We start from the raw sequence: 72,089 nt of genomic DNA on the forward strand, positions 1-72,089 counted from the left end.
TGTTTTCTCTATTTATTCCTTCATCAGACCTTGCTCAGACCTACAAAAGTAGAAGATTCATACCAGAAACAACCATTTTGCATATTATTTCTTACCAGAAAAGGAAGATAATGTATGTGAAGCTGAAACTATAAATGGTTTATGAGAAAATTGGGATGGGATTTGAGAAAACCCAAAATTTAATGCTGAATGTTTCTTGCCATGAAAATAATGTACTTGGTTGAGAAGCCTGGATACGTGTACAGTCACACTGGAATGGGACATGTGCTAGTTTTCATAATATGTTTTTACAGCCAAGAGTACAGGGGTATAAGAAAAGGACAGTCATGTTGCAATTTGCAAACTTGATTGAGGAAGAAATGCAGTAGGATCGGGATGAGGTAGGGTGAGGTTAGTGGTGGCCCTAATAATAGACATATCAAGCTAGTGGTGGCTTAGAGAAAATACAAATTAATACATAAATGTTATAACTTCCATTCCCCAAGATAATCACCCAAGACACCTATCTCATTCCCCAATACAAAGTGCAATGTAGCGTAAGACACATTAGGCGGTCTACTTGTTTTAACTCTAAGCTTCACCCAACCTTCTTTAACCTAAGCCCTAATCCAAAACATAACCCTGATTCTAATCGTAACTCTGACCATAATCCTACCCCTTATACTAATGCTAACCATATCCCTAACCCCGGGATCCTAACCTAACATGCCCTAAACCCCAACTTCAATCCTTTTTAGACTAATTAAATGACCCTTGGACTAATGGGCTGCTCCCAAAGTTTGAACTTTTTAGATCCAGTTTCTCAAAGCTGGGCTAGAGGCAAGGCTATAATAGGAGGCTAGCAGTACCAATGGGGACATTATTCTGGCTTTACTTTTAATTTTACATTAAAGTTTGCATCAAGTGAATTTCGAAAGGTGAATTTTCAAGGTCTATTTAAATTTTATGGGCCTGAGACATAATACATGTTTAACAATGTTAATGTCTTGATGTTCCACATAAAGTGACACTTTCTAAGACTTGGGCTCACAAATCACATCAGATAATGCCAAGTAAAAGGGACAAATAAGTCAGTCTTGCTGACTGTGTAAACGAAATTACATGGATCTTAGCTGGCAGGATAGTGTATCAGCAAGCTTGCAGTGAATTTCACTGGCCTTTTACCACCACCCCCCCTTAACTCTGAAAATATCCTTAAATTATAGGAATATTTGGTCCTAAGACTAGGAAGCCTTGCCTCCAGGTGATCTTCGAATCGGTTTATATTCTATGCAAATGTTTGAAGAAAAGAAATAAGTTTTGTTATCATAATTTTTGTTTTATTTAAGAAATAAAAGTATATCAAAATGCATGAGAGAATAGTCAATACTATACGGTAACCGGAATCTGTATTATTTTGTGTGATATAGTGTGATAATTCGCTTGTTTGTTTTTTAATACCCTACGTACACAAGTATGCTTTTTGATAGCACCTTTATAAAATTAAAATTAAAACATTACACAATATCAGTTCAGTGTCAGGTTAATTATAAAATGATCAAATTGTCTTTACACGTTCTTGTAAATGTGTTCATAATAATCTTACGACCTATATAATGTCACCTAGGTTTCATTATCATTGAGGTATAGGACTTTTTATTTTTTCGGAGGAGAGCAGGTAGGGCAACTACTTGATTATATTTCTACATGTTCATACTACATACTCTGAAAATTTTAGAAAATTCGCACGAGTCCGTTTTTTTTTAATCACATTTTTGTTCCTACAATGGGGGTTATAGCGCCCTCAACGGGCACTCTCTCCATAGGGCTACATGTAAAGACCAGTTATAGACAAATGGCCCTAAAATAAAACGGACTCGTGCGAATTTCCTCAAATTTTGCATATGATGTAGATTTAACATCTGGAATGTAATGCAAGTGATGTCGTTGCTGCTCTTCTAAATTCATTTTTAAAATGTCCTCCCCAGACCAAGGTGTGTTACTAAAATAATGTTGCAAAAATTGTGGAAGAAATATTTTACCAGCATTCAATAATATTCAATAAAATGCAAGCACTTCGTGGAGAAAACTAAAAAATCTTTTGAAATTTTAGTAAAATGTTTTATAACCTTCCATATAGCCTAACATTTTAACATTAAAATAAACCCGTTCTGTGGCGAACTTTGTGCGTTAATTTGAAACGACTCAAAATGTCCCAGATAATGTGAGAAAATAGTTTCACAGGGGCGTAGCAAGCGGGGGGCCCGAGCCCGGGCCCTGAGCAAATAAAGCAGATGTTAGAAGGGCCCGCACTGCTCTTGCTACACCCCTGAACTTTCATAATCGTTTCTTTATTGCACAAGAGGATGGAGTTGGGTGGTGTGTGGATGGATGTATTGGACATTAATTGGGAAGGGTAGAGGCTCACTTTCAGTAGGCCTACCTCTTGTATGTGAATGTGATATCACCCCCCCCCCCCGGTTCCTGTAAACATGGTGAGCTAAATGAGAAAATGTTCAAGAAGCTAGGTGTTCATTTTAGCACTGATTGATATCCAAGTTTCCCCATCACCCGCCCGCATCACATTTTTATTTTGGCAAAATCTTTCATTAATTTTATGAAAAAGTAAATTATCTGAAAATTGAGATGGAAATGATAAAAAATTTAAAAACCCAAATGTCAGACATGCCTACTAATGATTGGAACAGTTTGTCTTAGTTGTTGGGATAGATGATGTAGTCCGATGATGAGAATTTCAGAAAGCCCGCATCATGTTCCTGGTGATGACGAAAATTGCATTTTCTCATCATTTTAGTGAAAACAATCTTTATTCAATTTGTGTTCAAAATATCTGTGAAGATGCTCTAAGCATTAATCCCTGTTTTGGCATGTACTTACATGATATACAGTCCAATAATGACTCATGATGAAATGAGTCACCTCATCACTCGACCAAAATATAAAATATGTTACGGGAAACTCAAAGTTCAAGTGTTGTCACATCGAGATTGCTGGTAGGCCTACGGTTCTTTTACCATGATAAACAGGAACTTTGTTATAAAGTCATTTTCTATTGACGTAGTAAAGGGAAGCAAAAATAAATGTTGTCAACAAACTTTCTGCGATTGTGCAACATAAACTCCGGGCATAAACTATCACGTGAAGGTTTAATGTCCATGAAGGGATAAAGTTGATAAACTTTCTCAAGGAACTACTAACTTGGAAATCCCACTGAGTGTCAAACTTTCAAATCTAATTTTGTACTGTTAAAATTTCAAAGATTTAGACTTGGTAAAAAGTAATAAAAACATAAAATATCAATAGGGTTGATGTTTTAAAAACATGCCGAATTAAAATATTATATATAAACCTATGGTATGCGTGCCGCTTTGCACTAGAAGACCCCGTTATTTTGTGTCCTCTATCATCTTAAGGGGGGCTTAAGACCCCATGTTTTTGGCAGTATTGTTTTTAACATACTTCGATCAAAATATCCTTTTTATTTTCAAAGTATCACTCAAAGACCCAATTTTTCCAACTATTCCTCGTTTACGAAATGGCCATACTGACTGTCCCGACTTTTTTCAATCACTGAACATGTTGAAAGGCCCCCCAATTTCTGTGACTCAAAGGACAATGTCTTGCTAATGTCACATGTCGCAGAAAGACAAAAGAACTCTTGCTATACTTCACTGTCCAGTTTTATGACAAAACATTTGTAATTTTCCTATTTTTATTTCCATGCATGAATGTTTGATACTATGAAATTGAGCCATGATCCCGGGGCCATGATGAAACAGGAAAGTTTCCTTGGTGAAACCATGGTATAAAAGTGCATCGTTACCTCCCGGGCGTTACCTTATCGATTCCACAAAATAATATCGAATTGAAATCTGAAAAAAAAAAACCAGCTGTATTTTCCCCGCGTATAGGCAAATAGGTAGCCTTACCCCATTAAACATAATAGCTAAACCGCAATGATCACAATATTTTTGGGAATATCCCTGTTTTTGAACTTGAACAAAGCAAAACAAACAAAAGCTAACATAGTAACAATGGCAAACAAATCTGCTGTTCAAAGTACAAAGTTGAAAACAGCAAAGGCACGCGATCAAAAGAATAAGAGTACGAGCTAAAAATAACTTTTTATCGCGCTGGGGAAATCCCAGCACTATACAGTATATCAGAGTTTGAAGTAACTTTCAAATGCTTTACTGACATACATAGGCGAGGGCATAGAATCTTCTCACACTTTTAGATTTTCTTATAAATCGGTTAAACTAAGATTTGCTCGGCGCAAGTGGATAAATGAAAAATAACCGTTTAAACTTTTCAGCTGAACATACTTGGATATTAAATGATGGTCATGAATGAGATAACCACAAGCTTATTACTGGTGACAATAATGGTATCAGGAGTGTCATCTGGGGTACCAATGATGGCTCTAGTGCAAGGATCTGGAATGGAGCCTGATCGTGGTTTCTTCGAGAGCTTCGCAGCGTCTCCCTATTTCTACTCTGATGTTCCAAACATCCATCCAGATCAGCAAGTGGATGACACGATCCAGTGTGTTCTGCATCATGAATATGCTGTCTTTGTTCATCTTGACGAAGTGAGCAATTTTAATCCAAAAGCTTCAGGGACAGAGATGCCTGTGTTGCGGACGTATATGAACCAAAATGGGAAAACGAAGTAAGTCAACATGATATCCTTAAGGGCTGGGGTATGAACGTTTGGACAGTATTTATTTTGGGACATTAGAGCACATCAGACATATCGAATTGCATTCTGAATACGAAGAATGTCATTCTGATATCAAATAATTTTGAATTTTGAAATTCGCAATTGAATACACATTTTATGGCAAATCATTAAAAATTGATATTTTTGATATTTAACAGTACTTGAAGCAAACTTTATAAATCTGATGATTTATACTTAAAGTGTATGTAGGTGGGTTGAAAAGCCGACGATCAATTGAAAATTTTGACCTTTCGTATTGAAGATAGGATTTTTTTTTCCCAAAACACAAAAAAAAATTAGGTCTTTTTGGGAAAAAAATCCATATCTTCAATATGAAAGGTCAAAATTTTCAATTGACTGTCGGCTTTTCCTCCTGCTACATACACTTTAAGAATATATCATTAGATTTATATAATTTACTTCGAGGACTGTTATATATCAAAAATTCGAAAAAATATATATATATAAAATTTGTATTATATTGTGATTTTCAAAAAATGAAAATTATTTGATATCAGAAAGACATGCTTCGTATTTAGAATACAATTCGATAGGTCTGAGGTGCTCTCATGTGCCACAAAAATACTGTCGAAACGCAATAAACGCTCATTTTAGATCCCTTAATCGAGAGCTCATTTTGGACATTTCCGTGATTTTTCATTCCTTTAATTGCATTTACTAGCTTTTTCTAGAACATTGGCAACTGGAATACCAGTCATTTTCAGAAAGTAAACTTGGAAACCCAGACATTTTCTTTATTGAAAAGTTACTCTAGCTGTAGGGAGTGTGCACTTATTTTCTGGAATTTTCGTCATTATAAAGAACATAATAAAAAAAAAGTTTTGTTTTTGTTGTTTTTGCTTAATATAGTTTCAAAAATATACACTGGACCTTTTAAAGTAGGGGGTCAATTAAAATATAGCACATCGATCATGATGGCAAATTATTGAAAATTTAAATTTTTGACATTAACGGTCCTCGAAGTAAATTTTATAACTGTACTTACAGCTGGGAGGAAAAGACGACCCCTACATAAAGTTTCATAAAGGGCCTAAAATGTTTGGTCTTTTCCACCCGAATCATTTCCATGCATGCTTTCTGTATAGTTTTCTTAATTTAGAGTGAACCCTACGTGTCGACATTCTGGTTAAATCATGTTTCAAACGAAAAAGGAGATGAATAAGTTCATTTAGGCGACAAAAACAAAATAAGAAACCGGTCCCGACCGTCCCAGATTACGGGTTTTGAGTATATTTATTATAATTATTTAGCAAATAGCAATTTTCTGGTCGAATTGACTGATTTTTTTGTTGTTGTTGAAAAAAATCAGAAATTGTCAAAATATATTTGCTAAACATTTTTCCAAACTTTTTATGGGGAATTTAGCCTCTTGCAGGCATTGCGGAGCATCTGAAGCATTTTTGCGCAGTTTGTAAAATGAAATAGAAAAAATAGCTTACAAGGTCAAAGTTTTCATTTCATTCGATCCAGTCAACCGGTTTATTATTGTTCTCTATTTCCTATTTACCTTTCTATTGTGTAATACAGTAGTTGTGCCAAAAGTTAAAAAGAAATCATCCAGATTTCTTCCTTTCTATTGTGTAATACAGTAGTTGTGCCAAAAGTTGTGCCATCCAGATTTCTATAAACATTAATCTCGTTAACATGGTTAAATGTCTTTTAGTAGATTCAGAATATAGACTGATTTAAATCGAGTTGCATGCAGCACGGATTTGAAAGAAATACGGCCCTTACATGTTGAAATGATATATTAACTATTCTGCATCCATCTACCCCGGGAGGGGCACTCCCACTTGGGGGGGGGACGCGTATGTAGTGCTGTTAAAGACCCCCTTTTCAGCACCGCTGTCACCCAAAGACCCCATATTTGTTTACGAACACATGCTCTGTCACCCAAAGACCCCCCTATTTTTCCATTTGATCTGCCACCCAAAGACCCTTATTTTTCAATTTAACAACAACTTTCATTTATCACTGCAAACAAAACAAAAACAAATCAAAGAAATTTTAAGCCATTTAGAACTAGAAATTCAATGTTCGAGGTTTCTGTCGCACTGTTTTGGCTCTCACCAAAAGGTTGCATTTAAAAAAAGGTCATGTTCTTACCCATTGACCGCATATTTTTTTACATTTTGCTCTCACCGAATGCCAAAAATCATGCTCTCACCCAATAACCCCATATTTTTACAGTTTGCTCTCACCGAATGCCCCTTGGTGTGAAAGTCTCAGCCCTTCACATACCGTAAAATTCCGTCTACAAGCATATATATGCCTCTAAACGAGGTTTTTTTGACACAAGAGACAAGAGCCAGACACTCTCAGCAAAAACGTTATTTGGAGTTTGAACAACTATATTACTGATAAAGGCGGCTGTACAAACATATATATTTGTAAGACCAATCTATTGCAATGTTTTTGAGAAGGGTATTGGCCTTTCATATCTTTCGTTAAAAAAACCCCTCGTTTAGAGGCATATATGCTTCTAGACGGAATTCTACCGTATATCTATATACATTAACACTTGTATTATGTTTGTTTCTTCACTTTCACTAGATATTACTTCTGCCAAAAATGCAGTAGATGTGGTGAAGGTGTCCGAATCCTGACCCAATGTCATCTGAGACAAGATATTGTCTGCAGTAACCTTTGTATTGATTCATCTTGGATTTACAATGAGTTTCTTAAGAGTTGCTATCCAGATGGATCTTCGTCAACCTTCGCTACTACAATAACAGCATCCATGACATCAGGTACGTTCCAGTGACATTGTACATTGACATTTGAGGGAGTTTCGTAAAATTCTTTTATTTCAAAAACGGAGCGGTCAATTGTCAAAATTCAAAAAGTATGTGATAGCTGATATGTTCCTAAACATCACCAGGTATTTAGCGACGTTTGGTTTATGCGTTAAAGTCCCCAAAAAGATCAGTTTCCGACGATAGAGTTCTTTCAGGGACACCCTGTAGGTGCAGCTACAAAACGTCAAACTGGTAAAAATATGGACACAATTCGTTCCACAAATCCAAAAACAAATCGTTGTAAATCGAGAACTTCACGATTAAAGAAATAGTCTCACTGAGGTGGTGCAAACAATTGTCACGACCCCAACTACCTAGTCCCCCTTGATATCTAATGGTGCATCCCATATCTGTTTTGTAGAATTGACACACTGTCTAATTTGTAAAAACGGTTCTGTTCCCCCTCAGATGGTATTATACCTATATTCATCACGGATATGCCTAATGACAATACTGGTGATCTTGAAGACAGTGAGCGTGAATCTGAGGGACACACACACAGCAGCAGATGGACTCATGTGTTCATACCGATTGCAGTGGGGGTTGTGACGTTGAATATAATGTTCGCCATTCTGCTGATATGGAAAAGAAGGTAAGAACACTAATGAGCTAGATTGATATGAAGCACTCGAACTTTCAAATGGGGCTTCATATCGTATTCAACTCCCCTCCCCTGAGACTAGTAAAGACCCCCCGCCACAGATACACCCAAAATACAATAGTGACGGGGAAACTTGGCGTAAATAAGGCTTTCCTTTGTTTGTTTGTTTGTTTGTTTGTTTGTTTGTTTGTTTGTTTGTTTGTTTACCTGCTCTAAGGACATTATGTATTTAGATTCCATGGATAATAGTGACAATATAAATTATCAATCATAATTATAGTACATGGCACTACGTGGTGATTTTTGAGCTAATAGCATCTAGTTTTCCTACATAAGTGGAACCATTTTTTTCTATGTCCCCTATGCTACCCACAAGGTGTCGAAAGTCACAATAGGCCAAAATTTGATACGCTACTGTACTCGAGAAAGATGTAATTCTAATGTTCATTGTTGTCAATTGTCACTCTTCACAGAGATAGCAAGCGAAAAAAGAGGCAAAGTCTTCAGGAGCAAGAAAGACGCAATCAAAACAACAATATCTCGTCAACGTCTCCTGCAAGCGAACAGCTATTGCCCGCTGAACCATCACATGCGATCATCGACATCGAGTCGCCAAATCAACCAGCTTCCCCAGCTCGAATTGAATGGATTGACGACAACGTCTTTACAAATCACACCAGGCGGGTCAAAGAAAGCAATTTAAACCAATATGTTGTGAACTTCCAGCCTGGATTAGACTCACAAACTGAGATCACGTGTGCGCCTATACATGTAACCGTGAAACCCGGAACCAATCCATTCTGGATTGAAATGTCAGGTGTGTTTGGTCCTAAAGGAGGTGTAATAAGCTGCGATCAGTCAGATGTCATAGTTGAGATCCCGCCAGGAGCCATACCCACATCTCACCCTCAGCAGTTGATCATCGTCAAAGTTAGCAGAGCACTTGCGAATTTCTCGATTCCATTAACGGAAGACTCCATCTTTCTATCACCATTGGTAGAATGTTTATCACCAGGTTTGAAGCAGTTCCAAAGAGATGTAGTTATAAAGCTACCCCATCGCGCTCACCTCGGACCAGATTGGCAGTTTACCGTGCATTACACAGATGGGTTTGCAGATGAAACAGCTTGGAAGACAGTGATGGCTTGGTATCAAGACTTGCAGAACGCAGCTCGCAACCTAACCTCCGAGGTGAAGTTTGCAATTGACGGGAAGTATGTAAACATCAGCACACCACATTTCTCCCGGTACACGTGTACTGGATGTGGTGGCAAAAAACGTCAACTTTCGCTTGAAGCGGTTGTGTATGTTAAAGATATAACTCTTGAGAAGGAAAGACGAGTCGACCTACACTGTTACCTATTGGATACAATTAAAGACTTCAAAAGCAAGATGAACGAAAATGAGAAATACAGACAGCGATCAGAGTATAAACCTCTAATTGTTGACGTCAAGAAGGGAAATGTAAACATGGAAGTATCCCTTCTCAAGATGGCTGAAGATTCTCCATGGAAAATTGATGATGGGGTTTATAAAATTACACAGGTAAATGTTTCGGCCTTTCTTCAAGCCTTTGAGTTTACGATCCCAGGCTTTTTAAGGAAATATTTTCGGTTTTGTTTTTAAATTATCCTAATAAAGGATTCTTACTTTTAATTGTATACATTATACTATAACCAGGGCTAGTATGAAGAATTTCAAAAGATATTCTTCAACCGTGAAGAGTTCTCTGATCATAACCAAGGTTATGTACGTGTGTTTGTCGCTTTGGGTGTTTCCACGCGATGGTATGTTTTGTATGTATAATGCTGGATGAGCATGTCTATTCGACAACATGTTGTAACAGTGCACGTTTCCCCATTTCCAGGTTGTTCGATTGGCCGATATTCTACGCTGCCATTCCGATGCCATACCACCATTCGTGACCTTCATCTTGAGATCGAAACATCAGGACAGTATTCAACATCTTCCCGGATCAACCAGATCAAACGCCTTCCTGGAAGCAGTCGTCGAGATCAAACAAACCAAGAATCCTATAGACGTGAAAATCGACATTGCGATGAATTTGGATGATTCTATTGAATGTGATGAAGAGCAAGGTAGGTGTAGCATCATATAATGTAAAAATATTCATGAACAAAATGAAGAAAAATGAGGAGGAGAAGAATATGATGATGAAGAGCAGGAGGAGGAGGAGGAGGTGACGAAGAAGGCGATGATAAATGTACCCCACCTATTCACAAACAAATTAAATTACATGAAAATCATGTTAGCCTACAAATTCAAAGCACTGTCAAGTAACAGTATGTCGAAAACGTTCGCAGTAAAAAGGGAGCAAGAAGTAGAGAAGGGAGAAGAAAAAGGAAAACTACTGAGGACAAATGTACCACGTACCATCCATTCACAAACAAAATTTTAAAATCCCAAAAATTACTAGTACATAATGTGCTCTTGAACCAGTGACAATTTTAATAGACTTCCCCTTGTTGGCCGGTTCCCCAGTAATGAGTATAATGTTTGCATCATGTATGTGTGCATAATGGAGATATAGATAACGAAGCTGATCAGATATCCTCATTATTTCCCTATACAGGTGAAGAAAAAGGAAGGGACCAAGAAAATCTGTCTGAGATATTCACTTATCTCCGCGGCAGAATCACTGCAACACAATGGCGTCCACTGTATCGTTGTCTCATGACATCTTCATCCGGAAATCCACTGAACGTTGAAGCGGATATCAGCTTCATTGAAACAAAGGACCCCCGTGACGCCAAGGAGCAGATCTACCAAGGGTTTGTGAAGTGGCTCTCAATATCTGGAAAGAATGCTACCTTTAAAAAACTTTGTAATTGTTTAAGAGACAATGACCTGGTTGCTTTGGCTGAGGAGGTTGAGGAGAAATTCCGAAAAGAAGATATGAAAACGTTAACACACGCAGTTATAGAGACGGACATATGATTTATCCCTTGACGTCGCGAAAGTCCTTTTCCCTAAATCTGGTACAATGATTCACGAGATTCAATGAGTTATGTACATATTTAACACTGATTTCAGAGCATGCTGATTTCAGTACTGTAGATCTACTGTGATGTTATTCGTAAACGCCTCGCTGTACTAACTGGCTCGAAGCAAATAATGTTATTCACGAAAGCCAGACTGTAGTTAGAAAGGGCCGAAGTTGTCTCAATAACACTCTTTTATTGTACAAAACAGACGTTTGTGTAAAAAGATACTTTGCCTGTTTCATAGATGCTAAAAAGGCATTTGACCGTGTCAACAGAGATTGTGTGTGATACAAATTAATTAAGGTCAGTTGGTAATCATGGTACTTTCTACAATATTGTATTCTAAGTTTATATGAAAATGTAAAAAATAGCTGTTACGGCGAGTCGGAGAGGAGCATGATCTAGCGGTATTTGCACTCAAATATTGAGTGACACCCAAGAGGAATGGTATGGGTTCTATAACACCTGTATAAGGAGCTCCAAGGGCTTGATAATAAGGGGTGTCATTTTCGCCCCATGTGCATAATCTTTCTTGGGGGAAGGGAACGCACAACAAACTTTCGTTTTGATATGATTATTAGCCTAAGAAGCCTGTGATCGGCCGATCGACAGCCCCATCCTCCCGAATTACCTCATTGTTGATGAGATTTTGGTATCGTATAATCGATCATATTTTTCTATCATATTCCAAAGAAATTTGTGGTTACCACTTTTAATTAGCGAAATTTCACACGCCCCTGGGAAATGTGAGTAGCCTGGAATTTCACTTCGATGAAATCGGGACACTACATGAACATTCCGTGCTATTGACTCAAAATTATGGTTTCTTCTCAAATGAAAATAAATATGGTCCGGGAATGCGGCATAGTGGAAAACTAGAAAAAATATGGCTCCTGCCATTTAATATTGATGATTAATTTGATGTGGAAATCGGTTTGACACAGGGATGCCTGTTGTCACCGTTACTCTTTATTGTGTATATTAATGATATTGTTGATGAATTGAAGCAACGTAAGTGTGGTATTCCATTGTTAGATATAAATTTTGTTAATGTACTGTATGCTGATGATATTGGTTTACTAGATTATTAGATCAACTCATGTTAAACTGTCTCTGAGAGGACAAAAAAGTGGTGTATCTCTTTAAATGAGTCTAAAAAGTACCTGGGCATATGGTTTGATGTCTTCTTGGATTCCCAGTATCTACCAATGATCTGGCTACTTCTGCATCTAGAGCACTGGTATTGATTAGTAGTAAAGTCAAGGCCCTTGGTGGTATCAACTTTGATACTTTCATCAAGCCTTTTGATTCCTTTGTTGGGCAACTTTTGGACTATAATAATAGTATATAGCAATAGCAGCATATAAGGTTTGAACGAAATTTCCCGGCGAAATTTTCTCAAAAAGCTCGGGTCTTTTATCGATATCGTGCCTGCCGCTTTTTTTCTGGTTATTGGCAAATATGCCCCCAAATGATATCATGATTGGTGATATGGGCTGGTAATTGATCTCCCTTCAGTGCGTCAGATGCAATCGGTGGCTAGATTGTGGAGTCGTCTTCCTGAAATGGGCTATTCCATCTGAAATCCATACACCCCCTGGAGGACATGACCTTAGATTCCCACACAGGGAGTGTGACCTTTAAACGAGGTTACCTAAATAGAGGACTCCATTTGAAATCTATAGGCATGTGGGAGATTAAGGTCATGTCTTCCATATAGGGGGTGTATGCATTTCAACTTGTCATTCAGTATAAAACCTGATATACCTTACACAATGAAAGGAGCAGGGAGGGGCGTTGCATAGGACTGTAAAATGGTGGAGTCATTGCAAAAAGGGAGCAGCGTGGCACACTGGTTATGGTCTTTGTCTATGGTGCGAGAGGTCCCGGGTTCAATTCCCCGCAGGACCAAAAATAAATCTCGACTCTCCCCGTGGTTCATCTGGTAATGGCGGGGCAAATGATCTATGATAAAAGTCCTCGTTACTGTCGGTTCCGATCAGAGTAACGCCTGATTGTCGGCTACACTTGCCTACCCCAGTCAATGACGACCGGCTTTAGCAGTTTAAAAGGTTGTAATATAATCACGACAATACTTACTTCTACGCAAACGCCAGTTAAACCTGTCAATAGCAAATCAGTCACCAGGTCACATTAGCGTACGTACACGTATAAGTTCGCGTTGCCGTAAGATCACAATCTCCCACATGCCAGTAAGGTCATATTGCATCAAGATTTAATTGAAAATGGTCGTGTAATATAAAGAATTAAGTATAATGTTTCAATACAGTGCGTGTATTCATAAGAAGTTATAGTATTTTTACAAGTACGCTGTCGAGTATCACAGTACCGGTGCAGCCGGTCCTTCGTGAGCGGTCAAGCTTTCGTCAAATGTGTCTCTGACTATCAACGAAAGCTCGACCACTCACACACTCAGGGACCAGCTGTACCAGTACTATGATAACCGACGGCGTACTCATAGAAATACTATAACAAACCGTTTTGGGTAGTGTACCCAAACGGCGTGTCGTTCCGTCTGGGTATCACCATTGATTTAAACGGAATAAATCACAAGTCATAATCTTGGTTTAATCCGTAAACTGGGTGATACCCAAATGGTCCACAACAAAAACCGGCGCAGATTAGACATGTAAAATATGAAACGCCAATTTACATTGACGGTGTGCGTCATTTTATGCTATCCCAGCAAACACAAAACGTTGTCGACATTATTGGTAAAAGGTTAGAAAAGGTTGTCAGAAAAAGTGTAAATGTCGGGTTATATAGATGGTATAAAACGGTTTCATAACATTCAAAAACATTTTGTGAAAACCTATTGCAAAATATTTTAAGTGTTGATGAAATATTTTGCAAACAATGTTTGCAACAAATATTTTACAATATTTAAAAATGTTGTTGTAGTATATATTTATACTTAACTTTTTTTTAAAACGTTTTCATGACCTTTACAGAACCCGACATTTAATGTTATTAAAACGTTTTAACCAAACTAGAAAACAAAATATAACCTGTTTAAAACGTTTTGTCATTAGGAAATGAATTTGGAGAAAACATTCTGTTAATAAAATACTATTACGCTCCAGTAATTTCAGATGATTGAGCTCAGTAATACATCAAAGAATGTCTTCCAATTCATGAAAACAAATAGGCCTAGATAATCAGCTTATCGGATTAAAAGCTTAGAGGGAAGGTCTTGCTGCTCAGCGAGTGTTTGTAATTATCAGAAGGTTTTCTCCAAATTCATTCTCTAATGTGTTTGCTGGTATAATACCCAATGCAGTATTATTTAACTGTAAAATTGTGTAAATATATTTTCGCTTTAACCTCTGTAAAACCACAACTTGTTGGAAATCAGTAAGGAAATTAGGGAAGTGAGAGTTTTGAGTCGTTTCTGTAGCCTTTTATTCTTTCCTGGTGGTTTAATATAACTAAAGGTGAGAGTTCTTATTCTTGTGTCATCTAGTGTCATTTAGTTATCCAAACTGATTGAACATCTCACTGCTTTAAGGGCTGGGGTATGAACGTTTGGACAGTATTTATTTTGGGACATGAGAGCACATCAGACATATCGAATTGCATTCTGAATACGAAGAATGTCCTTCTGGTATCAAATAATTTTGATTTTTTGAAATTCGCAATTTAATACACATTTTATGGCAAATCATTAAAATTTATATTTTTGATATTTAACAGTACTTGAAGTAAACTTTATAAATCTGATGATTTATACTTAAAGTGTATGTAGGTGGGATGAAAAGCCGACGATCAATTGAAAATTTTGACCTTTCGTATTGAAGATATGGATTTTTTTTCCTAAAACACCAAAAAAATTAGGGCTTGGGAAAAAATCTATATCTTCAATATGAAAGGTCAAAATTTTAATTGACCGTCGGCTTTTTCCTCCCTGCTACATACACTTTAAGAATATGTCATTAGATTTATATAATTTACTTCGAGGACTGTTATATATCAAAATTTGAAAAATATCAAATTTTTATAATTTGTCATAAAATTTGTATTATATTGTGATTTTCAAAAATGAAAATTATTTGATATCAGAAAGACATGCTTCGTATTCAGAATGCAATTCGATAGGTCTGAGGTGCTCTCATGTCCCACAAAAATACTGTCGAAACGCAATAAAAGCTCATTTTAGACCCCTTAATATCCCACCCTATCAAAATACCTGTAGTAGAGAGTAAATAGAGCAGTTACACAGCAGTACACAACATCGAGACTAGTCTACTTTAGTAGACCATTTTAATTTGTCATCCTTCTAATCACTCTGACCATAAAAATTCCATCAATCCTGTTCTGATCCAACAGCTAGCTATCCATGAAAAAAAAATGCCCTTTTTTCTCTGGGCAGAGCGGTCACTGGGGATGTGTTGTGTTTTATGCATGGAATGGTATTAAGGTATGAATTGTTTATCAAAAAGGGAATGCAAAGCAGTCTACATCGAGACGTATCATGTTGGTGAGGCAGTCCTGGTTGTTTATAGTCCACAACAAAGTGGGTTTCATATCGATACCAACTTCAAAATTGATTGACATACTTATGAGCCAAGGCGTTTACGCCCTCCAAGGTGTTTAATGTCAGTGTTGCTTGAGATCAATGAACGTGAATCTAGACATTACCATCATAATAAAGATTTCAGGATAGTTTTATAACTTTTATTTACAGAAAGATTCTTGTCATTTGATTGATTATTATTGATTATTTTTGTTATTTTCATAAAAGACTCCGCGAGAATTGAATTCACTCGCAGCTACCACAGCAACGCTGACAAACGCGAGCGTATTCGCCAGCGAAGTGGTACGTGTAATCCGATTATCACCATGTGAACTGGATCACGCTTTTGAATTCTACACCACGATCGAAATGATCGCAACACAAAGTCTATGGCATGTACTATCAATTCCAAAAGGTGCGTGATCCAGTTACCAGGGAGTTACGTAACCACTTCGCTGGCGAATAGCGCTCACGGTAACCACCTCGACGTGACGATTACAATAGGTGTCGCTTCGAAAATAAATATAGTTTTAACAATTAAAATTGTTTCCCTGGCGATTTGAAAATTTAAGTGGCAGAAAATATATTTGAGTTACATAAAAGAAATATGGAATGTTCGTTCAGTGGAAAGAATATTTTCTTTCTGTGAAAAATGAACTGTTCATTTCATTTCATTCATTCATTTCATATTTATTGAAAATAACATCGTGGCAAATAGCCAAATTGCGTCACTTTTTACAATATATTAAAACATCAAAAAATTATTTACTATTATTATACATAAAAGTTATTAAAATACATATTACAAGAAATAAACATAAGAAAAACATATAATATTCAGAATTATATTGCACATAATTATAAAAGCTTATCTCCACACTCACCACATCACACCACACTCACACACACCCACCCCTAAGCACACCTCTTACTCCCAGACACAGTGACCACAAATAATACTCGCCACACACCAAATCAAATAAGCATCAAAAAAGCATAAAAGAAACACAAAAATTATATTGCACATAATTATGAAAACAAACCCCTTAACTAATCTTATAACACACTTATCCTCACAAACACACCCCACTCACTCTTGAGCGCACCTCTTACATGAACTTCCAAACACAGTCACCCTAAATAATTATGCATACACACCAAGTCACTCAATACACTCATATTCACTGTCATACCCATACCATAAAAATTGTCACATCAAAATAATTAAATTAAATTGCATCAAATTGTAAAACTGCATCAATGGGTGAAACAAAACATCAATTTTAAGCATTAAGTAAGTTGATGAAGTGTGGAATTGGACTCTTTCTGAACCGCTCAGTTCTACAAGGTAAACGAGTGATGGAATTTGAATTGCGCAATTCTCTGCCATGCATAGAACGCCTTGTAGGGGAATGAGATTGGTCGTACGATCACATTTTGGCAGAGACTGAGCAAATTTAACACTGTGATTTTTCCTACGGTCAGAAAGAGTCTGAATTCCACATTCTTCAATTGCATCAGTATATGAGTTGTATTTCTTGCCAAGTATTATTTTGCAAGCCCTTATTTGCACTCTTTCAAGAGAATTAACCTGTTCACATGTCAACGACGAATCCCATACAACATCACCATATTCTAACAATGGCCGTACATAGCCTTTGTAAATAACTGCAAGTTCATCAGATGTAAAACCAAATCTTTTAAGAGTACGGAGCATATACATGCGGCTATTGGTTTTTTAGCATTTCATTAATTTGTTTGTCCCACTTCAAATCATCCTGTATCCAAATGCCAAGAATTTTAGCAAATTTAACAAACTGAAGAGGCACATCGTCAATAGACACAGTGGGAGCAGGTGGGTCATTCATGAAACAAACCTGAAGCCCTTGACACTTGGATGGATTTAGTGTCAAATTATTATTTTTGACCAATCAACAAAACTGTTCAGATCTTTTGCAGCGTACTCTTGGTAGGATAGGATACATTTGATGCCAAAGATAGGTCATCTACATACTTCCACACACTAGCATCAGCATCTGATGCTGCATCATTGATAATGATTTGGAAACCCAAAGGGCCCATTTTTGTGCCTTGTGGCAACCCCCCATTTAAATATTTGTAGTCAGATAAAGTTTGGTTATATCTGACACACTGTTGTCTACCAGAAATGAAACTACAAATCCATGGAATGAGTGATTCTCTCACTCCTATATGAACAAACTTGGAGATGAGTAAATTGTGGTCTATGAGGTCAAAAGCTTTTGAAAAATCCGTCACGACAACAGTGCCCACATTTTTTGGTAAATTAGCCCCAGTGTGTAGAAAATGTATCAGACTAACCAGATAATGTGAGGTAGAGACTCCTTTAACATTACCATATTGGTTGGGATCTATTTTGTGTTGAATGTCATCAAGAATCCAGTCCACAACAAAACCTTCACTGATTTTAGCAAAACAGTCCGTCAGGGACACCGGTCTCAACTTGTCAATATTCGCAGGATACTGCTTCGGGATAGGAATCACAATCGCTTTTTTCCACTGGTGTGGAACCGTCCCCTCAGTATACGAGCTATTCAAGATGTCAGTGAGAGGAACACTCAGCTCGTATGCAAATTCTTTGACAAGACGAGGCGGTATCCCATCAGGACCTGTAGCTTTTGATGCATTGATCTTTTTAAAACTGTATACACATTCCATGGGTGCAAACATGGTGGTGAGCTCCTTGCTGGTAAGTATGAAGGGAGCTTAGAATTATCAAGGGGCTCTAAATTAGCAGAAACATCCACAAATTTACAATTGATGACATTTGCAATTTCGTTGTGTCTATTATTAGCTTGGACCCCTGGCACCTGAATACATGTTTCATTTGAACAGTTCCTTGTCATGACCTTAACCTGGCGATGCCAGTTTTTACTGTCAGTTTTTTGCAAGTGTCTAACTCTTTCAGCATAGTAATTCATTTTTGTTTGCTCAATTAAACGCTTGATTTTATTGCGTAAAAACTTCCACTGAGTTGTGTTACCTTGCATGAAGGCAGTCTGGCGGTCACGAATTAGATTTTTAATTTTCTGAGTTATCCATGGTTTATCAGATTCATGATGTTTTACAGTGACCAATGGAAAATGTGTTTCAATTGCATCATTCAACTGAGCATAAAAGGTGTCAGTTTTGGCTTGGACCCCAGATGTGTTAATAACTTCATCCCAATCATGGTTTTGAATCCATGTACCAAAACTACGGAGATTAGAATCCTTAAATGATCTCACACTGGACTTCTTGATTTTATTACCAGGGATTGAACTACATGGCTTAAGAACAATGCAATTGTGATCACTTTTCCCAATTGGTGGTAAGCAAATTGGTTCATTGTAATGCTGACTAAAATTGGTAAAAACAAGATCTAGTATAGCATCCTTTCTAGTTGGAAATTTAATGAGTTGTTTCAATTGATTGCCAAACAATAATCTGTCAATACGTGATTTATTAAAGTCTCCAGCAATTACAAATCCAATGTCAGGATAGGCTGTACGTAGACTATCAGTAGCTTCAAGTAGATGGTCAACGAGTAGATTCTGTAGTGCAACTGGTGCATCTGGTGGAATATACACGGCACAGACTGCAATTGCTGACACCTCTCGTGGCATACGGTGGGGACGCACCATTACCCAAACACATTCCAGCTCTTCTGGGACTGTAATTTCAGTTATGAGATAAGAAGTGATATTGTTCTTCACATAAACTGCTACACCTCCTCCGCGCTCGAGGCTATGTTGTTTTTGGCGTGAGACAGAAAATAAGTTATATTGGGGAATGTTCATTTTAGAGTCCGGTAAGCCAGGGTGGAACCAAGTTTCACTTACAACAAATATCTGTGAATCGTTCTGAGAAAGGATAACTTCAGTTTCATCCAACTTTTCCACAAGTGATCTGGTATTTGTGACAAAAATCGATGGAACAGGTGAACTGTTTGAACTGTTCTTATTTGTACGTTGGGTGCTGCTCTCAGGGGCTCTGGGTATGGGTGTTAAAACTCTAGGTCTACTGCGATGGCTTGCAGCAGATGATACATGGCTATCATCGTGATCATGGTACTGGTACGAGTCATTATCATAACGATCACCCATTGATGCATTGTGATCAAAAAAGCTAAAGTCATCATGCATGACAGGGGCGCTGTTATTGCATGGATGGTGAACACGGATCTATCTGAACTGTTCCATTTAACTCAGCAAATCTTCGTTGAATGGAACCGTACATGTTTCACCTCATACAAATACTCTTACCTTACCATTGTACTTAAAAACATTGTACTTAAAAAACATACTTATAAACATTCAATATTTTGTATACTACAGTGTCCTATATACACATTTCAAGTTACAAGTAGAACTAATTATTCGAAGAAATCTCTTAAAAGCTTGTGACTGTTCTGGTACTTGTCCACACTGACATTTCAGTAGAGCTTTAAACACTTCCCCAAATTGTGGGTGTTTGAATCCGTAGAGAAGTGGATTGATGCAGGAGTTAGCGGTAACGAAAGCTGCTGCGTAAAGCTGTCCGTTTAATTCGGGAAACACAAGACATATGGTATATGGGGTAAGACAAATGATGAACGCCAATAAAACATAGAACATGTTCTTTGTTATGACGATTTGGCGCTGTCGAATTTGCTTGGTCCTTTCAGAATCATGGTTGACGCTTTGACCTGAATTGCTCAGTTCCGTTGACAGCTTCCTTACCATATGTGCTGCATGTCGACGAAGGATGACGAGAATCATCGTGTATGTTACGATTATAATGATGAAGGGTATCATATAAATGCCGAATGTTTGTGCGATTTCTAATTGTCTAATTCCCGCTGTACGTGCTCCACATGCATGATATTTCTCGTTCAACCCAAAATGTCCTGCGCCAATCGCGTGGGGTATCACGTTGACCAATACGGGAATGACCCATGTCACCGCAATCCAAAACACAGCGATACACGGTTTCTTCAATTTTGGCGCGAAACGACCAGCGATATCTTTAAGAAGAATAAGGCGGTATGTCCCAATTGAAGCAAGAGTGTACACACTACATCCAACGAAAATAAAGCTTGAAGCACCAACTATACCGCAAGCCCAATTTGGAATAGGTAGCATATCATCAGGACTAAAGATCACGACACATTGCAAGGGTATAGTTAAACAAGTTAAGCAATCCGCCACGCTTAAGTTCACTATAAATATGTTGTTGAAAGTATGCAACTTTTTTGATGCAAAGACAGCAAAGATAACCAAAGTGTTGCCAATAAATCCTGTGATTGAGACTAAGAGTAAAACAACTCCTAAAATTACACGTTGATCTTGAGTTACAACTGTACCATTGAAGGCAGAAACTGGAGACGAAGTGCCAAGTTCTTCATCCATTTTTAATGTGAAAGCATCGATTGACGTTTAGATTCCCTGACAGCACACACTATTATATTTGAGTACACATCGGAAATAGCAAGCTCTAGACTAGCCTTCATATGTCCGGTATGAAGCAATGGAAATCAAAAGTAAACTTGAACTCAATGATGGTATTTTTGTCATGGGATATTCTGTTTACACAAACAAAGAGGTGGCGTGAAGGTCGTCCCACTCAATCCCAATACAAACTTATACAGGGTTGAAAAAATAACTACCCCCCCCCAAAAAAAAATACACCAAAACTACAAAACATCTCTTTGCAACAAAATTTATGTCAAGTTACGCAAAGAAATGTTTTGTAATTTTAGGGGAAAGTTTGTTTTAGCCCTGGTTTTATATTTTTAAATAACTCAAAACGTTTTCCACCAATGTAACCAATTGTAGAATGACTTTGGTGTAAAAATGGTTTAAATTCATTCAGGTATCTGGAAGTTGAATAGAATGTATTCATATATTTATAATACACTTTACTGTATAATGTGTGTGAAAAATACTATTAATCTGTTCACATAAAAGAAAAAAGAGAATGTGGTGTTGCACAGTAAATGGGAAACCAAGAGAAACATAAAACCCACCAGCATTATGCAATATGATTTGATATCGATCAACCCAGCAAACACAAAAACGTTTTAAATAAGTTATATTTTGGCTTTTGGTTTAGGTAAAAACGTTTTAATAACATTAAAATGTCGGGTTATATAAAAGGTCATGATAACGTTTTAAAACGTTTTGTATGAAAACACACTACAACAATATTTTTAAATGTTTTCCAAAAATGTTATTGTAAACTATTTTTGCAAACATTTTTGCCAAATGTTGTGTCAATACTTAAATAACAGTAGGTTAAAATATTTGAACCCAGCAAACACAGAAATGTTCTTAAAATGTTTTTTAAAACCTTTTAATAACATTTAAATGTCGGGTTATATAAAGGTCATGAAAACGTTTTTAAAACGTTATTGAAAATATTTTGGGCAAACATTTTTCGCAAAATATTTTTTCAACCCAAAATAACATTCTGTTTAGAATGTTTTGTATCAAGTTTTCAAGAATGTTTTTGGAATGTTATTAAAACGTTTTTATACCCTTTATATAACCCGACATTTAAACGTTTTCTGTAAAACATTTTTGTTTGCTGAGCAGTGGATTATCAGAAAATGATTTTTAAGGTTATGAAAACGTTTTATACTCTTAATATACCCTTTATATAACCCGACATTTAAACGTTTTCTGGCAACCTTTTATAACCTTTTGCGAATGATGTCGAAAACGTTTTGTGTTTGCTGGGAAGGAACTGACTAGAATGTCCACTCAAAAGATATAGTTTTGTGTCAGGTGGGGCAAGTATGACTATGCAGATAAATCTGTATATCTGTCATATAGTGGCATGTCTACTCGGGCTTCACATATTTGGTGGCACTCACATTAGAATTTCAGATGGGAATGGCACAGTGCGGTTGGAAGATCGAGCGTCTAGCAGTAAAAGAGGCTGGTCGCAATAATTGTAATGGTCACCAGAACTGCCACCATTCAAAAGTTCAGAAAGTATATCAGGTGACTGGTCGAGGTTAAAGATTGCAACACGATGGGATTTTACCCAAGACAGCCACGGTGACCTGGTACATCCATGAGACAGGATATATCATTGCTGAATTGGCTGAAATACGCAGGGGATGTACCAGTGAGTATTTTAACTTCACAATTTCCTGTACATTGCGTTATTGCGTGTTTCAAAAATGTGACGTAATATCCCAGGTATTAATAATACATTACGCATGCGTCATGTATTAATAATACTACATTACGCCTGGGACATTATGTCACATTTTTGAATTGTTTTACTGACTTTTACTATAGAAAGTAAAACATCATGTTTAAATTGGCCTCTTTTGACAGCTGAACAGATATGTGGCAGAAGTGCACAAACGAAGAAGACGAAACCAGGAGCAAGCTCCTTGCAGACGATCCGACCCCATGAGATAGTCAGACTTGCATCCTCGAAGTCCTCTTAAGGTCAGATTAACAACAGACCATTGTCATTGTCAAGCCAATGCTTTATTCACCGACGATTTATTCACTGGATGCCTCCGATCAACACCAACGGGTCTCTACACCTTAGCTGCTATAGCCCTCCAGATGTACGCCGACAAGTGACCAGCATGCAAGAGCGTGAGCGTCAGACCACTGATATGAAGCACCCCATGTTCAACCAGACTGCTGCACCCAAACGCCTTAGATCCAGAGGAAGCTTCCTAAGCAAAGTTCATCCTCTTGGGACAGTCTCCAAGGAAGCGGAGAGACTCACCCTGTGGAAAGAGAGATCTCCCAATTCACCAGCTATGGGACTACAACTCAGTGAGCAGCTACCGTCTGGAGCTGATTCCACATGGCCTGAGTGGCGGTGTCTCAACAGACTAAGATCAGGGGTCGGAAGGTGCAAGGTCGCTTTGCAGAAATTGGGATACCTACCAGAAGGACAAAACACTACCTGTGAGTGTGGAACGGTTCCACAGACTATGGAACACCTGTTGGTCTGTCCACAGATGGGGCAACATTGCACACATGAGGACCTAGCTGAATTCAACGATTCTGCTCGTCACTGCGTCAGCTATTGGCTCGGGCGCATTTGACCCTGCGCTTGGACACGCTAAGAAGAAGAACCGACGATTGATAAATGGCGGACATGGAGTTTCGAGACCTTAAGGACAACAGATGTACGAAGCTAAGACTGTATCTAAGAGGTAGATGCATACAATGTTTTCGCCTGTGGGGAGTAGTCAGCATGGAAATATGCAGATTCAGCATTTCTCTCCAGGACTAGTGGTTCAGGTGAATCTTGCAGGTGCGAGTTAAGTCACTGGCATCCTGAATCAGACATGAACCCAATTAAGAAATTCCGGCTTTTTATACAACAAAGGCAAAAAATGAACTAGATTTGTGGCTAAATAACAATGAAAGGAAATGACTATTCAAATCTAAATATCAAGTTTGAGCTATATAGGCTATCAACCCCACCCCACCCACCCTCAGGGAAAGGTGGTAGGTCAATTTGTTTGTGCTCAAAAGAATCGCGAGTGTTGGAATTTCGATTAGCCCGAGTCGAGTCATTTGAGTGCACCGGGAAAGATCTGCTGCGCTGGTGGGATCGGCGCGGTTCACTTGACAACGTATAATATTAAATGTTAGTACGACACAGCATTCAGAGTATTAGTGTATCAATGATGTGCGTAATTTTTATTTTATGATAAAGAGCAGAGTATTAACATATCATAATAAATCTTTGCAAAAACAAATAAATTGAAGAGATTGAGGAAAGCTATGGCAAAATTGGCTGACCATTCCTTGGTGAAGACTATGAACATCTCATGCTGTATTGATTTCGGCATACATATTTTTATACTAAGATGAACGAAAGGTCTGAGGCATTTTCAGATTCTTACTCTTACATCCACATTGCCGTAAGTTATTCAAACTTAATTTTCAGTGTCCTAATGTTCTACATGTATGTCTGCATAACTACCTTTTACAAAATAATAGGTAGGGTAAAAACAATCAAGCAACGTTTATGCATCGAGCAACACGACTAGCGGAATCTTGATTTTCGTTGTTTGGGGGCATTACCGTCAAATGAATTTAAGACGAATATTCCGACAAATTTATTTACAGTGTTTTTTACACAAGTTACATGTCTGAAGTAGTACTAGTTATTCGAAGAAGCCTCTTTAATGCTGGCGACCGTTCTGGTACTTGTCCACACTGACATTTCAGCAGAGCTTTAAACACATCCCCAAAATGTGGGTGTTTGAATCCGTAGAGAAATGGGTTGATGCAGGAGTTAGCGCTTACGAAAGCTGCTGCGTAAAGCTGTCCATTTAGATCAGGAAAGACCAGACATATGGCATATGGGGTAAGACAGACGATGAAAGCCAGTACAACATAGAACATGTTCCTTGTAATTATGATTTGGCGCTGTCGAATTTGCCTTGTCCTTTCTGAATCACGGTTGAGGCTATGACCTGAACTGGAAGTACTCAGTCTTATCGAAAGCCTCCTTACCATTTGGTTTGTATGCCGACGAATGGCAACAAAAATTAGCGTGTAGGTTACAATTATAATGATGAAGGGTATCAGATACATGCCGAAAGTTTGTGCGATTTCTAATTCTCTGTGTCGTGGATGTGATGTCTGTGCGCCACATGCATGATAGTTCTCATTAAACCCAAGATGACCCGCGCCAATCACGTGGGGTATCACGTTAACCAATACGGGTATGATCCAGGTGGTCGCAATCCAAAACACAGCGATGGACGGTTTCTGAAATTTTGGTGCAACACGACCAGCGACATCTTTGAGAAGAATAAACCGATATGTCCCAATAGAAGCAAGAGTGTACACACTACATCCAACGCAGATAAAGCTTGAAGCACCGACTATACCACAGGCCCAATTTGGAATAGGTAACACATCATCAGGACTGAAAATCACCACACACTGCAAGGGTAAAGTCAAGCAAGTTAAGTAATCTGCAATGCTTAAGTTGACCACAAAAATGTTGTTGAAAGTTTGTAACTTTTTCGATGCAAATACCGCCAAAATGACCAACGTGTTTCCAATAATTCCAGTGAGGGAAACACAGAGGAGAACTACTCCTACAATTATTCGTTGCTGTTGACTCACCACTGTGCCGTTAAAGACAGGAATTGGAGACGAAGTGATAAGTTGTTCATCCATTTTTAACGTAAATAAGAGCAACTATTGGAGCTACAACTTGCACAACAAACAATGAGAAAAACAACGTGATCTACATGTATATATATATTTGCCTTTCAGTGTCCGGTATGAACCAATCGAAATTAAAACCGATAATATAGTGCGAATTATATTCTATTGGTTTTACCCAATCACGCAACTGTATTGCCAATATAATGCAAACTGATACTTCTAATGACAATATCTGTCAGTGATTAATCTGTTAACTGTACTAATAACGGTTGAACATCGGCTGTCAAAAATTATTCGTTCCCATGTAAAACAAAGTTATCGCTCTAATCAGACCAGATCAAAACCAAAATGTTCGTATAATAACCATGTAATATATTTTCTTACACTTTCGACTACCAACGGATGTTATGCACCCAGTATGTCAACAATATTGGTTTCATTAAAGGAATATTATGTATTTCAATAACTGTACAATATTTGTTACGAGTTAGAATTATCATCAAGGTAAAATGAAATATACATTTAAGAGGTTTTACAAGATAAGTGTAAGTCCACCCTAGTAATACATGTTAGTATAATCCAAAAAATACTTGATCAGGTATCTAGGCTGGAACACTTCTATTTCAGAGAAACACTTCTCCGTCATCAGCGGGTGGTATGTAGCTAAATGTTGACTGGTTGGATCCTTTAATCCAATTTGGACGTTTGGTGGTGTAGAGAATCACATAGTATTGAGAGTTCATGGGAGAGGGTGTTTAGGGTGGGGTTGGTCTCCTCCTTTATGCAATTAGCCTCCTGAACCCCAAGAACTTTTTTGACTGGAAAGGGGCGCAATGCAAAAGCAATTAAAGAAAAAACAAAAGCATAAAATTACAGAAAACATTGAACATAAGGGCCTAATGTTTATAGCAAGAGTTCAAACACAAAGTCAATTATTTAGGCAGTACACATTAAGTGTGTTTTAAAAAAATGCCTTTTCAAACCCATCAACAGGTTTGGGGAGTTGATGTGCTCAGGAAGTTTCTCCTCTGAAAAACTACTACCTTCAACTTCGCCCACAACTCACGCTCTTCATCGGGCAATCGGCGCTCGATTTGCAATTCTCTTAACCGTTCTAAGCACCTCTCGTTCTATTCGGGAGAACGCGGTTTACATTCTTCGTTACCAAAATACGCCACCCCATTTTACCAACATTATTAGATAATATCAAATGATGATAAAGCCAATGGGATGCTGGTTATTCTGTTTGCGTGAGTACAGCAATTCGTGAAATACCAGAAGATACCGCATGATTCCAGCATTGGACGCTGTAAGAATGATTATTTGGATTGACTATTCATCAGTGGACTTCGGTTGTATATATAAATGCGCATATATATAAATGCGCACGTGACATCTACAAGTCGCCATACCGTATTAAACGATATAAGGTACCCGGATGTACATAAACTCCCCGTGCAAAAGTATAGGGGAAAATGACAGGTCGCAAGGAAAATTGCTTTTGCAAAATAGTGGCATTGATTGCAAAGGGTAAAATAACTTGACCCGAAAGATAAACTCTTTATTAACGTTTTCCTAAACGGAAAAAAAAATCAACTACGGAAAAGCTAGATATTGCTGATTTACAAACTGTCATAATTTCCGTGCTAAATGGGCGTGCCAATTGGCCATATCTATGACGTAGTGCTTGTTTCATACTACATGCTGCTTGCCGCTGAGCGGCGTGACACACGCGCATTGTAGACAAACAGACACAATCAAGACTTGTGAATGGCTGATAAGTCATGCCTCTTGTCGCAACGGCGTGAAAGTATGAAAGGGGACATGATTGGCTTTAAGGTCAGAACTGTGCAGGCGGCGGATGACATGATCGAGCCGGCAACTTGTGAAACCGCCCGGCCGTATGGCATTTTCCAATATAGTCGGTTAATTTTGTGGGGTTCATTATCGAACCCCAACGGTTTTTGCTTGTATTTATATTATTTATCAACATAGGCCTATTTGTTTGTGATATTTCAAGCGTTTTAAAAAAATTCAAAACAATCCCATTCAATTACACGGTTGACGATGAAAATTTACTGAATTTAGAGAATGCAATGCGGCCACCACCTAGAACTGTGGTCGCAATTTCAGTGATTGACAGTGAGGTAACACGAACATGGCACTGGCCATCTGGTCACGTGCGCATTTATATGCGCATTTATATATACAACCGAAGTCCACTGTTCATTATGATTACAATTTGAAAGAAAGGTGACGGTACACTGAGTGACACCTGGGAATTGAAACCGACTGTAGAATGTGTGTTAAGTTTTTATTTGTTTTAAACTAATGTAAAACGATCACACAATTAAGTTATATATATGCAAATGAAAATGTTATTGTTCAGACGAAAGTATCAGTATTTACCTATGAATAGAAACTAGAATCAAATTATGAGATCTAGCCGAACAAAACTGCTATTTAATTACCACAATTACATGTAATAGCAATTCGAGAGCAAGCAACAATAGTTAGGGTCGCACCATTAGTTTCCTAGTGGGCCATGGGAGCTTGGGTCTGGAAGGATAATGTCACCCAAAGGCGGCGAAATTCTAATGGCTTTTTAAAAACTTCCATGCCCCCTGGAAATCAAATTGTGCCCCTTATTAATTATTTAATTAATTATTCACTCTAAGTATACAATGTGTCTTCCTGAGAAGAAGGTCAATGTTAGTTTTGAAAGAATTGTAACGAAGGGATAGTGCAAGGCAGCCTTATTTGCAATAGCTGCCCTATAAACATTTCACGGTTTCTGCATTCTATATTGTACACGTCTAAAATACATATGACACCTGGCAGCTATTACAGATGGGGCATAAGGCTTGCACCTTTAATATCGTCCTTTGATATAGCAAGAGAGTTGAGGAAAATAAGTCCAATAATTACAATTTACGATGTACAAAAAAGACAAATACGATCTTATTCTAATTACTATTCAGCTGTCTGAGTTTGTCTGCAAGGCCTACATGAGCTTGACACCATGTTAGCAGTAATTCAACAACCGCCTGATCATCCCAATAGGCGGAAATTGTTAAATCGTTAACAGAAAATAACGGCGCTCTTCTCTGTATACACATAAATATATTTCATAACGTTAAAGGACGCGTGCAGCAGAAACACCAACAGAATTGGGTTTTTTTTCAGTCGGGCGAAATGTTTGTTTCGTTTCACTTGTGGGCGACGTTGTAGCTTAACGAATCTTAAAACATAGACAGTAGAGTTATTGTCTATGATTATCTCTGGTTACAAAAATAGCAGGCTAGCTGTCTCCCTGCCCAGTTTGTCTGTCAAATCGCTGCCTCTAATGATAGCTCTTTCAGCACATTTTACACAAATATTTGCACAAAATGGCCCCTATTAAGCCTTACATGACCTTTGACCCCAACTGTGGTACACCTTATAGCTTGGGCCAGCGGCTCTATTAATCAAGTTTGGTGGTCATCAGGGTAAGGAGAAGTAACAGTAAGAGTTTACTGTGCTGCTCTACCTCTACCTGGTTGCCTCCGTAGCGAATACATGTTTCAGCTCTGGTCCTCATTGCATCAATTGCGTTGCGTACCATCCTTGTGCGCCGCATACTTGCGAATGCATTCAGTAATACGGTTGCAAAGATCTTGGATTTTGCCACAAAGGAAAAAATCAAGTGGTGTGAGGTCTGGTGATCGTCCAGGCCACTCCACAGCATGAGCCATCCCAACCACTCTGTTTGCCATCCGGGGACAGAGTGAAAACGGGTACTTTTATTCAAAAAGCATATCTTCAAAAGTTGTGAGCCGATTGAAATAATTGTTTTGGTTTATTAAAGCTAACGATTAAAAGTTTCTTTACATACCAAAATATGTTTAATCAACTTTTCAAAAATACGAGAAAAAGAGGGCGCAATGAGGGCCTCTTTTTTTTTGGACACCCTGTAGCTACTCATAGTCATCAATACCAGTATCAGCAGTAGATAGCTACTTCATCAATACTGGTATCAGCAGTAGGTAGCTACTTCATCAATACCAGTATCATCAGTAGATAGCTACTTCATCAATACCAGTATCAACAGTAGATAGCTACTTCATCAATACCAGTATCAGCAGTAGGTAGCTACTTCGTCAATACCACTACCAGTAGATAGTTAGACCATCAATGCCAGTATCATCAGTAGACAGTCTCTACACCAATATCAGTATCAGCAGTAGGTAGCTACAATACCAGTATAGCTACATCATCAGCCGTAGATAGCTACCCAGCAAACACAAAAACGTTTTTAAATCGTTTTAAATAAGTTATATTTTGGGTTTTGGTTTAGGTAAAAACGTTTTAATAACTGTAAAATGTCGAGTTATATAAAGGTCATGAAATCGTTTTAAAACGTTTTGTATGAAAACACACTACACTATAACAATATTTTTAAAATGTTTTCGAAATGTCATTGTAAACTAGTTTTGCAAACATTTTTGGCCAAATATTTTGTCAACACTTAAATAACATTATGTTAAAATATTTGCACCCAGCAAACATAGAAATGTTTTTAAAATGTTTTTTTATAAAACGTTTTAATAACATTTAAATGTCGGGTTATATAAAGGTCGTGAAAACATTTTAAAAACGTTATTGCAAATATTTTGGGCAAATAATTTTGCCAAATATTTTTTCAACCCCAAAATAACATTCTGTTTAAAATGATTTGTACCAAGTTTTCAAAAATGTTTTTGGAATGTTATTAAAACGTTTTTATACCCTTTATACATGTATAACCCGACATTTAAATGTTTTCTGTAAAACATTTGTATTTGCTGTGCAGTAAATTACCAACAAATGTTATTTAATGTTATGAAAACGTTTTATACCATTAATGTACCCTTTATATAACCCGACATTTAAACGTTTTCTGACAACCTTTTATTACCTTTTGCGAATGATGTCGAAAACGTTTTGTGTTTGCTGGGTACTTGATCACTACCGATATCAGCAGTAGATAACTTCTCAAGGGCAAGACTTCACGAATGGGGCAACTTCCCCCTTGACCTATACTGCCCTCTTGGCTACAAGAGGGGTCATAGTGTTTACACAGCCCCTTAGAACTTTGTTGATCCAGAAATATAATTATTGTAATTTCGTGTTTCAATTTTACATTACGTGAATAATGATCACCGATGTGAATAATGACAATTGTTATTTGATTATTACAGGTTTTGATTCCCTCCAAATACATGTCATAAAAAGAATCATCCAATGAAAGCTGAACAGATTTCCTTCAATGGATACCGAATACAAGGCAATAGGATTTCGCTGCAACTTTCAATCTACAACTGCAATCTTGGGTTACGTTCATTTAAAATGTATGTTGTGGCATCAATGCATAAATGCAACAAATGAGGTGGCGTAATGCGCAGAAATAAATTCTGCTTCGACTGCATATTCCGAATTAGGCATACGATCGACCGTTTTGGAATAATGGTCATTCATTAAAAGGGGAATTACTTTTTGTTTATTTTGAAATGTTTTCTCAAGCATACTTTTACATGGGAAATACTCAAATGAATTTCCTGACAACAGTGTCACGAAACCAACAGAATTATTTCCTAAATTATTTAAAATAAAGCAATGGAGCTCAGACAAACTGGCAGTATAATTTCCCAATATAGTTCCTGTTACTGAATTTGCTTAAAAGATACGAAGGTCAACAATGAGTAATCTTGTTTTAACATCAAAGCTGCCATTAAACGAGAAACCTTCATTGCATACTCTATCGCATGAATTTGTGCTTCAATTTTGGAATAACATTCGACAAGCTATTATGTTCATTATGAAAACTTATTTAGAGCTGCCCGATAACTCAACTGCTGTGCCAGTGATCAAACAAAGCGACAGAATCGTCATTGGAACAATGTGCATCTTCTTAGCGGTATTCGGTGTTCTGGGGAACAGTTTGGTATTATTCGCTGTTTTGCATCGAGAAAACTGCATACATTTACCAATATATTTGTGCTGAACTTGAGCATAGCAGATCTTCTAACTTGCGCGTTTGTCCCTCTGGAAAGCTATGTCTTATTCAGTTCGGATGACGTATGGCCTATTCCAGAACGACTATGTGCTCTGATTGGAATATCTGTTAACAATCTTATTGGTTGTAGTCTGTACACCTTAGCATCTATTGGTGTTTACCGTTATGTATGTCTTAAAGACTATTTTGACACATGGTCTCATAGAATGCGAACTCCTTTGGTGGCTGTACTTTGGATCGGATCAACGTGGGTGATCCCGATAGCTGTGAATGCCATTCCGCACTTTCTTGACATTGGAAAATACGGATTCACTGAAAAATATCACGCGTGTGGAACAAGCTCATCGCATATGAGGAATAGTGAACTAGAGAGAGTACACGCTACCGGATTGTACGCCATACCAGGTTTAATTATTATTATCAGTTATGTAATGATTTTTGTCCACATTGCTCGGCACACAAATGAGGTTATAAGACAGAGCTACAGTGAATCGGATCAGGAAGCATCTCGCGCTCAGTCGACGTTCTTCAGACGTCGTCAAATTGAAATAACCAAAAACATGTTTTATGTTGTTCTTGCCTTTATCATATGTCTTACACCATATAGCGTATGTCTTATTTTCCCGCAGACCAACGGTCTGCTATACACGGCAGTACCAGTAACTTTAAACTCGTGCATCAACCCATTGCTGTATGGATTCAAACATCCAAATTTCAGAGAAGTGTTTTACTACATATTAAAATGTAAATGGAAGCAACTTCCCGCACCAAGCAAAGGATTCCAAATGTTAATGAGATAAAACAATTAAGGGATTGGATAGCAATGGTCTAATGATAAAATGGTCCAATCAATCACGTAATGTCCATTGATTTGATTTGTTTGAAACTCGCTGGATTGACATTTTTGTTAACAGGCCTTACATGACTGAATCCGGATGTGAATGCAGAATTACACCAGCTTTATCCGTGATGCATGCGATTGCGGCTGCGATGGTTAAGGCCTAAAAGTTGGTCCCCGTATTCTGATTGTTTGTGGAGTGTTTAGTGTAACAAACTCTAAGGCTATAACCAAGGGGGTGACACTAAATTCACGGTTGTTCTATTAGCAACGCAAAACCTATGAAAAATTCAGCTGGTTTATACTAGCTAGAAAGTGAGGCCAGTTATCGATCCGTTATGAATAATTCATGTTCGACCCCTTGCATCATGTTAATTGATATTGGCAAATAACAACGTTGTTAGTTTTGCGAACTTTGCCTGTTCAATGAGAGTATAGCGCGCCCCAATACATCTGGGCACAAACCAGGCGAAAACGATCCAGTTTAATGAAATGGCGGACGGGTATTCCCATCAGGCACCAGTGATATGTTTTTTCAAAGAAAGTATAATTTGATATGAAATGACATTTTGCAATAGCAAAGTCAAAATTAGGACTTGCTGTCAATAATATGAATAAAATATGTGATAGAGGCAAGGTGTGAAATACGAGTAGTATTGAGGTTATAATAACCTTTGATACCCGACCTGACCTTCCATCATGGCGCCTTATTCGTCTTATGTATTTCTATTATGCTCTCAAGTAAAATAAAATACGAATCTGCACTAAGCAGACAGAATGTTACTTGGCTCCCAGCATGAATTATTGATTTTATACGGAGGTAAAGAAATGCAGTGTATATGGAAGCCGTGCAACAATACTCCAAATATTTACGGTAAATCTGAATAGTGGTCATATGTTGACATATCATGTGTTCGGGAAATCACGTGGCAACATTTTAAGATTTCAGGCTTGTTTACTAGTTAATTGCCATTTGTGCTCTTTATTATTTATCTTTGTTTTAAATGCTGATAAATCGTGCTTGGCTGCCCATGATATCTGTTAAATTCAATGTTTTATGAGTATAATTCTACCACGCAGAGGGGGTCACGCAGCAGAATTTCACATCGCCTGACTTAGCTAGATTTCGAAGCTCTGCTCTTCAAATTCATGTAAATTTCAAAGTTTATACACTTAATATATTTAATATAGTGATACTAATTTTTTGTTATAACCAACTGGTACACGAAATATACTAGCTTATTACCTATACAGAAAGGTGATTATCAGCCTTCACTCAGCAAATTGACATGCCGGGCATATGCAGCCATTCTCCGTCTGGATAACATGACTGTCGCCCTCAATACGTCTGGGCACAAATATAAATAACAATACGCTATTTACATGTCAATGCGGCCTCATGCTAATTAAAGCTGCCCCATCCAGGAGTTCATCTATGCTATAACGCTATTAATTTTTAGGCACAATTTATTGACTCGACATACCAAGCGGCTTCTGTGATATGTTACATTATACCAGCTGGTCGGCATTTGTTCCCAATGAAATATCTTTGTGTATGAAACCGCAAGCATCCGATGTACAAAACAATATATAAATACTAACTGTACATACCTATAACCATGTCTATAAGCATACGGTTTTCTACCAAAGAGACGCCCTCAACAAAATTATTTTTATTTGTATTTGGAATTTTAGCAACTATATTACGGATACCAGACCACATAGCCAAAAGTGCTGTATTTAACGATTTTGTAAGACATATGTTTCAAATGAACATTATTTATATATCAAAATGTTCAGAAGAGTCTGGAGAATCTGTTCTGACATGTTGCCAAATCTCAAGTGTAACCCTCGTGTTCTATCCCATTTCCATGGCAATGGTCACATGTAATTGTTACATGAGAAATGTTTTGATAAATGACATTATGTGTCTTGAAAAGTATATCAATTTATATCAAAATATATCTCTTCAGTGGCTAAAGAAGATCTGTAGATGCAGGTCGCAAGCTACCACATCTCTGCAAATAGTAAGTCTTGTGACTGTTGTTTAAAATCAACCACTGTACTATATCAATTTACTAAGAAGGAGGTCTGGATCAAAAAAGTTAATCACAACATTTTGCTGTTTCCTTTTTTATGGTAATTTAATCTTTTAATTTCTGTAATACTCTTTGGGGTTCTATGATGAATATTTGTGTGAAGTGGAAATATCAATCGCCTCTTCACAAGAAAAAATGGTACATTTTACTTCCCTCGTTGGGTTTTCAAAAAGTTTGGGAACAGCATTTCTCGTTTCTGTTCCACTTAACTTGACAGACGCGTCCTCTTATAGACCAGATTTCAGTATGTCCAATGAAGATCAACAAGTCCTTTTGGGGGAATTAAAAATCTCCTTGGCTGCACAACAAATTACCCATTTCTAGGTGTTCCTCTTTGTGTAGAGCCTGAAACCCTACAGCTGAACTGGAAAGTCCCACTTGTAATAAAGGCACATTCCTTTACATTCACATTTATCAACAGGTTTTTTTATGATGCAATTTCTGAGTTTCTGAATCTGGACTTCAATAGAGCTGATTGACTTCATTACATGAGAGGGAATTGCTATTAAATATATCAGGCAAATATAACTTGTTTAAAAGTTTTAAAAACATTTTAAAGTTTGCTGGGTATGGGATAGGCCTACTTTTCTGTGTTCAAATTCTGTGGATTCATACCGCCCTATATCTTGTCCTATTTACCTATTGACGATTCTTTGTATGTTGCTGTAATTCTAAACGACGTCCAATTACCTTAAAACATTAACATGATGAAATGATAGATGTCTTCATTTAAAGGGTTTGTTTATTTGTTGATCAAATTTCATTCAACATGGATTATAGATCAAAGATAAGTATCGAATCACGAATAGGCAAAGATAAAAAAGTTTCTCTGAAGCCCCTGCCCTGACAGCCAAGAGAAATTGGATTTTGTCGATAAGCCCTACTATAACGCGACGACCTATTTTTAAATGCTTTAAAAGCATTTTAAAGCGGTGAAACAAAACAAATTGGACAAGAAGCGCAAAAAAGGAAGTAAGGTAGAAATGCAATTATAGCATGCATAGCGCATGACCCCCTTTTTTTTAATCATGATGTTATCAAAAACGCTCACTTTTCTTCTAGGGGTTGATATTTTTTTAAATAATTATTTACAGCGCAATACCCATAAGGTATGGATGTTTTTATCACCATCGTCCAGACGCTGATGCTGCGAATGGTGTAATATGTCGGGAAAATCGCCAATATCGAAAAAGCTCAATATCGAGATTGACATATGACATTGAATATATAATGTTACTTATATACAAACAAAGCTCTCTAAATGTAACCCCCCAAAAAAAACCCTCCAAAAAAACAACAAAAACAAAACCGAAATGTAATACCCCTTTTGTGCTACGGTTGTGACAGTTGCCTTAAATTTAGTGTATGTAATTCATCATTGTAGTCATCCCGTCGACAGTTCTTTGACACACACTTGGGAACATGAATCTATTCCGCTTCGAGTCACGCATCAAACTACATTTTCTGATTACAGTCTCTTTCATTGTATTTGCTTTCACTTTTACCCATGTTTTTCTTGCTTATTATTGTGACATTCAATCTCAATTGTGATGATTTCGATTTTATTCTAGGGTGATGTATTTGCCATTATATGGAAAAGATACCACTGTGTGTTAAGGCTATTGCACCATTGAAAGGTCAACGATGAATAAAACATATGATAGCTTGTTTTATTTTTATTGAATTCTTTTAAAATACTGAACAATTTCCATAATGTCGATCCTGGAACCGCATTGCGCATTGGGAGGACAGTCTTCTCCTACGACAGTGGCGATCACCAGTCCGGCGCATCATACGCTGCGCAGGACTAATGTCATGGACAAAGTTTCCCGGGACAGTTTTATGTTATGTTTGCTTATGTTTTTATGTTGTGAAATATTCCAAACATATTAGTTTGTTCCTTTCAAAATTAGTTGAAATAGTTAAAACACACGCATTATGTGTAACAATGGAGGAGGGAGCGATGACTGCATGTGCCCCCTCATCAAATGCTGGAGTGGGAGATTCCCCCCTATCCACACGAGATCTACGCCTTATTGAATATAATAATCGTCTGGTATCATAAACTCTCGTTTTGATCATACTTTACTATATGTGATGCGATCAAGCAAAATCAGTCGGAACTCGGCAATAACACATTTTCAGTTTCTTACAGGATAGTAAAAAGTATTCACAAAGCTAGATTGTGCAGAAAACCCCATTGAAATTGAACAACCAGTCCCAAAGATATGAACAATTAAAGAGCTTCCAAAACAGCAGGTAACAAAAGGAAATATTTCCTTTGTTTGGCTATATCTCACAATCAATATTTCCGAGTTCCGACTGATTTTGCTTGATCGCATCACATATAAGCAGTATTCAGACTTTTTATTGTACGTACAATATTGTATGCAACATATCTACGTTATTTAATCTATTGCCATTCTATTTCCAGTAATGTTTAAATTCTAACGAATGTTTGCTGACGTAAAATCGATAATATATTTCTACTAGATATTACATGTAACATATTATCGATTTTTCGTCATCAAACATTCGTTAGAACTTAAACATTACTGGAAATAGAATGGCAATAGATTAAATAACGTAGATATGTTGCATACAATATTGTACGTACAATACTCGGAGTCTGTGGAGCGCTATAGAGAGTTCCCGTGTTTTCAAGCGGAACGGACTACAATAGTGTTTATAACGTGATTCGCACCGCCGTATTCCTCATTCCTTTGATTTGGTCAATGACCCTATTGGTGCTACATTCTACAAAATAACATAAATTGCTAATTATTGCGCGAGTGTTGGTATTCTGAAAATTGTAAACGGAGTTTAGGTTTCCCTCCAAGATGGCGGGTAACCCAAAACACGGGAACTCTCTATACGTACACAGATGGCACTTTCTGAATAGTCTAAACTCAATTCAAATCCACGAGCTATCACTAAACACAGAAACAGTATCAAGTATAGCGCCTCACAGTAAAACTAAAATCATCAAAAATATCTGGATCACAAAATCTGAATAAAATACTTATTAGGTGATGAATGTCAAACAACCGTTCAAGTAGGTACCGAATAATGTATGCAGCTAACAGGCTCAGAATAATTCTCTTAAGAATTTACTTTTTATGTTAATTGATTGGCTATGGTTATAACTTCGAGCAAATTTCATGCTCAAGTACAGGGAATAAAATAAAACTTCAAGCAAATTTAAGTAAATGTGATAATGCTCCACCCTCTGAGCAAGCGGTACCTGCGTTTTATGGACTCCCAAAAATTCACAAGCCAGAACCAATACCTGTAAGGCCCATTGTGAGTAGCATCGGATCTGTAACGTATAATCTCGCAAAGTACGCGGCTAAAATCTTAGGCCCACTTGTTGGACAATCAAGACCAAAAACACTCTGATGGTGTAACGTGTAAAGTAAAGGACAAACAATCAAAAGAAAAACGCTCAAACTTAGTGTATGGATTAGTGTGCGGTGACGCTGATTGTTCTGCTGCCAATGTTGGCGAAACAAAACAAGCCTTGAAAGCTAGACTCAATCAACATAGGAGGCCCAGTACAAACGACGCCCAGAACTCCGCCGTGTACCTTCACCTTAAAGACACTGGTCATAATACTGACACCGAGGACGCGGTGATTCTCGATAAGGAGGAACAGTGGCATAGGAGAGGCATCAAGGAAGCCATCTGGTAGAGAATAGAGCAGCCGTCACTTTACAAGAAAGGGGGGCTGAGACACAACTTATCTCACGCATGGGACCGGGCCATCAAGACGATCCCTAGCCGTCTCAAAGTGTCACATGACCAGCCCAAATTGAAAAGATCGCTGTCTGTTACCGATCGATGACTACCGCTGACCCCCACTGACTTCAGGTCAGTGGAACTATGCAATGTATACCGTGCAATATGTTTCAAATTGTGCCATCAAATATTTATGGCTTGCTCACTCGGATGTGCTTTTACACAAATTTATAGTGAAGACTTTTTTTATATGTTTTTAACTCATATTCTTGGTGTTATTGACATTACATTTGATTAATGCTGTTGATGGGATCGTTGCAAGGTATCTGCAAACTATTATATTTCTTTTATCATAATTTGCATTATGAATTGGAAATACTGTAATGATAAATCAACAATTTATATCTAAAACAGTACTAGCGAGCTGCAACTACAAATATTTTTGAGGCAAAATGGCAAATTAATGATTTATTGTCCAAAGGGTTACCTGCATTCAACCATATTTGGATCACTCCGTAATTTCAGTATAGCAAAAATGAAATATTAAATTCTTGCATATTTGTCTTGTCTTATATAAGTCAACATACTTGAGCCAGGAGCAAGGTAACCGATATTTCGGTCGTTGTCTTCCAAACTTTTTATTTATTTAAATATATTTGAAACATGTTTTGGTGTCTTTTAGAATCAGTCGTATTCAATATCCATTCGTAATAACGTACAGCCGATTGCCTTGATTTTTATCTTTCGAGACCAACAGAATGCTTGGTTTTACTTTTGTAGTCAAGCATGTGGTATGAAAAAAAATTCATATTTTAGATCTTTTTCAATAGTTTCTTTGTAGCCCTTTCAATCCTATAAACTGTGCTGAGAAGAATTTAACATCGATCTCAGATATGAACATTTTGTCTGAGTTTGAAACGCAATTTAATCATAAAACCGCATTCAACGGTTTTTGTAGCTCATGTATACATAGAAATATATAGGATATATACTTGCGTTGCTGCTTTTGCGCTTGCCCAACTATATTTACAAAGAAATCTATGGCATAACCTATATTTCAAGCAGATCTCACTGATTAGTTTTATATTCAATCTGTAATACGATATGCTGCATTTCATATATAGAAGCACGGTCTTGTGGAAATGTCTTTTCATTTTGGCGCCTTTACAGCAATGTTCTTCAATACCTATACATGATGTGGGTGGGTTATAATAGGTTTTGTGCCATGTTTTCTTTGATTTGAGCAGAGTTGAAAATCAATACTTCCATTCCATACGAATATATATGAAAATGTCTTTTCACGTGGGTGCTTTTCATTTTTATACAGTAATGAATGAATCTGGCGGAGCGTATCTTCAGAAAGTTTTCCAATTTTACCAACAAAAAGTAACAAAATGTTTGTATTATACCATAAGTGCATCGTTAGTCATTTTGAAACTTTAAAAGAAAAGAAGTAAAACCGTACTTGCTAAATGCTTGTGACCTTTTTTCTATATTTTCATTATATTATTAGTTGAATTTTTTGCTACCAAAATAAAACCAACTTCATTTTTATACAGTAATGAATAAATCTGGCGGAGTGTATCTTCCGAAATTTTTCCAATTTTACCAACGAAAGTAACAAAATGTTTGTATATTTATACCGTAAGTGCATCGTTAGTCATTTTACAAACTTTAAAAGAAAATAAGTAAAACCGTACTTTCTAAATGCTTGTGACTTTTTTTCTATATTTTAATTAAATTATCAGTTGACTTTTTTGCTACCAAAATAAAACCAACAAAAAGTACAATGACAACAAACAAGTTCAACATTCTTGTTTTTCAAACAAGAATATACAAACAAAACGTAAAACAAACAAACCTACCACTCCCGCCACACGCAACTCGGTTTATAATCACATATCCCACCAACGCACCCCACTACTACAAACAACACACCTACCCCAACACATATTCCTTACAAACCCCACCCACACCTCCTTTTAATTTATCTCTATTGTTTGAATGCGAAACGGCACTATACGAAAAAGCTAGCCACTGTGTATACATTCCTATTACCAATAATGTAGGTTTTTAAGAACCCGGGTGCTCACATAATAAAAGATGAACCACTAAAACAGGGCAAAGGTAGACCATTCCTGATACGGTTCTCATTTGTTCAGAATTACAGGAAATAAGATACCACTGAGCAATTGAAATTTCCTGGAATACAATTAATTGCAGTCCAGTAATTCAGTCTCTCTCTCTCTCTCTCTCTCTCTCTCTCTCTCTCTCTCTCTCTCTCTCTCTCTCTCTCTCTCTCTCTCTCTCTCTCTCTCTCTCTCTCTCTCTCTCCTCTCTCTCTCTCTCTCTCTCTCCCTCTCTCTAGGTGCCATATCCTAAGACGTTGGCGATCATGTCATGCCACAATTCTCTGTTATAAGCCATCTCCAGAAGCTCTGTCGCTTTATGTTCAGCTCCCCTTTCTTTTAGCCAGTCTTTCAGATTTGATAACCACATCACTCTCTTCCTGCCTCTGCTCCTTGTTCCTTCTATTCTTCCTGTCAATACTAGGTTCTCGAAACGAATGCTGGACGGTTCGCACCCTTTCAATTTCGGACCCGTGCACTTTCGCCCCTTTCTATTTCGCACCCGTGCACTTTCGCCCCCTTTTTATACCGCGGGTATTGTGCTGCTGTCATGCTGTTGATTGATGCACGATCGATTGCTTGAACTCCCGGCGATGCGGCGTAGTATGTTTATAGTACTGGGCCGTCGGGCATGCACTTATTAAGTCATGATAAACCCGGGAAGGAAGGAAAGAAAGGATATTTTAAAAGAAAAATAGAGGAACAATTTTTTTTCTCAGAATATATTACAGGCCAGATATTTTAGCAGCAGGCTTACCCAAAATAATGAAATAATTAGAATTCAATGATAGAAATAGTAATAATAATAAATAGTAATAATAATAAATTTATATTTAATTATTAATTATAATATGTATAAAAACAGGGGAAATTTGTTCCAACTGACGACCAAAGGATAGATCCAAAAGGATACAAGTGTCAACAAGCAATGGATAAAATTAAAAACAATGAAAGTATGACACAAAAATGGGGGAGTAACACAAAACATATAAACAAAGTTAATTTAATAATATAATATGATGATAATAATAATAATAATAATTTAATAATAATAACAACAACAACAACAACAACAACAACAACAACAACAACAATGATAATAATATAAACAAAGTTAATTTAAAAATATAATATGATGATAATAATATGATAATAAGAATAATAATAATAACGATGATAATAAGGGGCTGTGCAATAATTATTCCCCCGAACGGCCCGCCAAAAATCGCTTGCCCCCCCCCCCTTACACATGCCAAATTTTTGGGATCCCAATTTTCAAACCTTAAATGGTCCAGATATATGTTGCGAGTGGAGCGAGCAGGATAATTTGCATATTAAAGCGTTTCCGTACTGTTTTCCTAAGCATTTTAGAGCGTTTTATTTAAAAGGTGCCAAAAATCACTTGCCCCCCCCCCCTTCTCGGCTGGCCAAAAATTGCTTGCCTCCCCCCTTTCGGCTCGTCAAAAATTTCTTGCCCCCCCCCCCAATTTTACTCTCCCCAAGGGCTCATAATTATTGCACAGCTCCTAACAATAACAATGATGATAATAATAATAACAGTAATAATAACAATAATAGTTATAATAATAAATTGAATATAGCGTTTCTGTGTTTAGTTGCAATTCATAATATTTGTAGCTAAGTTCCAAAATAAATACTTTAATGTGTAAGTGTAAGAAATAAAGAAGAAAGAAAAAGAAAGAAAGAAAGAAAAGAAAAGAAAAAGAAAAAAACTAAATACAAAGAAATTAAGATGAACTGAACAAATCTAATTGATAGAAATAAATTATTATGTGCAGCAACATCCAAAAACAAGACATGTTTCAAAAGACAAAGCAGCTTTCTTGATAAAAAGAAAAAAAAAAAAAAGGCACTATAAAAAAGAAAGAAAGAAAGAAAGTCATCCCCTTTACACGATCTTCTTTATTAATATCTAAGAAATAGATATAGAATTTGGTTGTACATGATGTTTTGTTTGAAAAACTAATAAATGATCACCTCAAACAACCGTGCATTATTGACATCTTCAAGTTCGAACATCCTGCCTTAAAATTGCCGGCATAAAGTATTTAGCGGATTAAGATACCGCGTAAGATATGCCGTGGTGTTAATGAAGCATCGTCATAATGAGTCCGTGATTGACAGGCCGGTAAACAAAATGAATCATGAACATATAAATGTCAATCATTTACAATGCAGAATTGGATAGCATTTTTTCCAAATTTGTTTATTTACTTATGGTATTTATTAAAACCATATTTATACAGGGTTACCCTTCAGATAAATCTGCTATTACAGGGGCCCTGTGTCATGAAAACAATATACATAACAATTTGTAGAATTATACATAGGCCATATATATGTAAGAATTTTTTTAAAACATAAACATAAAAAAAAATCATACATCAAATATATCAAAATTCTTTAAAAGTATTTATATTTCTTTGTTTTATACAATTTACGTAACACTTGTAGAAATATATATATCAAATTAATTAAGAACACAGACAAAATACATCATTCAAAACTTTCCTGATCATATTTTATATTTGGCAAAGAATATGGATGCATTATTGTAATATTTCTCAATGTGCAATCGTAACATATTGTTCGTAAATAAATATCTTTCTATGCATGTATTTCTTGACAAGTTTATACCGGCGCGGGGCCCGGGGCTTGTCAAGCATTCGATCGTACGTCACTAGGCATATGGCACTTTTGCGTGTCTGTTTACGGTACCATTGATTGAACCCACCCCCATACCCGGCGCTTTCCCGTAAGTCATTCATTACATAATGGGTTGAAGAAGTCACACCACGCGGCCGCGTGGCCCGGGGACTTGTCAAGCAATCGATCCGGTACGGGTATGTTCTGGGACGAATATGTGCGTGCTACTGCCTAGTCATCGTAGGCTGCCATTGCATTGATGATAAATTATAAGCCATCACATTTTTGGCCATATCAATATTAGGCCCTATATAAATTTTATAGGCTTTAAATAATTTAACACTAAATTATATAGCTATTAATAAAGTACTAATAAGGTAACACAATTCTAATAATAATAATAATAATATAATAATAATAATAATAATAATAATAATAATAATAATAATACCGTAATAATTATATAAAAATAATAAATAGGCCTAAAATAAAATAAAATAGAAATGAATATATTAATATAATAAAATAGGCCTAAGTAAAATAAAATAACAAATCAAAAACATAATGAATACCAATCTTCAGTCGAAGCACATTTAATATATTGTAATAGGCCTATTATATTATATTAAATTCAATCGAACCGGAGAGTCCATCAACATCCCGGGTAAACATATTATTTGCTTTTGTACACGCTGGACTCAGTACCGGTACTGCAAACACAGACAATCAACACTAAACAGTCAACCAATAGGCCTACCTGAGACTATTCAGCCAATACTATACACATACAACACCCCACTGTGCCGCCGGGAGTTGAAGCGATCGATCGTGCATCATCAATCAACAGCAGCACATTACCCGCGGTTTAAAAAGGGGGCGAAAGTGCACGGGTGCGAAATTGAAAGGGGGCGAAAGTGCACGGGTCCGAAATTGAAAGGGTGCGAACCGTCCTGTTTCCCTCGAAACCATCCTTTCTGAGGATATGACCAAGGAATTTGAGCTGCTTAACTCTGATTTCACGTAACAGCTTCCTGTTCACATTTGCTCTACTTAGGACATCGTCATTAGACACTTTATCAGTCCACGGGATCTTCATCATTCTTCTAAGGAACCACATCTCGCAGCTCTCCAATCTTCTTTTAATGTCTGTTGTTATTGACCATGCTTCACTTCCATACATTAATACAGGGATGACATAGCAGTGGAGTACCCGAATTCTGGTCTCTATACTGAGGGCACTGTTTTTTAGGATCTTGTCTAATTTTGAGAACGCAGACTTAGCCAGTGCAATCCTTCTCTTAACCTCCTTAATACATCTGGCATCTTCTGTGATTAGACTGCCAAGGTAGTTGAAGGAGGAAACTTGCTTAATTCTTTGATCTTTCACCTTCAATAGGCCCTATGCATGCTGGGCTTTCAGTCTTTGATACCACCATACATTCTGTCTTCTTGCAATTTAACGATAAACCTTTCCTCTCACTTTCCTGAACCACCACATCAAGAAGCCTTTGCAGATCCTCCTCAGACTCAGCTAATAGGACAGTGTCATCTGCATATCTTATGTTCGTGATGTTATGTCCACCTATACCGAGACCATTTTCCTTTTCTAGCTCCCTTAGGATCAGCTCACTGTAATAATTAAAGTGACATCACACATCCCTGTCTGACTCCTCTCTTAATGCTTGTATATTCACTACAATCTCCATCCACCCTTATGCACGCTGTTTGGTTCCAATAAAGGTTCTGCAACAGTCGTAGATCCTTTCCATGCAGGTCTAGCTTACCAAGATCTTCAAAAAGCTGATCATGTCTCATCTTGTCAAAGGCTTTTGAGTAGTCAATGAAACACATGAAAACATCCTTCTGCATCTCTACCGCTCTCTCTGTTATCATTCTCAAGACATAAATCGCATTCCTGGTAGGCCTACCAGCATCTTCTACAAAGCCGAACTGCTCTTTACCAATCTCAGGTTTTATTCTACTTCTTGCACGGAGTAACAGGATTCTTAGAATTATCTTTGTAACATGGCTCATAAGGCTAATTGTACGGTGTTGTTCACAATCCACAGCGCCAGGTTTCTTGGGAAGAGCAATAAAGATTGATTTGCTCAGGTCTTCCGGAAATATCCCATCATCATACATTCTGTTGATGACTCCTGCCAGTTTCTCAATTCCATAATCCTCTAATGCTTCAATCATTGCAACAACAATTCCATCTGGCCCAGCAGCCTTATTTCTGCTCATCATTTTTATAGCTGATCGAACCTCTGACTGCAATATCTTTGGACCCTCAATAGAATCTGGAAAGCTGTTCAAAATCTACCTTCTTCGTGATCTTCGCTCTCTTTAACTTTCTCAGCTTACAACGAAGTGTGCATACTACTGGAATATGATCACTTCCGCAGTCTGCCCCTGGATGTGTCTTCGCATGTTTCACTGCTCTTCTAAATCTGTCATTAATGGTTATGTAATCTATCTGGTTCCTTGTGCGATCCCCAGTAATTCAGTACAATAGACGATTGAACTTACAGCCTAAAACAGGTAACGGTATCATATATATCAAATTCCTTTAATCAATAAAGATTCAATTCAAACTGTAATTAGTCTTGATCTTTAATATTCTGTCATCAAGAGCGTATTATCGAGCTTTTTTATTGGGTGCGGACATGGAATTGATCGCTATAGAAAAGAGTAAACGTTTTTTGGTTTTATTGCAAAACTGAGGCTGGATATTTCAAGCACTCCCTTAATGAATACTTTAAGTATAATGGTGTTATCGTTTTTACGTTAACAAAGTGAACAGAGTTCTTGTATTTACATCCAAACGAACCTTGTAAAAGTAATTTGGGACTGGTTTGGCAAGAAAAGAAATTTCCACACTAGTCATTATACTTTATTATAGGCCTACTTTAAAAACAAAAAATGAAAATTAGAAAGAGGGGTGCTTTATAACGATGATCGTCATCGTCATCGTCTGCAAGTTTTTTGACCCGCGCATTTCGCACTGAATCTGCATTATAATCACACATTGCTGAATAGCTGACTCGGCCCATTTATAATACGTAATGTTATACCAGCCGGAGGTGATAACATACCAGGAACCTTCATCACTATTTATCAGGCAATCACTTATCGTATGAGCAGCACGGATCAAATAGAAAATACTCAATTCCATAGGGGGAAATTCTCCGTCGAAGTTGTGGACGTGAAAGTCTTTGGTAAACATGAAACATTTCGTGCCTAGAACTGCGGCTGCATTTAATCTATACACAAAATTAATACATTGGATGTGATCGACTAACACGCTGCTGTTGGTATATATACATCAATAATGCCCAAGACAGCTTTCAGCTATTTTCTTCACCGAATGAGGGACACCTGAAAGTCATACTACGGGCATATATTTGTTTTCTTTATCGTGTTACACGGAAAAGGATTGTTTCCGCTGAAGGCCATAATCTTTGCTTGTTAATTCCACAGATATGGCCACTTGAAAAGGAGCAATAAGTTACGACTATGATACGATTTGAGACATACATCCTAACAGATACGTTGCTCTGTTGAAGACAAACACAATGTAAGAGAAATTGGCATTCATTCTAGTAAGAACTGTCCCACTGTTCGCTAAATGGAAGATATACGATTATATTCGTAGATTAATCCTTGTAAGTGAATTTTCACTGAATTAATTTTTCTAGACAAACAGGTATACTAAGAGCAGACTTATGAAAGAAACAATATTTCGCAAAATGTTTAAAAGAAGACATTATTGTGTAAAATACAATCAACATTGCAAAATATAAAGAAATATTGAAAACTAAGCAAACAATAGTGTCGTACATGTAACATTACAGAGAATTTTGTAAACGTTTCTGTATACAAATTTACCTGTTTTCTTTGACAGCTTTAGGAACCAAATCTGTTAAACACGATTTGCAATCTCAATAGCAACCGACTTAAAGCGTCAAAAGTGTTAAAACATTTACATTCAATGGCATCTTATCAATCAGCATAAATCTCCCAAGGCACCCTAACATCCTTTTTAAATTACAACGTATAATCTACTTAGTAATGCAGAATCTCGAGTGAATATTGCAATGTACAATACATTCAGTCTTGTAATTCATCTTGTCAATATAGATGCTCATTTTCCTGTATTTTTGATTCAGAGTCAACGTTCTCCTTCATTTACATGTGTAGAGCTGTGTAGGACAAAGGTAGTGGAACTTGTTGAGTGCCTCGATGAGTAACATCGTCATTTAAATGAAGACTTAAGTTATTATTTCATCATTACACTGCTGAAAATAATGTTTTTTGTTTGTGTTGATCATTTTAAAATCTTCTTCCGCAGTGTAATTTTAGTCAAGAGCATTTGGACCCAGGAGAACTCAAACAATGGCCGATGTTCTGGTTTCTGGAGATAAAACAAATTGACGGACAAGACATTATTCAACACAGTTTTGTAAAAAAAAAAATATTGAGTATAAGATATTCATGTTAGTAACGAATGCTATGTATGTGGGGGTGGGGACGGTGATGGGGCGGGGTGTGTGTGTGTGTGTGGGGGGGGGGGGTGTTTGTGGTGCATGATGATTTGGACTTTCCTTGAAAGATGTTTGAAAATGATAATTGAGACCCCTTTGTCCGTTTCACGCGTTTTTGACATGTGATGCAGTTATCTTCCATTTGGCACTAGTTTACTTCTCATATTCATCCATTTATTTTTTGTACAAAAGTGCTCACATTCCAAGCACATTTCTCTCTCCCTCTCTCACATCTTTACTATATCCCATCTTATCTGCAAACCCATCGTATCTGCAAAATGTTCACCTAAATAGTGAGCCAATTAAACGGCATGCGCAGAGAAGTGACTAGATTAATTTAGCTCCAAGGGCCGTTCAGTGATCTATTTCATGGAAGCAGCGTCACTTCAAATACATTACCTGATATCGCTGCTGAGCGTTTGAAACCTACAGTGACGATCTAATCTTTTTTTATCCCCTTAATCAACTTGCAAGCATAACAACCACAGTGTCAGTCACGTTTTATTTTTTGTCTCAAATTGAAGCGCAATTCTTATAACCATAAAGTGGGTGTACATTAGGCACGTGTGGCCGGGAAACATCTACTACGCTTACTCTTTTCAAAATCGCTTTTGGGTTTTCTTCAGGGGGCACGAACCGCTATTTAGACTATCAACTATCAACAACCTTTAAGAAAGCATATTATCTTAAATGAATCATAATGTTTTATGAGTAAAAGGCATTTTTTCTCTTAAATATCTTTATGCATTTGCATGTCTGTAGTTGCAGGGGAAACTGTGGCGTGTTGCGTAACTTGAATCTTTAAGGCGTAAAATGGTAACTTTAATTAATCAACTCACGTTGAATACGTAGTTGATATCTTAAGGCTGTTCAAATAATTTCTCTTCAAAAAGAATTAATCAGGCAAATTGAATTAAACATGATATTGGAAAAATGTTCATCTTTGCGGGCAGACATGATTGACTGTGCAATGCGTAGCAGCGTGTTCTTTCAATCATTCTCGAAGATATATTAGTTACGATAACTCACTTTTATGTCTTTTCAAGTATTATAAACTTAAGAGTTTCATCCTGAATGATTTGCAATGGCAAAGCTAAATTTATAGCAATATCTGACGAACTGGTGAGCTTTTTGCTTATTGTCACTTTATTGTACTTTATGGGCCAACCGGGCCATAAAAGTGGGCTATGGTTTATCGCTTGCGTTTAGACTTTGGTTTACATTGGTTTAAATCACTCAAATTATGCAAATCACTCTGCATTATTTGTCTAGATGAACGTTACGCTACCTTTTGGTTAAAAGAGAGCACTACACGTACTTTTTTGGTTTAATGATGCATTCCTCCTTTCCCTGTCTATAGTTGATCAACTGCTGGGTTTCATGTTTCGATTATGATCCGTTGGAAGATTATGCTTGAGACCGTGGACATATTGGTTATTGAGGTCTTTTCACCACCAGACAGTCGTTCTTGTATGCGGACAGTGTCTTTTCACAGACTTGTATGCTTTTGTGGTGTGGAATATATTGCAAAACTATTTGTTTACCTATTTCAACACCGATTGATATTGAGAATTTTGGTAACCTTCTGATAAAATAATCTCTTTTTCGTTATCCTATATTCAATTTTGACAGTAGATTGCGGAATAATCTAAACTCAATTCAAAATGAACAAGCTATCGTCCGATAATACAGAGACAGTTTAGTTTATAATGGTAATGATGCAGTTTTACGCAAATATCAAGCACCTCACAGTAAAAATCAACTCGTCAAAAGCATCTAGATCACAATATCTGGATAAAATGCTTAAAGTCCGTCAGGTGATGAATGTCAGAGAATTGGTCTGAACTTACTTTGACTTATGTCCATTATAGTTAGTCGGTGTGACCTTTTGGCTTCTTCGGAATCAAGCTCCTCAATTCTAGTCTGATTTGGACCTGTTTTCAGCATCCTGTACCGGCATCCCGATGTTGTGTTGTGTTTTGTCTTTCAATAAGGGTGGTTGGTACACTCCATCCCCTTAGTAAAGCGTGTAAGACAAGGGTTAACAAAGTACACGCGTCACGCGTTCATAGGTTACGTTCGGGGTACACTATTCAAGCCCTCGGTTCAGATTTATCTGAACCAAAAGTGATGATAAATTGCCTCTTTGAACCGTCTACATTTTTGTTTAATTTAAGTCAGTTCAAGCCTTTTCCAAACAGTCAATTATGAGCATGATTAGAATCACACGCATGTCTTTGCAATCAGACTGATGTGCTCAAACAGGCTTAGAAAGAAGCAGTCAGGATGTAATTAGAAAAATCCTATTAACTAAAATAGTTTTAACGTTTCATTTAAGATATGTAATTAACCAATGACTACATAAAAACATTATCGTTAAAACATCCTTTCGTGACGAACCTTATAGCTGAAGTTAACTCCAGCTCTTAGCGGCATTACCATTAAAAGTTGTAGGAGTGAAATCGGGTTTTGTAACTTAGTCCCACCAGCTGTCTAACTCTTATGAATTCAATACCGTTAGCTTTTTTTTATCTGAAGATATTGTGTCGAGCTCGGTCATTACACGAGGATTTAGATCAAATGAAGAGACACTCATTCATATTCGCTTCCACATCTTCTTTATTTCACCTTTTATACATCAACATACAAAACCCGATTTCACTCCTGAAAAAAAACCCCAAGAAACCCAAATAACTCGAGAAACTGAAGGACCCAGACGTGGCAAGAGAATTCGCAGCCAACATCGGAGGAAAATTTGCTCCACTGATCTGCATGAATGATACAGACCTGGATTTGGACTCCTTAACGGACACCTTCAATACAGCTCTCACTGAGACCGCCTCTAAACTTTTAGGCAAACACCGCCATGTGAAGAAGCCATGGATCACAAAGGAAGTGCTGGAGCTATGCGATAGGAGAAGAGAGTTGAAGTGTAAACGGAACAATCCAGATGGAGCAAGATAATATAGGGAGGCCAACAAGTTGGTTAAGAAAGGCATTAAAGAAGCAAAGGAAAACTGGATTGGACAGCAATGTGAAGAGGTGGAGTCAAGCCTGAACAAGAGCAACAGTAGAAAAGCATACCAACTGGTAAAGAATTTAACCACTGTAAAGAACAGCAGATCTGCAACTATACAGGACAAGAACGGGAAGTGTCTAGTGGAAGATAAGGAGATTCTTAGTAGGTGGACGGAGTACTGCTCTGACTTGTACAACTACGAACTGCAAGGTGATCCATCAATCCTAGACTGCCCACAGTATTACCCAGATAATGAGGAAAGTCAGCCTATCCTGCGAGAAGAGGTAGAAACCGCTGTGAAAGCACTGAAAAAGGGCAAATCACCAGGCATAGATAACGTTCCAGGTGAGCTTGTTCAAGCAACAGGTGATGCAGCTATTGACGTGCTTACAAAGATATGTAACAACATTTGGAAGACGGGCAAATGGCCTACACCATGGACACAGTCCTTAGTGTTTACACTCCCCAAGAAGGGAATCTCCAGCTTTGTCAGAACTACCGCACAATCAGCCTCATCAGCCACCCCAGCAAAATAATGTTAAGACTTATCCTGAACAGACTGAAACCGCTGGCGGAGAACATCATCGCTGAAGAACAGGCATGCTTCAGGGCAGGAAGGACTACCACAGAACAGATATTCAACCTTAGAATACTGTGTGAAAAACATCTCCAACACCAGCAGGACCTATACCATGTCTTCATTGACTTTAAGAAGGCGTTCGATAGGGTGTGGCATGCTGCACTTTGGGCCACTATGAGGACGTATAACATCAACCCAACATTAGTGCGTACCATCGAACAGCTGTACAGTAATGCCATGAGTGCAGTGCTGGCAAATGGAAACATAGGATACTGGTTTCAAACATCAGTCGGGGTGAGACAAGGTTGCCTGCTATCACCAACGCTTTTCAACTTGTTCCTGGAAAGAATTATGGCTGATGCACTAGAGAACCATGAGGGAACTGTTAGCATCGGAGGCAGAGCAATATCTAATCTTCGCTCCGCTGATGATATAGATGGCTTAGCTGGCAGTGAGAAAGAACTCAAGTCTTTCTCAATAACCTTCATCAACAACCTTCATCAAACATCACAGAGGTATGGAATGGAAATAAGTGCAGAAAAGACCAAGCTGATGACCAACAATCCATCAGGAATCAATGAAGCAGTGGAAATAAGTGACCAAAGGCTAGGCACAGTAACCAGCTTCAAATACCTTGGTGCGATTATATCAGATGGGTCAAAACCTGAAGTGCTTTTCAGGATTGCACAAACAACCAGTGCCATGGCAAAATTAAAGCCATTATGGAATGACAAGAACATATCACTGGGATCAAAAATCAAACTAATGCGCACCCTCGCCATATCCTTCTTCCTGTATGCCTGTGAAACGTGGACACTGACAGCTGACTTGGAAAGGAGAATACAAGCACTGGAGTTGAGGTGTTTCCGGAAGATCCTTAACATATCATATAAAGACCATGTGACCAACGAGGAGGTGCGGACCAGAGTGAAGCACGCTATTGGTCCCTACGATGACCTACTAACAACAGTCAGGCAACGTAAACTACGTTGGGACGGCCACATCTCTCGCTCCTCTGGTTTAGCAAAGACAATCCTACAGGGTACAGTGGTTGGCACAAGAAGAAGAGAAAGACAGAAAAATAGATGGGAAGACAACATAAGAGAATGGACTGGCCTGAACTTTGCCACCTCACAGAGGGCTGTGGAAGACAGGAACAGATGGAGAGAGATTGTCAAGATGTCATCAGTGGTGCCCCGACGACCAAGCCGGTTAAGGGAGCAGTAAGCAGTAAGTAACATCAACATAATGAATCTCGTAAATCAAACCACACCATTTTTTATTAACCTCTTGACCCTTGACCCCAGGATCCCTTTTTTGCCGCCAGGGGCGATATATGTATTTATTACGGAAACCTATTATTGCAATAATATGTTTTATGATCCCGAGGCTTGGTTGGAATTGGTTACACATACGTACGAAGCATATACTTTTAAAAAAATTATAGAATCCAAAATACGCACGATATTTAAGCAGAATCTATATATTAACGCATAAAGACAGAAAGTCTCGACTTGATAGGATGGTACATTGAGCAAATTTAAGTAAAAGCAATAAAATTGATATGAACGTGTAGAGAATTTTGTTTACAGTAACATGGCATATACCTGTTTAAAAAAACCGAATGACCGAGAAAATAATGATTAAATGACATTTGGTACGATTCAAAAGGTTGAATCTCCTCGCTTCTCTTTTTTGCTTGCTTGAAACGCTTCTATGCTGCGGATCAACCCAACTTGCCGCTGGCTAGCCGCAAGGCGAAAAGGGAAGCAAATTATGTAAGTCTTCTCCTGCCAGTACATAGCCTCTCCTTACTCAAGACTCCTCATGGCCTCCCAGCGGTCACTACCGGGCAACTGGCATCTTGCGATACCAGGCAGACATGAGGGGATCTGGGAGCAGCAAAGGGCCCCAAAGGTGTGGTACGCAGGCCCACCGGCGCGTGGACACGCCCTGGTTACACACCAACCTTTGCCCCAGCTATGGGTCAAATAGCTGAGGTAGTTCACTACCTCAGGCGTAAGGGAGATAGTATCCTGTAAACGGCAAGAGGGCGTAGTGACTAGACTTCACCATACCGGCCAGTGAACAAAAGCAGGGTGTCCTGGAACCTGTACTATTTCTTGTTTTCTTTGGTTGGAGACAGAGATCACAAGTGTGAAGGGCGCAAGAAAGATGTCTTGTATGTACATTTTTATACGGCCACTGGACAAGCGGAGAAGGAAAACTCTGTTAACAAAGCTAGCTGTAGGAGTTGCGACCACAGCTATAACAGCAATCGAAAAACTATGATGGCGAACCAAAACTACACTAGGGTTAAAGTCCCTAATTCAGTCTTAACATCTCCTGGTGCAGACACCGATTTGCAAAGATCACATGACGCCTTGCCTCGAAATCCTGATGGAAGGGACAAGTCTGATGAAGGTGCCTGCAGGAGGAGAAACCTTGTAAATTGCAAGAAAGTCATTTCAATCTCCACCATGAATGTACGGACAATAAGAGAACAGCAGTGTAGAGAGGAGCTAGTTTCTAATCTCATTGAGTACAATGTGGAAGTATTGGGAATACAAGAGCATCGTATTATTCACGATGAACCAATTAGATACGAAAACATACTGGGCAGGACACTGATTACAACATCAGCAACTAAGAACGATGCGGGAGCTGCAGTTGGAGGGGTTGGAATCCTACTGAACAAAATGCTAAAAATTCACTAGCCAGCGTAAGAACACACAACAACAGAATTCTTATTGCAAACTTCCAGGGTAACCCAGCAACAACTGTCATCGTTACATATTGCCCAACCAACGTAGCTGATGAAGACATAGTAGAGAATCACTACGATAGTATGAGGAGAGCCATTGAATCCATCCCAGCTCATAACCTCTTGATAGTAATGGGTGATTTCAATGCTAGAGTTGGACTGGAGGACACTAAATTTACTTACCATGACACCACTAACAGAAATGGAAAGTACCTTGTGGAACTAGCAACAGAGAAGAATCTCATCATTGCAAACACACAGTTTCGCAAGAAAGCTGGAAAATTATGGACATTTGCAAGCCCAGGAGGGAATAAATACCAACTAGACTACATACTCATACGAAGAAAATGGAGGAACAGTCTGCAGAACGCTGAGGCATACAACACCTTTGCTAGTGTGGGCTCAGATCACAGAATAGTGTCTGCAAGAATAAGACTAAGCCTCAGAAAGAGCAAGACGTTACCAAGGAAGAACCAGTTCGATTGGAAATCCCTGAGCACTGATAGAAATATCCAAAAGATGTACACCATAGAAGTGCACAACAGGTTTGAAATCCTTGAAGACATGGAGGAAACAGCTACGGATAAGTACAGCCGATTTATCGCTGCCAACAAAGAAGCAGCTGAGAAGATCATCCCTGCAAAGAAGCGATCTCGAAGGGCAAACTTTTCTCGTGATCCAAGAGTCGTAAAGGCAAGAGACCATATCAGGGAGACGTATGAGGTGTATCAACTGGACACTACTGATTGTAAAAGAGAGGAGTACAAGAAGGCGAAGAAAAACCTTGATGATGCATACAACGAAGTTATTGAGGCAGATCTAAATGGCAAGTTGCAAGAGGTTGAAAGAGCGCATGTCAACTCCAAACATGGTGAAAGTTGGAAGCTGATCAACGACATCACTGGTAGAAAGGCATGCAGTACAGGTCAGTTGAAGGGAAATACTCAAAGTGAAAGGGTCACCAATTGGTACAATCACTTCAAAGGCCTTCTTGGAAGCCCTCCTGACATTGATGATGAGGAAGAAGAAATTACACCAATTTTAGACGAGCTTGATATTAAAGTGGGGCCATTTGACAAAGAAGAATATCAAGAAGCTAAGGCATCTTTGGTTGAGGGAAAGAGCTGTGGAGAGGACAACATACCTCCAGAAGTGCTGAAGAGATGTAACCTAGATGACATTGTGTTAGGGTTCTGCAATGACGCACTTCTCAATGGGAAGAAACCGGATCAATGGTCGATACTTAATATTGTTCCTATCCCCAAAACAGGAGATCTTAGTTCAGGAAACAACTATCGCGGTATCAGTCTAAGTTCCATCGTAGCCAAAACCTACAACAGAATGATACTAAATAGGATTAGACCTGAAATTGACCAGCATCTAAGAACAAATCAGAATGGATTTAGAGTTGGTAGAACGACTGTTGGACACATCCTTGCACTACGTAGGCTGATTGAAGAGGTAAAGGCGCATAACCTGCCAGCGATAATAACATTCATCGACTTCAAGAAAGCTTTCGACACCATCCATAGAGGCAAGATGTTGAAGATACTCCATGCCTACGGTATTCCGGAACTCATTGTTGAAGCTATTGGCAAAATGTACCAAAACACAAAAGCGAAAGTAATTTCACCAGATGGCGAGACAGAATTGTTTGAAATCTTAGCAGGAGTACTTCAGGGGATACCTCGCCCCATACCTGTTTGTGATTGTCCTCGACTTTGCACTGAGAATAGCTATTGAAGGAAATGAAGAGGAGCTAGGATTCCATCTGGAAAAGAGGCGAAGTAGGAGAGTTGGTCCAGTTGTGGTGACAGACTTTGATTTTGCTGACGACATTGCACTGTTGTCTGAGGAAATACACCAAGCACAAGAACTGCTTCGTAGAGTGGAGACTTCAGCTGCTAAAGTGGGCCTGAAGATGAATGGAAGTAAAACAAAGTATATGTCCTACAATAACAGGAGAGAAAGCATCACAACAATTGAGGGTGTAGAACTACAGGAGGTAGATGACTTCAAATACCTAGGCGCTTGGATGAAAAGCACAGAAAGGGATGTCAAGTTACGTAAAGCAGCAGCATGGAGGGCGTGCAGTAAACTAAAGAAAATCTGGAGGTCAACTCTTACCAAGAGTTTCAAACTTCGTATTTTTGCTGCAACAGTGGAGTCAGTGCTGCTTTATGGATGCGAAGCATGGACCATCACCCCTAAACTTGCAAAGGGTCTGGATGGCTGCTACACCCGTATGCTAAGAACTGTACTGAATGTGCATTGGAAAGAACATAGGTCAAATGCAGACCTATATGGAGATCTTCCCAAATTAAGCCACAAGATCAGGGAAAGAAGAACCCGGTTTGCTGGCCACTGTTCTAGAAGTGATGAGCCCGCATCAAAAATGGTTCATTGGACACCCAAGCATGGGAGGCGGAAACCTGGAAGACCTGCTCTGACCTACATTGACATTCTGAAAAATGACACTGGACTGGAGGCAGCAGACTTCAAGACAGCAATGGAGGACAGGAAGTTGTGGAAAGCCATCACAGTTCGAGGACACCACTCGAATTAAGCAAGTAAGTAAGCAAAAGGTTGCTGCGCCATTTTGCAGTTTAAAAGGACATGTGTTAATGGGTTTCAACCATGTAAAATGCTCTTCAAATTAAAAAGACCGACTCGGTTACCGATCGATGGCACACGCTGACCTCCACTGACGTCAGGTTAGTGGAACTATGCAATATACACCACGCAATCTTTTTTCAAATTGCGCCATAAATTATTTATGGTTTGTTCACTCGGATTTGTTTTACACAAATTTATAGTTCCATCTTTCAAGAGAAGACTTTTTAAAAAATATGTTTATAACTCTTATTCTTGGTGTTATTAACACTACATGTTATTAATAATGCTGTTGAAGGAATCGTTGTAAGATGTCCGCAAATTATTATGTTTCTTTTATCATAATTTGCATTATGAATTTGGAATACTTCAATGATAAATCAGCAATTTATATCTAAAACAGTGCTATCGAGCTTCAACTACACACATTTTTGAGGCAAATTTGCAAATTAATGATTTATTATCTGCATTCAACCATATTATCACTCCGTAATTTCAGTAAAGCAAAAATGAAATATTAAATTCTTGCATATTTGTATTGTCTTATATTAGTCAATATACGAGGGCTGGTCAATAAGTTCCCGCAACTATGGTGTATCTCCGCTCATGTATGACTTGGATGGCTGTTACTTACGCTAAATTCAAGTTTGTACTTTTGTCTTTCAAAACGAATATGTATTAGCGATGCTGAATGCTTAATTACGTAATGACATTAGCATAAACACAATAGCGTATGGGCACTGCCTGATTTATGGTGAAAAGTAGCCAAGAAAATCTCGCGCCAAATTGAGGTATTGTTACATAATTCCAAATATCTCGAGAATAAAAAAATAGAATCTGGCACGGTTTTTGCAGCTTTATAGACCGATAACATAGGCATGATGCTGGACTCTTTTAGACATATACCATTTTTATTAAAGAAAAGAAATCGTGTTGAATATCTCCAATTTTGAGTAGGCTTTATCACCCATTGTTCTTTACATAATAAGAGATAGAAAGATTAATCGATGACAAAATTTAACCAATGGTACCTGGTTTGATTGGGTATCTACTGATTATAAAAAAGGAGGTCCCAGTGGTGAAACCATAAACATTTCTTTCTTAATGAACCCTTAATTTCAAAAGGTCTTGTTTTTGTAATTAAAGTAGCACACCATAGAGAGGCTCTGGATTGAATAAGAAATTTGATTTTCAAAAGGTATGTCTAATTCTAGCATAAGACTCGGTATAGCAATTCACTCACACAGCTACTGTTCCGCAAACCTTGTATTAGTCATATTTTTAGCGCGTTTTTGATGAATTTTACTTTTTTCATACATTTTGGTACTTTCAATCATGCATACCATCAACGCATGCGCATATTTCTATTTTTGTTGCAACAAATTCTATTGTCCTGACTATGATCTCTAATACCATACCAATAATCATATTTGCTTTTGTTTCATTTTGGAGATAATTTGGATTCTTTCTTCTGCCGTGTGGGCTCTTTTTTCGCGATTTTCACACCATTTTTGCTTGTTGTTATAGGCCTATTTTTGGTGAAGTTCAAAGACGGTCCCTTTCCTCATCTGTTGACGGATACATTTCTTCTTTCACAATTATCAATTGAATATACTCAGATTACCTCATACCAAAAATAAGGCTTGTAAACTGCTTTGGTCCTTACTTCTGCTTCTTTTTATTACACGTTCCTCAAAGCCAATTCAAATTTCTCGCCAATGTTGACAATTGTCAGTGTACATATAGCAATGACTTTATGCAAATGAGATTACATAATTAAAGGTACTCTGATACTAATTGTAATGCGTTTTCAAAGACAAAGGTACAAACTTTATTGATCGTAAGTAACAGTCATCTAAGTCATGCATGAGCGGAGATAAATAATGGTTGCGGGATATTATTCACCAACCCTCGTACTTGAGCCAGGAGCAAAGTAACCGATATTTCGGTCGTTGTCATCCAAACTTTTTATTTATTTAAATATATTTGAAACATGTTTTGGTGTCTTTTAGAATCAGTCGTATTCAATATCCATTCGTAATAACGTACAGCCGATTGCCTTGATTTTTATCTTTGGAGACCAACAGAATGTTTGTTTTTGCTTTTGTAGTCAAGCGTATGGTATGAAAAAAATATTTTAGAACTTTTTCAATAATTTCTTTTTAGCCCTTTTAATAGTTCCTCTGAATTGTGCTGAGAAGAATTTTACACCAATCCCAGATATGAACATTTTGTCTGAGTTTGAAACGCAATTTAATCATAAAACCGCATTCAACGGTTTTTGTAGCTCATGTATACATGTTAACATAGAAATATATAGGATATTACTTGCGTTGCTGCTTTTGCGCTTGCCCAGATATCCGTACAAAGAAATCTATGGCATAACCTATATTTCAAGCAGATCTCACTGATTAGTTTTATATTCAATCTGTAATACGATATGCTGCATTTCATATATAGAAGCACGGTCTTGTGGAAATGTCGTTTCATTTTAGCGCCTTTACATCAATGTTCTTCAATACCTATACATGATGTGGGTGGGTTATAATAGGTTTTGTGCCATGTTTTCTTTGATTTGAGCAGAGTTGAAAATCAATACTTCCATTCCATACGAATATATATGAAAATGTCTTTTCACGTGGGTGCTTTTCATTTTTATACAGTAATGAATGAATCTGGCGGAGTGTATCTTCAGAAAGTTTTCCAATTTTACCAACAAAAAGTAACAAAATGTTTGTATTATACCATAAGTGCATCGTTAGTCATTTTGAAACTTTAAAAGAAAAGAAGTAAAACCGTACTTGCTAAATGCTTGTGACCTTTTTTTCTATATTTTCATTATATTATTAGTTGAATTTTTTGCTACCAAAATAAAACCAACTTCATTTTTATACAGTAATGAATAAATCTGGCGGAGTGTATCTTCCGAAAGTTTTCCAATTTTACCAACGAAAGTAACAAAATGTTTGTATAATTATACCGTAAGTGCATCGTTAGTCATTTTACAAACTTTAAAAGAAAATAAGTAAAACCGTACTTTCTAAATGCTTGTGACTTTTTTTCTATATTTTAATTAAATTATCAGTTGACTTTTTTGCTACCAAAATAAAACCAACAAAAAGTATAATGACAACAAACAAGTTCAACATTCTTGTTTTTCAAACAAGAATATACAAACAAAACGTAAAACAGACAAACCTACCACTCCCGCCACAGGCAACTCGGTTTGTAATCACATATCCCACCAACGCACCCCACTACTACAAACAACACACCTACCCCAACACATATTCCTTACAAACCCCACCCACACCTCCTTTTAATTTATCTCTATTGTTTGAATGCGAAACGGCACTATACGAAAAAGCTAGCCACTGTGTATACATTCCTATAACCAATAATTTGTATTATACCATAAGTGCATCGTTAGTCATTTTGAAACTTTAAAAGAAAAGAAGTAAAACCGTACTTGCTAAATGCTTGTGACCTTTTTTTCTATATTTTCATTATATTATTAGTTGACTTTTTTGCTACCAAAATAAAACCAACTTCATTTTTATACAGTAATGAATAAATCTGGCGGAGTGTATCTTCCGAAAGTTTTCCAATTTTACCAACGAAAGTAACAAAATGTTTGTATAATTATACCGTAAGTGCATCGTTAGTCATTTTACAAACTTTAAAAGAAAATAAGTAAAACCGTACTTTCTAAATGCTTGTGACTTTTTTTCTATATTTTCATTATATTATTAGTTGACTTTTTTGCTACCAAAATAAAACCAACTTCATTTTTATACAGTAATGAATAAATCTGGCGGAGTGTATCTTCCGAAAGTTTTCCAATTTTACCAACGAAAGTAACAAAATGTTTGTATAATTATACCGTAAGTGCATCGTTAGTCATTTTACAAACTTTAAAAGAAAATAAGTAAAACCGTACTTTCTAAATGCTTGTGACTTTTTTTCTATATTTTAATTAAATTATCAGTTGACTTTTTTGCTACCAAAATAAAACCAACAAAAAGTATAATGACAACAAACAAGTTCAACATTCTTGTTTTTCAAACAAGAATATACAAACAAAACGTAAAACAGACAAACCTACCACTCCCGCCACAGGCAACTCGGTTTGTAATCACATATCCCACCAACGCACCCCACTACTACAAACAACACACCTACCCCAACACATATTCCTTACAAACCCCACCCACACCTCCTTTTAATTTATCTCTATTGTTTGAATGCGAAACGGCACTATACGAAAAAGCTAGCCACTGTGTATACATTCCTATAACCAATAATGTAGGTTTTTAAGAACCCGGGTGCTCACATAATAAAAGATGAACCACTAAAACAGAGCAAAGATAGACCATTCCTGATACGGTTCTCATTTGTTCAGAATTACAGGAAATAAGATACCACTGAGCAATTGAAATTTCCTGGAATACAATTAATTGCAGTCCAGTAATTCAGTACAATAGACGATTGAACTTACAGCCTAAAACAGGTAACGGTATCATATATCGAATTCCTTTAATCAATAAAGATTCAATGGATTAAATCTGTAATTAGTCTTGATCTTTAATATTCTGTCATCAAGCGCGTATTATCGAGCTTTTTTATTGGGTGCGGACATGGAATTGATCGCTATAGAAAAGAGTAAACGTTTTTTGGTTTTATTGCAAAACTGAGGCTGGATATTTCAAGCACTCCCTTAATGAATACTAATGGTGTTATCGTTTTTACGTTAACAAAGTGAACAGATTTCTTGTATTTACATCCAAACGAACCTTGTAAAAGTAATTTGGGACTGGTTTGGCAAGAAAAGAAATTTCCACACTAGTCATTATACTTTATTATAGGCCTACTTTAAAAACACAAAATGAAAATTAGAAAGAGGGGTACTTTATAACGATGATCGTCATCGTCTACAAGTTTTTTGACCCGCGCATTTCGCACTGAATCTGCATTATAATCACACATTGCTGAATAGCTGACTCGGCCCATTTATAATACGTAATGTTATACCAGCCGGAGGTGATAACATACCAGGAACCTTCATCACTATTTATCAGGCAATCACTTATCGTATGAGCAGCACGGATCAAATAGAAAATACTCAATTCCATAGGGGGAAATTCTCCGTCGAAGTTGTGGACGTGAAAGTCTTTGGTAAACATGAAACATTTCGTGCCTAGAACTGCGGCTGCATTTAATCTATACACAAAATAATACATTGGATGTGATCGAGGACTAACACGCTGCTGTTGGTATATATACATCAATAATGCCCAAGACAGCTTTCAGCTATTTTCTTCACCGAATGAGGGACACCTGAAAGTCATACTACGGGCATATATTTGTTTTCTTTATCGTGTTACACGGAAAAGGATTGTTTCCGCTGAAGGCCATAATCTTTGCTTGTTAATTCCACAGAGATGGCCACTTGAAAAGGAGCAATAAGTTACGACTATGATACGATTTGAGACATACATCCTAACAGATACGTTGCTCTGTTGAAGACAAACACAATGTAAGAGAAATTGGCATTCGTTCTAGTAAGAACTGTCCCACTGTTCGCTAAATGGAAGATGTACGATTATATTCGTAGATTAATCCTTGTAAGTGAATTTTCTCTGAATTAATTTTTCTAGACAAACAGGTATACTAAGAGCAGACTTATGAAAGAAACAATATTTCGCAAAATGTTTAAAAGAAGACATTATTGTGTTTTAAATACAATCAACATTGCAAAATATAAAGAAATATTGAAAACTAAGCAAACAATAGTGTCGTACATGTAACATTACAGAGAATTTTGTAAACGTTTCTGTATACAAATTTACCTGTTTTCTTTGACAGCTTTAGGAACCAAATCTGTTAAACACGATTTGCAATCTCAATAGCAACCGACTTAAAGCGTCAAAAGTGTTAAAACATTTACATTCAATGGCATCTTATCAATCAGCATAAATCTCCCAAGGCACCCTAACATCCTTTCCACATTCATGTGTTTTAAATTACAACGTATAATCTACTTAGTAATGCAGAATCTCGAGTGAATATTGCAATGTACAATACATTCAGTCTTGTAATTCATCTTGTCAACATGGATGCTCGTTTTCCTGTATTTTTGATTCAGAGTCAACGTTCTCCTTCATTTACATGTGTAGGACAAAGGTAATGGAACTTGTTGAGTGCCTCGATGAGTAACATCGTCATTTAAATGAAGACTTAAGTTATTATTTCATCATTACACTGCTGAAAATAATGTTTTTTGTTTGTGTTGATCATTTTAAAATCTTCTTCCGCAGTGTAATTTTAGTAGTATATAATCAAGAGCATTTGGACCCAGGAGAACTCAAACAATGGCCGATGTTCTGGTTTCTGGAGATAAAACAAATTGACGGACAAGACATTATTCAACACAGTTTTGTAAAACAAAAAAATATTGAGTATAAGATATTCATGTTTGTAACGAATGCTATGTATGTGGGGGTGGGGACGGTGATGGGGCGGGGTGTGTGTGTGTGTGTGGGGGTGTGTGTTTGTGGTGCATGATGATTTGAACTTTCCTTGAAAGCTGTTTGAAAATGATAATTGAGACCCCTTTGTCCGTTTCACGCGTTTTTGACATGTGATGCAGTTAGCTTCCATTTGGCACTAGTTTACTTCTCATATTCATCCATTTATTTTTTGTACAAAAGTGCTCACATTCCAAGCACATTTCTCTCTCCCTCTCTCACATCTTTACTATATCCCATCTTATCTGCAAACCCATCGTATCTGCAAAATGTTCACCTAAATAGTGAGCCAATTAATTTAGCTGCAAGGGCCGTTCAGTGATCTATTCCATGGGAGCAACCTCACTTCAAATACATTATCTGAAATTGATGCTGAGATTTTGAAACCTACAGTGACGATCTAATCTTCTTTATCTCCTTAATCAAATTGCAAGAATGACAACCACAGCGTCAGTCACATTTTATTTTTCGTCTCAAATTGAAGCGCAATTCCTATAACCATAAAGTGGGTGTACATTAGACACGTGTGGTCGGGAAACATGTATTACGCTTACTCTTTTCAAAATCGCTTTTGGGTTTTCTTCAGGGGGCATGAACCGCTATTTAGACTATCAACAACTTTTAAGAAAACATATTATCTTAAATGAATCATAATGTTTTATAATATCTTTATGCATTTGCATGTCTGTAGTTGCAGGGGAAACTGTGGCGTGTTGCGTAACTTGAATCTTTTTGGCGTAAAATGGTAACTTTAATTAATGAACTCACTTTGAATACGTAGTTGATATCTTAAGGCTGTTCAAATAATTTCTCTTTAAGAAGAATTAATCAGGCAAATTGAATTAAACATGATATTGGAAAAATGTTCATCTTTGCGGGCAGATATGATTGACTGTGCAATGCGTAGCAGCGTGTTCTTTCAATCATTCTCGAAGATATATTAGTTACGAAAAACCCACTTTTATGTCTTTTCAAGTATATATATAAACTTAAGAGTTTCATCCTGAATGATTTGGAATGACAAAGCTAAATTTATAGCAATATCTGACGAACTGGTGAGCTTTTGCTTATTGTCACTTTATTGGACTTTATGGGCCAACCGGACAAGAATCAACTATTTATTCTCTTTGATAAGTGGGCTATGGTTTATCACTTGCGTTTATACTTTGGTTTATATTGGTTTAAATCACTCAAATTATGCAAATCACTCTGCATTATTTGTCTAGATGAACGTTACGCTACGTTTTGGTTAAAAGAGAGCACTACATTTTTGGTTCAATGTTACATTCCTCCTTTCCCTGTCTATAGTTTATCAACTGCTGGGTTTCATGTTTCGATTATGATCCGCAAATAGATTCATCAAGCTTGTCCAATTGAAATTATTTATTTACAAAGTTCTAAAACAAATCCAATAAATAGGCGATGTCTCGTCTGTTGCTTGCAATTGGTAGCTGACGTAGATGGCGTAGATGGCGCTAAAACATTGAAACCAACAGGAAAAGAACGCACATAAATGAATCAATTTAGATAAGAAAGGGGGAGGCTAATACACTCAACAGGGATTGTGGCAACTACTTCTTTCCACACATATATGATCAGTTACTAACAGCTCCCTCTAAGTCAGCTTCTAATAGGAAGCAACAGACGAGAAAGGTCAAAGCTGGTCATTCAATTCGAGAAAGTGCTGCGTTACAGCACGAAATGTCATCTATTTTACCGGATTTGTTTCAGAACTTTGTAAATATTTCGATTATGATGTTCTTCTCTAAACGTTTAAGGAACGTTCTCTTTTCTAAATTCTTGGGGTCTGCTCAGACATACCCATGCGCTTCTTAATTTGCTTCCAAATAAATATGAACTCATTTTAAACTCGCTAGATTTCTTTTACATATAGCCATATAGCCATATAACCTATATTTTTGCTTCTGATATATTTGTATGAATGGGATATATAATCTCTTTGGTAAAACTTTACCTGTTGTCGCGCTGCAACAGAGAAAAACATACAGAATTGTTCATAAGCGTGTATCATTAACAGTTCAATATTAATGATGAAATAATGATGAAATGTAATATCCTGTTTGATCTAATATTGTGTGAAAGTTCTGACAGTAGTGTGAAAATTTAGTGAATCCCAAATGAACAGAATTCATACCAGGAATTCATCCTGTCGATATTCAGCTACATTCCTTTGATACGCACTAACGAACATTAATCTATTCCGCTTCGAGTCACGCATCAAACCACATTCATGATTACATTCTTCTTTCAATGTATTTGCTTTCACTTTTAACCGTGTTTTTCTTCCAAATACCATTGCGACATTCTATCTAAATTGCGACGATTTCTCTTGTATTCTAGGGTGATGTATTTGCCATTGCATGGTAAAGATAAATATGGTAAGGAATATTCCTTGAAGCATTTCTACCTGTTACACTTTGCACAATTTTACGAGCTTTACAACAAGCCTAGGGGTACTAAATGTGTTATTTGTGTACCATATAAGCAATGGGGGTGCCAAGGGCCAGGGGGTATAATGGAAAATTCAACCCTCCCCAACTTAAGCTTTATCAAAAATTTAGGGCTTTTCCTTCCAGTTTCCTCCAGTAGCACAAAAATCTATTTTGTCCAGAAATTGCCAAATTTTAAGCAAATTTCACTCTTACCCCTTTACCCCCGAAAAGAAATGGTAATTGTGTAAGGACAATGGTACAATTAAAAGGTAAAATCTGAATAAACCACACGATAGTGTATTTTGTATCAATTATTTAGAAATACAAAATCTATTATGTACAAACAAAGATTGTTGATCCTCCCGAATTATTTCGCATTTTCATGATAGTGGCGATCAACAGTCCGTCCCAACATACGCAAGACAAAATGTTGGGGACACATTTTCATTTCAAATTTTCCATTACATTATGTTACTTTACACTACATTACTTTACATTACATTGCATTGAAGTACATTACATTACATTAAATTACATTACATTACATTACATTACATTACATTACATTACATTACATTACATTACGTTACATTAACTTCCACATATAATACGCCTTTACCTTGAAATTCAATTTGAGCCTTTTCAATTGTTCCTGTGTGAAAAGAGTTAAGGAGAGGTGAACACTTTAAAACAGCCCTTTATCCGCAGAATGAGGGGTATAGTGAAACTTTGAAATCAAAAATCACGGGTTGATGTGTGTTGAGAAAAATATACAATCAATCGCAAATGTAAACATTTTTTTTCTGAGTTTGAAATGCCGTTTAATCATAAAAACCGAATTTCTTTGTTTATGGCGTATTATAAAAGTTGACATAGAAATATATACTTTTACGTTGCCGCGTTTGCTTTTGCACATATATCTTAACAGAGAAGAAATGACTTAACGCATGTTTCAAGCAGATTTCAACACTAATCGCTTTAGTTTCAAATAGGAAGCTCGGTCTCATTTAATTATCTTTTAATTTTGGCGCCTTTCCATCAACGTTATTCAATATCTATACATGTGCCATGTTTTATTCATTGGAACAGAAGAAGTTTTTCTGTTTTTTTCCTGGATTGTAGTAAACAGTGACGCGCGTAACGCAGCAAAGATAGATCATTCTTCATACAATTCACATTATTGTAGAATTACAATAAGTAAGATACCACTCAACAACTATATGGAATAAAATTGCAGTCACGTGACAATCAAGACTGAAAACAACAGACGATTGAACCTAGACCTTAAAATTGGTGACGGTATCAAATTCATTTGATTAATAAACATTTAATGAATTAAAACTGAATTAATTCTGTTTAGTCATCAGGGGCCTATTATTGAGCTATTAGAGTCCGGATATAAAATTGATCGCTATAGAGAAGATTAAACCTTTTTTGTGTGCAAAAGTGAGGGTTCTTTAATAACGATAATTACACAGGATATTTCAAACTCTCCCTTGGTGAATCTTTCAAATCGTAGAGTATAATTGGTATTTCCATTTGGTTTTAAATTGAAAATATTAAACCGCTTATATTAACATCATAAACGAACCATATTTAATTCTATTCGGGACTGTTTTGGAGTCGTTATACTTTAATTCCTTTGATGCTGAATTTTAAAACAGAAAATAACATTAGAAGTAGAACGCTTGATAACGATGTCATCATTGCTATCTGCTTGATAAAATCCGGACCCGCGTATTTCTCACTCAACCTGAATAATAAGCTCAACCACATTGCTGGATGCTAGGGACCTTTATCACTGGTTATCAAGCAATCACTTATCGTATTAGAAACATGGATCAAATACAAAATACTCAATTCCATAGGGGGAAAATTCCATCGAAGTTGTGGACGTCAACGCCGTTGGTAAACATGCAAACGAACCATATTTAATTCTATTCGGGACTGTTTTGGAGTCGTTATACTTTAATTCCTTTGATGCTGAATTTTAAAACAGAAAATAACATTAGAAGTAGAACGCTTGATAACGATGTCATCATCGCTATCTGCTTGATAAAATCCGGACCCGCGTATTTCTCACTCAACCTGAATAATAAGCTCAACCACATTGCTGGATGCTAGGGACCTTTATCACTGGTTATCAAGCAATCACTTATCGTATTAGAAACATGGATCAAATACAAAATACTCAATTCCATAGGGGGAAAATTCCATCGAAGTTGTGGACGTCAACGCCGTTGGTAAACATGCAATTCGTCGTGCTCTAGAACTGTGGCTGCATTATTCTTATATGTATCAGATGGTCAGTCGTTAACTGAAACATAAGTAATAAATTGCGATTTTGCCACTTCGTACATGCATCCTCAACAGTTAAAATCTGGTGAAGACAAATATAACCATATGAGTAAAATCTTCTTCATTCCGAAAGGACTGTGTCTCTGTTCTACTGAATGAACGGTTTGTTTGTACGAATACGTTTATGGATTAATTTTTTTATGAAAACAAACAAACATGATGTAGCAAGAAATTATATTCCGTAAAATACTATTTTCTCACAATAATAACGTTCTCTTTATAATCAATGCTACTCATTATTGTATTGGATATTTTTTGAATACTGCTGCATCATTTTGTATTTGAATATTAATCGTTTGTCATGAATGTCATGATAATTGAAACCGTCGCTTTTTGGAAACTGACAGTATTATCGGAACTTTCTACTTTAGGAATATATCGCATGTTCTTTGAATCATTGCTTGACATTAATTTCCTTATTGATCTGAGGAAAATATAGGCCCTAGATTCAAATGAAAATGTCAAAAATATTAATTGAACACTATAAGAAATAGCAATAATGCCTTAGATCTAACATTTTAGATTATTTTGATATTTTATCTTTAAGAACCAAATCTCAATAGCGTTGAAACAATCACATTTATTGTCATCTATCAGCCTAAATCTCACAAGGCTGCCGTAACACCCTGTTCTCCTCCTCCTCCTTAGCTTTAATATGTTTTATATTACAACTTGTATGACATATTTTACTTAGTGATGAAGAATTTGGAAAGAGTATTGAAATGTACAACATATCCAATCGTGTAATTCATCTTGTTACAAAAATGCCTGTCATCTAATCTATAAGCCTGAATCTCATAAGGCTGCCGTAACACCCTTTTCTTATCCTCATCCTTAGCGTTAATATGTTTTATTGTACAACATACTTAGTAATGCAGAATTTGGAAAGAGTATTGATATGTACAACATATTCAATCATGTAATTCATCTTTAAAAGAGAGGCCCGTTGTTTGAGTCTTTGTGTCAGAGTCAACTTTTTCATTGATACTGCAAAGCACAAAGAAAGTATACTGCGGCAAAAAGTATCCTTACACTTGAAAATATAATCACAATTTCAAAACTGATTAATTTTCCAAGTGTAAGGATACTATTTTGGCGCAGGATAGAACTTGTTCGCTACTGGGCGCCTCGTTGCTAACACTAAGCAAACATCATCATTTAAATGAAGACATATGTAAGTGAAAACAGCAATTGAGAATCTTATTTTATCTTCTAACCGCTGAAATATGGCGTTTTACTTGACAGTTGTAAAATTATTTCCGCAGTGTAACTTGTGTTCTTGTTTCTCTCAATAAAATAGACAGACATAACAAGATTCAACATAACAGCTTGGTAATGTCTATTGAATATAATAGATTTATTTTTAGTAATGAATGGTGTATTTGTGCGTGGTAAGTCACAAAACAATGCGGGAAGATTTGGACTTTCGTTGAAACCTCTGTTATTAGGGATGACCATCATAATTTCATGTTGCCGCTATTGCTACAAAAGATTGTTTTCTGGAAAGAACTCATTAACAGAAGTATTTTGGTGGTTAAATGGTCAAAATCGGTCAAAAACTTTTCGAATTATGACTTTTCAAAGTTTCCCATTCTGACCGGTCATTGGAACGAAATAAATTGACAAAGTCTAAAAATACCAATGTGAGCAAAAGTGGTATAAGCATATATTTACCTTTTATATTTCTTTATTTTAATATATATGCAAACATGAAACAAGCATATTGTGAAAGTATCAAAGGGGTTTCTTATGAAATGGCACTTTACTAGTCAATAGGATTAAGTATTTCTTCAAACCGCAGCACTGAAATCATGCTTTTAGAAAACATTTGCCAAAAATCATCCATAATGACCGAAGTGGCACAAAATCAAAAGTCCAGGTGAACTTTTTTTTCCACAACAATATACACTACACATAAGAAAAATGTACTACAAGGGATTTTCAACATAGGGATTCAAACAATCAAGTACCAACATGCACAGCTTTGTCCTGATATCACTTCTGGGGTTTTAACAAAATGTTTAACCTCTATTGTGATTGGCAGCAGCATAAGGTATCTCTTTGATAGCTGATAATGCCCAGCCATTCAGCAAGTGGCTAATAACTGACCTTGATAGGCTTGAATGAATACTGTCATCTGCTACAAAACCATCACACTGTAGGAACTGGTCACTCCATATGCTACAGGGAGCACAGTACTTTAACAATGGAGTGAAAGACTTATTATTGATTAGGCGCGTATTTTAAAAGTACAGCTCCTGTGCGTGTATAGCAGCAAGTCAGTGCAGATGGTATAAATATGAGAAAATATTTAGGGTTGAAATCAGGTGAAAAATACATCGAATGGGCACGAAACTTCACATTTATGTTCAGAAAGGTGTCTTCTTAGCATGATTCGAAAGGAGTATTGACATTCCAAAGGGAAGCTGGTGATTTAATTTGTAACTCGAGATCTACTTGTTCAATTTTTTAACCTTTTTACAGAGGGTATGATAGAGGAATTGCTGGCAACTCTGCCAAATTACACGTTTTTCACCTGAAATTATTGACATGAATATTTTGTGCCATTCTTGAGCAGTGCTGAACTCAGCCACTGGCAATTAAGCGCACTGTGGCGATGGACCAATTTTGACTCGCACTTACAGGAAAATGAAATAAGTTATGTCGCTGTGATTTGCAAGATAGTTACAAATTATAATTGGCATTAACATCTCCAATTTTACAGAAAATTATGAAAAATAAAAGAATGAGCTCAATTTAGAAATGTCTGTGCAAGCAGTGCACAGTTGAGCTCCCTGCATGTCTATGGGAGTGTTCTAATCAAGTTGATGGTTCATTGGTCATCCCTACTGTTATGGTAATGTAGTTAGCTTTGTCGCTCATATTCACATTCCATGCACATCGGTCATCATCCTCTCATTGAACCACACGTTTACTTTATCCCTCGTATATCACATACACCAATTCAATTGAGCCCATCGTATCTACTGCAAAACTCTCACTCCCGATATTGAGCCAATTTAGTCGTTATGCGCAGAGAAGTGACTAGATTAATTTTGCTGCAAGGGCCGTTCAGCGATCTATTCCATGACAGCACAGTCACTTCAAATACATTACCTGAAAGTGCTACTGAGCGTTTGAAACATTTACTGACGATCCAATCTTCTTTATCTTCTTAATCAACTTGCAAACATAATCACCACATGGGCAGTCACATTTTATTTTTCGTCACAAATTGAAGCGCGTTTCTTAGAACCATAAATTGCTTTGACATTAGACACGTGTGGCCGGGGAACATCCATTAATACTTACTGTTTTCCTGTTGCTCTTGGGTTTCCTTCCAGGGGCGTGAACTGCTATTTAGAGTATCAACAAGCTTTAAGAAAGCGTATTGTTGCAAATGAATCACAATGTTTTATAAGTGTAAGGGCATTGTTTCCCTTACCGTGAAATATCTTTATGCATTTGCGTATAGTTATATAGGGAAAGCTCCCGTGTGGTGCCTAACTCCAATCATATTGGTTTAAAATGATGTCTTCAATTAATTAAGTCGCCTATGCAAATGATTGCTCTTTAATAAGAGTTAATCAGGCTTAAATTAAAAATGGTAGCAAAGTGTTCAATTGTCCAGGCAGACATGATTGGCTACCCAATGCATAGCAGTGCAGCGTGTTCTTTCAATCATTTATGAAGATATTATTTATAATTACTCATTCAACCTGGCAGATTGATTTGGAATGTAAAGCTAAATTTATAGTATAATGGCGAACTGATGATTGTTTGTTGCCATGAATTATTGTACGTTATGGGATAGCACCAATGAGCTAGTCTCATTGGATAGTGGCAATGGCTGATCGCTTGCGATCGGACTTA

General features: G+C 37.1%; 3 protein-coding genes across 3 annotated transcripts; 1 reads left to right on the forward strand and 2 right to left on the reverse strand.

Moving 5' to 3' along the window:
• Window positions 1–4,207: 4,207 nt before the first annotated feature.
• Window positions 4,208–12,234, forward strand: LOC140157327 (uncharacterized). Its single transcript, XM_072180474.1, has 6 exons — window positions 4,208–4,671; window positions 7,297–7,493; window positions 7,950–8,133; window positions 8,616–9,687; window positions 10,010–10,241; window positions 10,736–12,234. Exons 1-6 carry the CDS (start codon window positions 4,337–4,339, stop codon window positions 11,098–11,100), a joined length of 2,385 nt encoding a protein of 794 aa, XP_072036575.1. The 5' UTR covers window positions 4,208–4,336; the 3' UTR covers window positions 11,101–12,234.
• A 5,391-nt stretch (window positions 12,235–17,625) lies between these two features.
• LOC140157939 (uncharacterized) lies at window positions 17,626–19,805 on the reverse strand. The gene is made up of 2 exons (XM_072181187.1): window positions 18,704–19,805; window positions 17,626–18,425 (listed from the first exon to the last, which is right to left on the reverse strand). Exons 1-2 carry the CDS (start codon window positions 19,803–19,805, stop codon window positions 17,626–17,628), a joined length of 1,902 nt encoding a protein of 633 aa, XP_072037288.1.
• A 5,007-nt stretch (window positions 19,806–24,812) lies between these two features.
• On the reverse strand, window positions 24,813–25,862 carry LOC140157940 (allatostatin-A receptor-like). The gene is made up of 2 exons (XM_072181188.1): window positions 25,809–25,862; window positions 24,813–25,622 (listed from the first exon to the last, which is right to left on the reverse strand). Exons 1-2 carry the CDS (start codon window positions 25,860–25,862, stop codon window positions 24,813–24,815), a joined length of 864 nt encoding a protein of 287 aa, XP_072037289.1.
• Between the last annotated feature and the right edge of the window lie 46,227 nt (window positions 25,863–72,089).

This window comes from Amphiura filiformis, chromosome 7 (genome assembly GCF_039555335.1).
Source record: "Amphiura filiformis chromosome 7, Afil_fr2py, whole genome shotgun sequence".
Taxonomy (NCBI): domain Eukaryota; kingdom Metazoa; phylum Echinodermata; class Ophiuroidea; order Amphilepidida; family Amphiuridae; genus Amphiura; species Amphiura filiformis.

Excerpts from the sequence above, each read along its gene's own strand:
- LOC140157327 (XM_072180474.1), top strand. The coding sequence starts at position 4,337 with ATGATGGTCATGAATGAGATAACCACAAGCTTATTACTGGTGACAATA. Across the intron at positions 4,672-7,296 it reads AACCAAAATGGGAAAACGAA|ATATTACTTCTGCCAAAAAT; the intron begins GTAAGTCAACAT and ends CACTTTCACTAG. Across the intron at positions 7,494-7,949 it reads AACAGCATCCATGACATCAG|ATGGTATTATACCTATATTC; the intron begins GTACGTTCCAGT and ends GTTCCCCCTCAG.
- LOC140157939 (XM_072181187.1), bottom strand. The coding sequence starts at position 19,805 with ATGGGTGATCGTTATGATAATGACTCGTACCAGTACCATGATCACGAT. Across the intron at positions 18,426-18,703 it reads CCAGACTGCCTTCATGCAAG|CTCCCTTCATACTTACCAGC; the intron begins GTAACACAACTC and ends GATAATTCTAAG.
- LOC140157940 (XM_072181188.1), bottom strand. The coding sequence starts at position 25,862 with ATGGATGAACAACTTATCACTTCGTCTCCAATTCCTGTCTTTAACGGC. Across the intron at positions 25,623-25,808 it reads CTGTCTTTAACGGCACAGTG|TGTGTGGTGATTTTCAGTCC; the intron begins GTGAGTCAACAG and ends TTACCCTTGCAG.